The sequence below is a fragment of the Amphiura filiformis genome, chromosome 7 (genome assembly GCF_039555335.1).
Source record: "Amphiura filiformis chromosome 7, Afil_fr2py, whole genome shotgun sequence".
Taxonomy (NCBI): Eukaryota; Metazoa; Echinodermata; class Ophiuroidea; order Amphilepidida; family Amphiuridae; genus Amphiura; species Amphiura filiformis.
Window position 1 is genome coordinate 38,064,893 of NC_092634.1, and position 66,915 is coordinate 38,131,807.

Here is a 66,915-nt window from a genome sequence, read left to right on the forward strand (position 1 = left end):
AGAAACAGTTTTTTTTTCACTGAGAAGTTTGTTGAAAGTTCTTGTACGTATTGGGTTGGTTTGTCGAAATGTTGTCTCGTTATCTTCAAACAAAACCGATCGCAGCACAATGGGTACAACGTAGTATTGGGTCGATTTTACTGACATGCAATTAAAACAACATCTGAAAATGCAATTTTTATATAAATATATATCAACCAGGATGGGTAATTTGCAAAGAGGAATTATTTCCTTTGAAAAAGAATCAGTAAAATTACAAAATAATGAGCTAATAATATTAATGCAGTTGACGAAAGAACTGGATACGTTTGTGAAGGTTGTCATTCATCAGGTATAATCAAATATAAAATTAAATTCGTTAAAACTATTCAACTGGACTCACGGTTTTGAGAGGCAACGGTTTCACACCTTATCCTAGGTGCATCTTCAGGCCGTCTGTTGGTCTGTCGGCAATTGGTCACTGACCAGTGGCGAGATGGTATTGCCAGAGGTCGTAGATTTAGAGCCAAACTTCTTTGGAATGTTCTTAATAACGGAATTGTAGGCCCCCGCCAAGTTGTGACGCAGGCCGCCTCCCCTGTTGAGTGAAGGCTGTTCTTTCTTGACATAGAAAGAACTGGATGTTACGAAATATTAATGATCTTGTAAACTCAAAACACGTTGTTTATACAAATTATACAATGTCCAATTTTCTCATTATAGTCACTGATGACAAACACGTACAACAACCCATCCATCAGCAGTTTACATCACGATGTGGATATGCGCATGAAGAGCATTTAACATATCACCAGCCTAAGCCCTCATCATCTAGATATTACAAGCCATATCCGGCTGTATTACCAGGCAACAGCACAGCGAGTCGGCCAACAGCACCAGCTGTCGAATACCATAAAGACAGAATTGGAGAATTACAATCCATGGAGCCTCCAAGGGGAGCAAGTAGGCTAAATGGCCTTCCAGAAGAACCAATAATGCAACAAAAACTAGGAAATGAATACTCTCAACGACCTGCTGTGGAATTTGAAACACCCCTAAGATCCGTATGTCCTCAAATGCAGCAATCAACATCTGCATCACAAGGCAGAAGCATCATGTTACAAGACAATGTCTCTGATAGGTTGGCTCTCAACGCTGCAAATGGATATGATGGAAACCCGGATGGAAGTGATGAAGTTTCTCCCACAGAACCAGTTCTTGAATCCTTGAAACCTTTCAAAATGAAAGAAAGAGGTTGTCTTAGCAACCCTTTTCTTGAAATGGTTGCCAGAGGAATTGTGCCAAAATGGAAAGATCTCGCTTTCAAGCTAGGATTCAGTGGTGACGATTGTGAAGATTTCGAAAGTGGAGATAACTTTCCAGGAGCTTTCTGGCCAGCCTTTAGAATGCTCGATCGTTTTAGGTCCAATCTGAGTGAAAACGAGCTCAAACATGCCAAAGAAATTCTAGCTGAAGCGATTCAATCTCTCGATGAAAACTTACATGACAAAATGGTCAACTGGTAGCCAGTTCGAATGTTTGAATTTGTTTTAGTGTTTGTAATTTGTAATCCCCCCATGTGTAATAATTTTACTATTCAATTAATACTTCAATCTGATGATATTTATCTACAGAGCTCCTATCCTTTTCTGTATAGTGGTCGATGCATGCGGATTTGGTCACACTTGCTGGTCTTGGTATGTCATGAGTCACGTGCGTATTTATAAAAGCGCATTTATAAATATAACCAAAGTACACTGTTGAAACTTTCCGAAGACAGGACAATTACTTCAATGCACCCACCCGCACACCCCCCCTGGCACAATTTAATCGATAGGTCTATTTCCAAAACAATAGTACCTGAAAGGGGGTGACATGTGTATAATTCATGCTGTGTTACTGGAAACACATGGACAGTGACGTACCACATAACAAAAGGAATAGATCTAAAGAATATCGCCTAAAGGTAGAATAAGTATTTGACGCGGGTTTATTTGTTGTTGTGCTGGGTTTGTGGTTGTCAATGTAGTGTTTCTGTGTGTTCTTATCATGCTTATATCCGTAATTTGCAGGCTATTAAATGTACGGTAATAATTGGAGAATAAAAGATAGGATTTGGTCTTTTACCTATCAAATATCGTGTCATAATGGATGGGCTGGCCAATAATTTGAGTAGTGGATGCCGGCGCAGCCGGTATCCACTACGATTTTGAATTGATTCGACTGGCGCAAACGTAGATGTTAGCGATAAGCAAATCTCTTGAGACAATCTCTTGATATTACACCGTAGTATTTCTGGAAGTTATAAACTTACATTGCATGAATTTTGTTGGTGACGATGTAATTATTGATCACACATTAATTATGGTCATAATACAATCCTTCATTTCAAAATTATAAGTTTTGGTTTCGCTTTTGTTCAGAAACCAAAATCAAGGGATTAAAAAGTAGAGCAGATCTGGTCTGCAATCATAACGCTGTTGTGCTGGGAGGACACGGTATAACCATAAGTAAAATAGTAGCTTAATCGTGCATAATTACTATCGGCTATTGATGATCTTTGAAATCTGATTTAGTCTTACTTCAGTCGTAGGTGGCATACTTTCATATCATCGTATAATTACACCCGAGTTCTAGGCCTAGAAATCATGCGCGTGTAATGAGGGGGGAGCTTTGTTTGTTTGATTGAAACATAAACGATGCATGAGGATGGAAATGATTTGATTATGAATTACTTTATTGTCCCCGGTAAGCACAACCCATACCTCTTACCCAGGCTCCCCTCTACCCCACCTCTATAACCTCCTCTTCCCTAAGTGTCTCCTTTCCCTCCCTTCTCCTCGCCTCCACCTACTTTCGATATCTCCTCTATCTGGAGATCTCCTTCCCCTTCCCTTTCCAATGCTCTCTCCTATCTGTTTCTCTTTCTCCCTCCCCTTACACCCCCCCCCCACACACACACCCTCTTCTCCTCTCTTTCTCATTTTATAATATCTCGAGTAATAAATAAAACTCGCGATATACATAATAGAGAAGTGTTTAATAGTGTCTATTCTCAGGGTATTCTTTTGTTATATCGGTGGAAATATTTCGATGGTCTATATTTTTTCACAGTGAAATAAGCCATGGCTATTTCCAAAACTAAATAACGCTTTCAAATGTAGATTAACTTGTGCGATTTCTCTGCTCGTGAATATTGCACTGTGAAATTTAAAAAACCTTCTTTTGTATAATTTGATCAAGGTAACTTCAAACCTGATTTCCGATTACATAACAAACTGAATTAAAAACCGAAACGGCTTGCTACAAATTTTAAGTTTCTAACAAAGAGTACAAACAAAGATATCGATAGCTATCGATAATGACGTCACGCAAGAGCTTAGGCAGGATAATAGAAAACCACGTGACCAAAACCAAAACCAAAACTAAAACTCAATATTTGAAATGGACGAATGTAGGCATAAATCAATTTTCCTGGGTGGATGTGGAAGTAAGTGTGTACCTTCCGTCGGATATTTGTGTAGCCTATATGTTTCACAATATAGGTTTGCTTGCCTCTGTCTGTTTGTATGCACAATTTTAATTATACACACAAACAGACAAAATTAGTACAAAATAAAAGAAATTACAAGATCTATAATGAAATAGTACAATAGAAATGCAAAGCATATTTTTTCTGATAAAGACATGGTAGCCAGCTTAAAATCATGTAAATAATAAATCATGCAGATGCTTCTTATTGTAAACTTCTTAATAATAATACTTATGTGCCGATTATGTGGTTTGTGCTTTTCAGAGATAATAAAATAAGATATTGTTAAGATATTGTTAAGATATTGTTTATTATATATTTTCTGTGGTGAATCATACGTTGTTGTTCCTATTCATCTTCTGTTCAGAAGTTGCCTAGATTTTTAAATATTTATATCTATTTTCTGTATTGAATCATTCACTCATTAATTTTGTTTTTTCTAAATATTGCTTAAAGAAACACGTCCTTTAACGGTCATCTTTTTAAATGCATAATATGATATCACTACCGATACAGATACTGTGAGCTTGAGAAATAAATTGCTTTTAGGAGATTTCCAGAATAGCATTTATAAAGCTATAATCGATTAAATGTGACGTGGTATATCAAAAAGAGACACCTTTTGGGCAGGTTATCAATTTTGAGTGTATTTTTAAATATAGAGATATTTTGCTCTACAGCGCCGTTTTCTCCATTGAAATCGGACATTAATAAGCGAAGATATTGAGTTCGAAAGTTATGGTATTATAAAATTTGAAATTGAGATATTGGCCTTATCCAAATTGTGAAAAATCACCCCGAGCAGATTTGTTGTTATTTCTCCATTTACGATCCTACCCAAAAGTGTCTCCTTTCGATATATTACGTCACAAAAGTTTTTGTAGTTTGTCAAAATTGCACAATCAATCATTTTTGACATATTTCTTTGAATACCTAATTGGAGAAATATAAACGTTTTGCAACATCTACGATCAAATGTGCATTTACACTCCATGTAATTATTGTTATAGTTCTTGTTTATTTGTTTGTTCGGAGCTTCCTAGCAAACACAAAAACGTTTTAAAAACGTTTTAAATAAGTTATATTTTGGCTTTTGGTTTAGGTAAAAACGTTTTAATAACATTAAAATGTCGGGTTATATAAAGGTCATGATAACGTTTTAAAACGTTTTGTATGAAAACACACTACAACAATATTTTTAAATGTTTTCAAAAATGTTATTGTAAACTATTTTTGCAAACATTTTTGCCAAATATTGTGTCAATACTTAAATGACATTATGTTAAAATATTTGAACCCAGCAAACACAGAAATGTTCTTAAAATGTTTTTTCAAAACCTTTTAATAACATTTAAATGTCGGGTTATATAAAGGTCATGAAAACGTTTTTAAAACGTTATTGAAAATATTTTGGGCAAACAATATTTTTTCAACCCCCAAATAACATTCTGTTTAGAATGTTTTGTATCAAGTTTTCAAGAATGTTTTTGGTTTGTTTTTATAACGTTTTTATACCCTTTATATAACCCGACATTTAAACGTTTTCTGACAACCTTTTATAACTTTTTGCGAATGATGTCGAAAACGTTTTGTGTTTGCTGGGTTGTTTGTTGGTTTTGGCCCTTGTTCAGTACTATACTATACTGTCAAAAAACCTTTCATTAATGAAATCCGATATACCGCACTGTTATAAAGAATATATTTCATTTGATATTTCATACTGTAACATACATTCACCAACTTTTCATTATTTCTGTTTAGTAAGTAAACAAAAATAAATGATTTCATCCCGTTGTTTGTATTATTTTGTTAATTAGAGTCCAAGATTACGCACAACCAAAAAAAAACCCAAATTTTGATTTCTTGCTTGAAAATCATTCAAACCTGCAAAATGAGTTATAAGTAACATAAATTGTAACAATATTTTGTAAATTAAATCAAATACTGGAACTAAAATTTGCAACTCACTTTGCTACGTTGCGTCCGAAAACATCGGACTTCGTCAGGCATCTGATTGAAGATGTTGTGATGACGTCAGATGTTGTGACGTCAGACGGCGAGGAATGTCTCGTAGAGTAATCTAGTTTATGGCATTACCTGTGCTGCCCCGGACTGTGGTGACTCCTATGTAGGCGAGACAAAACGATCTCTAAGAGCGCGATTGATTCAACACAGGCGCCCTAGCTCCAGCGAAGCCCAAAACTCCGCGGCTTACAACCACTGCAACAAGAAAACTGAACATTTCTTCAACCCTGAGGAAGCGGTTATTTTAGATAAGGAGGAGAAGTGATTTGAGCGAGGAGTCATAGAATCCATATGGGAGAGAGTGGAGGAGCCTGCCATTAACAGAAAAGGACTCCGCTTCCAGTTGTCACGTGCATGGGACCCGGCGTTACGAGACATTCCTCGCCGTCTGACGTCACAACATCTGACGTCATCACAACATCTTCAATCAGATGCCTGACGAAGTCCGATGTTTTCGGACGCAACGTAGCAAAGTGAGTTGCAAATTTTAGTTCCAGTATTTGATTTAATTTACAAAAATAATGTTTTGAACTACTGGATGAATAATCTACACCAAGATATAAATTGTAACAAATTTGAATAATATACATTGTTATTGATTTCAACACTTTTTGCCAATTGTAATATCAAATTCTCGAAGATTTTTTTGCATAGTTTATATTGTTTATATTATCATGGTTTGTGTTCAGCGGTTTTTGGTAAGTAATAGTACTGGCAACTGACATGCCCTGGTAAGTAATGGAGTATGAAATAGCGCCACTCAATAAACCCTCTTTGTTGTGCCAGGTGGTGTGGGAATCAATGCACCATTCGAATTTACGTTTTGTCAAGCAGATTCAATGGTTGAAGCTAAGTTTGAAATTTAGATATAAGATATAATTTTATTAATTGACTATTTAAAAAGTCAAGATCAAATGGCTGTGTCAGAAAATAAATGATATAATACTGATATTAAGTAGTGATTAAATATAAAATATAATACACACAATAAGTGTACACACTGCTTTAAAAAAAATGCACTGTTAAAGTGGAAGGATAGCTTAAAGACGGAAGTTAAATAATATTATACATTTACTTGTATTTATGATAGTCATGGATAGTTAAACGTCACTCAATAGCGTAGGGTTGACATAACAGGGTCAGAGAGTCACGAATGGCTGCGTTTATTAATTCATGTAATTGTATTTCCTCTACTGCTGCTGTTATCCCCCTTCGTCTGTTTTTTCCTCCTTATCCTCCTCTTCCTCTGGATCAAAGTAATCCTCACGGTCAAGCCAGTATGTGGGAAGGTTACATTGATGTCAGATACTAGTATCCCCGTCCTCTTCTGTCTCTTCTTCTTCTCCTCCTCCTGCTTCTTCCCCTTCTCTGTTTCTTCCCTTCTCATCCTCCTCACCCAACTTTACTCCCTTTCAGAATACAAGAAATTAATTGCAATTCCCGAAATTATTGGTATGCCTTTATGAACTAGGAAGGGGAATTTCCATACAGTCAACAAAAAAGGTCGACCGAAAATTTTCAAAGTTTGGAAAATCCCACACCAAATATAAACATTTCTTTATTGAGGGGAGTCCCATAATATTGTTGTGTAAATAGATGTGAACTTCCATTATTGTCCACTGAACTAAAACGATAGATAACTTACAAACTTGAACGAGAATCACATATCCCACAAAACAAAGTAATATTTTTGAGATCATATTTTTACGTCACAATTTTCTTTTAAAGAAATATGTGCCAATCTACAACTACTGGTATAAAAGAAACAAATTTCAGTAGCAATATTTCATGGATTGTCATTAATAATCAAGAAGACTCTGATCTTCCAACTGTGAAATAATGACAAAAATGTTCGAGCCTACTTACGTTTCGCAAGGAATTCTGGGATTAGTAACATGTGGCTTGTGTTATTTAACCTATTACGTTTGGGTATAAGGAAGTTAAAAAATAGTTATATCTAACTTGCTTTTGTTTATAGTTGGAAAAGAACAATTAGCGATCGTCGTTAATATGTCCATTATAGGCAACGGAAATCATGTTTGGACGTTTACTACTTTTAATTGTGTGCATCAAATGTGTATGCTCAGGTATGTAATGACCGAAACTTACTAAAATGATGAGATGGCATAATGCTATTCAACTTTTTGTGTGAAATTATTTTGTTACACCCTTTTTTCCTGTATTTTATTGTTTTAAGGTAACCCTCACATTTATTATTTTTTTGCATGTTGTAAGAAAAGTAAACTTGAACATTTTGTTTGTAAATATGGCTTTTTGTGTATTTAGGGAATATGTCAAGGAAATCAACTATGTCACTACAGATAGGTCTACACTGCAAAAACTCGGGTGTTAAAAGTAACACCGATTGGAGTCAATAGACTCCAAGGGGTGTTATTTGTTAGCACTTTTGGGTGTTATTTTTACACTTGGTGTCATTTGTGATTTCGTTAATTATCATAATTAAGTAGAGAAATTAGCTACATGTGTATTTGAATGGCGCTTCAACTTTGTCAAAATGGTCAATACTGTTGTTTTCCTTGTTTTTGCCAAGTTTTTCATTTCAAAAATACCTAATGATAATTTTAATGACTTTACTTTACTTTTAAGAACTTTATACACTATTGTTTTTCTCTTTCGCTGGGATCACTGAGCAGGCCTTTATTTAGAAAGTATCATATCCCAGAAACCTTGTGCCTTATGTCCTGTATACAGTTAGTTTACACAGAAAAAACCCCGAATAATTTGCAATATAATTATGTGCTGTCTGGTTAGTGTTAACAAGTTAAAAATCCAAAATATTTAAAATAGTTTGCAAAATAATATGTAATGTTTGGTAAATGTTAAAGAGTTAAGGTCCCACGATTAAAGGTAAGGATATAATACTGCTTGGTATAAACGGTATGTTTAAATTCTGCAACGTTATAATAGTCTATTTGGACTTTTTCAACCCCCTTATGCCCCCTGCATAATATAGGTTTTAAATAATACACAATGACTATGATTAGACATAATTAAAATAGAAAGGTATATTACTTTCACAAACTTTTATTCACTTTAAACGCTTATTTTAAACGAATGTTTATAGTGAGCATATCACAGACTCTGCAGCCTCCGTGCGATTTGAAAGATGCATATGGCTACGAGAATATTCCTAACAATGTAGATGGTCATGACTGGTTTGTAGTTTCTGGAACTTCGTCCCCTGACAGCATACCGACTGGTGATGCCAACAGTACAGGTATTTAAGAATGTCATTGAAAATATATATAATGATAAATTGATAATTATTGAAACATTACAACACCAATAAATATATTATGGACTATAAGGATTCAAAAATATTGTTTTATGTGAAAGAGCTTATTTGCATAAATGCCAACTAATTATGCAAACATGCTAATTAAAGGGCGACTTGACAATATTATACACATATTAGAGGTAAAAAATGGATTTGAATGGAACAATACATATAAAACAATAAAATACAAAGATAATTAAAATACATGTATTATGAAAACCGTATGTCCGCTTTATTAATGCTCAAAAGTCCAAAATACTACTCGGACCGACAACAATAGTTCGATTTGCTTCAAACAAAAGGCATATTGATCAGTGCGCTTTGCCCTACTTAATGAATCTGTTTCAAACATCCTTATAGCATTTGCAAAATGTGTCATGATCCACCTTAATTACAGGTTTTCGCCCACTTTTTAAAGTGACTTTTACAACACTCTTGCTGTTACTGTTGATGTTGTTTTCTTCTTGTTCTTAAAAGGGAATTGCTACATGTTGCATAAGCCAGACAATGCTGACGAAGGCGAAACTGCACTCCTGTTTTCTTCATGTTATAGCCCAAATGACCTGATTAGCAAAGACATTTCACTTCGATTTGTTCACGTCACATATGGACAACATGTGGGTGCTCTCAATGTTTATATACGTCAAGGGTGTGTCAGACTGCCAGATTGGCCGACATCTCAACTTTCAATGGAGGATGATCTCATCTGGCATGTCTGGGGAGTTGTTGGAAGCCAGGCTAATGCATGGGCTGAAGTACAATTGACACTCGATGATAGGCCTTCATCAGCTGGTTCTTTTCAGGTAGGTAAAAAGAATTAAAGAGTGCATACTTCCTGAAATAGTATGACTCTCAAATGCATCGAAGCTTAATATTATGTTATCATAATGCAATTCTGCAAAAAAAAACGAAGTCGAGGTTTCCGCTTTCGCGATCACTATCAACATACTTGTATGAATACAGCATAGTGCAATACAATACGATACGATACAATACGATACGATACGATACAATACAATACAATACGATACGATACAATACAATACAATACAATACAATACAATACAATACAATACGATACAATACAATACAATACGATACAACAATACAATACAATACAATACAATACGATACGATACGATACAATACAATACGATACGATACAATACAATACAATACAATACAATACGATACGATACAATACAATACAATACGATACGATACAATACAATACAATACAATATGATACGATACAATACAATACGATAGGATACAATACAATACAATAATACAATATAATACAATACAATACGATACAATGCAATATATTACAATACGATATGAAAATTTGTGAAACGCCAGTACCCAAATAATAATTATTGAATTTGAAATGTTATAATATAAATAAATAGATAATTAAGTCCGAAGATAACAATGAACTATTGTGTCTTTGTTACTTTCCAGATATTATTCGAAGCTGTTGTTGGGAATAGTAGTCTTAGTCATATCGCCTTAGATGATATAAGCATTAACGGTAATTAAGATTGATACTTGATAGGGTCAGATATTATTCTGTGACGTCAGTAACCTGAATGACACGAAGGAGAAGGAAGAGGAGGAGGAGGAGGAGGACAAAAATTAATAAAAGGAGGGTGTTGTTGTTATACAATATGCACAAGCCATGCCAATAAACTTAAACTAATATATCAAATATAAACAGTCTGAGCCAAGAAGGCCCTCAAAAAGCATACTGGCATTAGTGAGAAACAGAAAGAACAAAGAAGGAACACTTCCAACAAGCAGATAACCAATTTTACTGTTACCCTATGGAGATGAGACATGAAATGAAAGTTCTTGTCAGGGTCATTGTTGTTGTCGGCGTAGTCGTTGTTATTGGTGGTGGATCGATAATGGAGGTGGTGGTAATGGTGGTGGTGGTGGTGGTAGTAGTAGTGGTGGTGATGGTTGTGGAGGTGGTGGTGCTGATATGTTTTAGTGCTATTGTTTTTTATGGGGGCGGTTGTAGTGGTGCTGGTGGTGCTGGTGCAGGTGTTGGTGCGGATGCTGATATGTTTAAGTATGTCTCTTACCTTAAAATTTCACTCATCTTATTCAAACCAGGCGCGACATGCTTTATGGACACAGATTTCTTCTGCGACAACAGTAGCTGTATTCCTGATGATTGGGTATGCGATCAAAATACCAAAGGTGGTCTTGTTGACTGCATTGACGGTACTGATGAAACTGAAACAACGTGTTGCGATCCCCGGACCTTTTTCATGTGTAACAATGGCAGATGTATCGAAAGAACAAAGCTATGCGATGGAGTCAGGGATTGTGCAAGACTTGGTGAAAGCGAAGATGAAGCTTATTGTCCAGGTAAATAACCTTTAGTTCTTTAAAAGGAGTGTTTGCAGAATCATTATTGTTATCATAATATAATCTGGTTCATCGTAGAACTTGTTGAACATAATTTATATAACGCAGAGTTACATTTTTATATCATATAGGATCAACAGAGGCAAGAGCAGAAATACCTACAAGCAAGCAAATGAACACGACGAATGCGATTAAAACTCCTACAGAAAACAGCACTCCAACGCAATCTTCGGAAAGAGCCTCGATTTCAACAGAAATACAAGCAAAAAACCCACGTGTTACCACGTCTTATGCGTTAGTCAGTCAAAGATTCGAAAAAGACGAAAGTGAGTCATCAAAGACCTCATCATCTACTACCGACATGACAACAACTGTACGATATATGACAGGAGTTACCATGAAACGTGCAGCAAATAAGACTTTTTGTGACAGTTACGACATTATAGGTAAGTTGCAGGCCATTCGAATTGTGATATTTTTCTCTCATTCTTAAAATATTGCAAGGATTGATACTAAGCCACCAAACTATTAATCCAATAATATAACCCCTATAATATAAAAGGCAAACAACAGGTACACTACCAACAGCAACAAGCCGGAGAAAGGGCCTGCATCTCGTGTGAGATACAATTATATATAAGAGTTCCAACAAAGTTTAACAGGCCAGTGTAAAGTTATAAACAAAGCTTTCGATGTAAAATAATCATCTTCTAAAATCGTCTGCCATAATATAATAGCTGTACTAAAATCACCAAAAGTTTTTGATTTTGTGGGTGTCTTAAACACCATAGTCTGTAACGTTGGACTATATCATTATCTTTCATTTCAGCTATATTTGATAATTGCACTTTCATTGGTATCTTCATGGTTATTGCCATCATATTCATAATAGCTGCCATCTGTCTCTCGATATTCACATACAACAGGTAATTGTATTGTCTAAACAACTAATTATACGCTCGTAATAATAATTAAAAAAATACGGTGACAAATCCAGGATGAGATTATAGTCATTTTCAAATAATTATATCACATAAAAGTATGAAACCGGTGCTTAAATACTTTAATACAGCAGGTGATTATTGTGTCAAACCAAAATAATGATAGTCAAAGAGCACTCCCGCAAACTCGCAGTCACAAATTTTGTCCACTCAAAGTAATATGTATACGACTTTTCTAAAATCATAATAAAACCATTTGGTATTGCACGACAATTTGCAACAATCTTGCTATATAGGCTACGAACACCCTGGATTGATTTTTATTGAGCTCAATATTTACATTTTCCTTAATCAGATATTTTGCTACTCCACGAAAACCAAGTGTAGTTACTGATTCATCCTACGTAGAAACGTTGAGTAACGTTGAGACTCATCAAGATCAGAATGGATTTATAACCACTTCTCCTGGGCTCGTGTATGCTGCAGTAATGAAGACAATTACGCAAACAGGACAAGAAACAGATGGACAATGTAGTCTCACATTCAATATTGATCCCCATGGCAAGAACACTCACGAGACAACATCAAAGACAAATGAAGAAAACAAGAAGACAGAAATAGATGAAGACAATCATGATATAGATGCATCTGTTGAAATTGCCACAACAGGACTGAACGCAACAGCTGGTAATATGGTTGTAAACAATGAAGAAAATGCGTTACTTTCAAATGACAAGCCGTGTAAAGCTGAGCAACTTGAAAGACCTTACAGCGGGTATTCTAGCATTGATACTAATCCATCTGAAGGATCTGCAAAGTCTCCAGCAAATCGTATGTCTTCCGCCTATGAAGATGTTAATTTAGGTGACCTGAAGCCGTCTGAAGAACGTCGTCCAACGTTACCTGGTGGGCATCCGTCTCTTGAAACTCTGATAGAAGATAAACCCGAGGTAACTATTCTGTCCAAAAGACCAGCTGGGGTTATACCAAGGCTGACCTCGATAGCAGAAAACGTATCAAATGAGAGTCAACATGGTCAAGAAGACATATCACTGCCAGAAAATGTATACAGCGAGTCAGATGAGGTACAAAATATGAAACTGGATTCAGATGTCAATAAAAGAGAACCAGATAAGAGAAAATCTAGCTGCTATGCTAAGATCAATGATAACTCAACAGTTCAAGCTCAAGAAGGCCCATATGTAGAAATCACGAAGACACAGTCTGAAACACGCCGTCCCACGCTTCCACAGGGGCACCCTTCTTTTGGAAAAACGCTAACATTTGAGGATTCCTCAGATGCACATTCCATTGATACTATTGAAGACACTGATATCATGGATATGGAACCTTCTGATGAAAGTGCCAATGGAAGAATGACAGGACAGTCAGAGTTCAATGATGATGCAAATCTACAGTGTGAAATGGAAAGTGATCAAATTCAAAATGAAGGTAAGAATGGCGACAATGATGCTACAGATTAGGGCAATAATTGGGAATACAAAATGTAACCTAGTGCTAATGTTCTGTCAATGGGGCGTTGTTCAAAGCTACAAGACGCTTTGCCCTTAAGGTAGCACACAATATATTTCTGATAAATATAATTCAGCAAGTAGCATACCAAAATACCATTAATGCATACGAATATTGATCTCTCCATGAATAAAATTACTATTTCAGAAACAAACAAGTCTTTGTATTGCATACATCATTCGGCATTAGTTGACCATAGGAGTAAGGTAATAGAGGTACCTGGTACAAGCGTCATACTTGACATTCCTGAAGGAGCTCTCGCTGATGGTGACGCATTTGATGTAGCCTTATCCGTTTACTGGGGTGACGAATTTTACCCTCCTTTGGAAAACAACCAGTTCGTCATTGGGCCATCAGTTTGTTGCGAACCACACAATACCAACTTTTTGAAGCCCGTCACGCTAACAATTCCTCATTCAGCTGGAATTATTGCTTCTAGAAATATCACAGTGTGGACAAATACTTCACAACGTAAGAATAATGTCATTTATTTTAACATAATTGTCAGTGTACTGAAAAAAAGTAAAATCAAATCATAGTTCATTGTAAAGATCATTTTACAAAATGTTCACATCTGGATCACTCGTTATCACTCATTTTTAAATTACGTATCGCTGAGGAGAGGGGCCAGACAGCGTGGTACTGCACAGTTGACTAACCATGTATGCCGCTCTCTGTAGCTTACTTAGGGGCGCACCATTAGATTCTCAGGGGGGGGCATGGGAGTTTGGGTCAGGCAGAATTTTTTTTTTCGGCGGCGAAGTATTTTTTTTTTCAATTTTAATGTAAATTTTTATACAAAGATTTTACTTATCAGTGAGGCAAAATTTTTTTTTTTTTGTCTCACTAGTGGGCAAAGTTTTTTTTTCGTCTCACTAGTGGGCGAAGTGGTTTTTTCCAAAAAACTCCCATGCCCCCCCCCCCCTGGAAATCTAATGGTGCGCCCTTAATCGCGCTTATTGAAATGCTGCTCTTTGGCTCTTTACCGTCTGATCCCTCACCTCTAATTCAAGAGAATCATCTCCCCATCAAATTATGCCCAAATCATAACGATATCATTTGTGTGTTTTATCATAAAACTGTTACATAACGGTACTTCCCTTTTTATTTGTGATCTCGATTTGTATATACTTTTTATCTATGTCAGAAATAGTAGGTCTATCACATGAGAAATGGCGGCTGTTACTTGATGGAGTTGCTGATCATAATTACGAAAATGTGCATGGGGAGAGGATTAGTGTATGTGTCACAGAAAAGTCGGTGAAAATAAGAATATCGCACTTCAGCTGGTTTACAGCTCTGCTTTCGTATTTCACTGGTACACAAGCCCTACAGATGGCAATGATACCATATATGAACCCTCCTTATTTAAGGGATGCAGATATTATCTATATAAAACTCTATGCTCTACGAGAGGATCAGCCAATGGAGGTAATGCAACTATTAACTGAATACAGTCCTCATTTTCTTAAAAATAAATACACGTACTTGTTTGTCTTGGGTATTACTTTTATTTCCATGGAAACGCTAATAACACAATTTCAGATATTTATGTTCTATAAAGGCCATCATCTCAAAAGTGGGTATGCCGACATGTTCCCAGGTTTATGGGCCATATTGAGTCATATTATAATCATCTTTATTAACCAAAGGGAAAAAAACATACATACCCCCAAGAACAACCGAGATCCATACCAATCTCAGGCATTATGAGGGAAATCACAATTACAAAAAAAAAAAGAAGAGATAATACATCATGGTGTGAAGAAAGCAGTTAAATAATTTCTTGGATATTCTATTCGTAGTCATGTCTAGAATTAAAGATTGAATAAGATGACATGAAAAAAGACTTCAGTTGACGAAAGAAGGACAGATTTCTTTCCAGGTGATATAGGTGACATAGTGATCACATGTTTTCAAACCTGGTCCACGATTGTTTAGAAATAGTAAAATGAGAAAATGAAACTAAAAATCAAACAATTATTCAAAAGAGTTATTTTGCTTTCAATTCAAAGCACATTGAAAAACATTACAACAGTATCCTACCGTTCGCCTATGTACACTACGCTATTGTGTTTCCTTCTTTGTTCTTGCTAAATTAGTGCATTGAAAGTCAAGAAAAGAAGGTATGTGGAGTACAATGTGGGGAAGTGACACCCTTTTTGCTTCATTTGAATGAGGCTGATATCATCTGTCAAATGAAGATCATCAACGAAGGGAACAAATGGAATCCGATGGAAGACCAAACGGTAAAGAACCAGAATAATATACCAATAAATTGATAATGATATTACTACAGGGTGTCAAAAAAAAAGAGGCCCCTCATTGCGCCCTCTTTTTCTCCTATTTCTCTTATTTCAATCGGCTCACAACTTTTGAAGATATGCCCTTTTGAATAAATGTACCCGTTTTTCACTCTGTCCACGGATAGCAAACAGAGTGGTTGGGATGGCTCATGCTGTGGAATGGTCTGTACGGTCACCAGACCTCACACCACTTTTTTTCCTTTGTGGCAAAATCCAAGATATTCGCAAACGTATTACTGAATGCTTTCGCAAGTATCCGGCGCACAAGGATGGTACGCAACGCAATTGATGCAATGAGGACCAGGGCTGAAACCTGTATTCGCCAAGGAGGCAACCAGGTAGAGGGCAGAGCAGCACAGTAAACTCACTTCAGAAGAACTAAAGACAAACCAAACAGCCTTTTAGGGCTACCTTTTATCCTTAAAAGAGAAATGACTTATGTTGTAAATACAAAAAAAGAAACCAAGAAACAACAAAGTAAGAAAGTAAGAAACATAACAAAACAAAAAGGCATAAATAACCAAGAACAAATAAGTAATTGCAAGTAAAGCAAACGAAGTCCCATTCGGCATCCATTTTACCCACAAATTAATGACACTATTAACAAAATCCATTGCCCATAAACACACCGGTAAAGCCCATTCCATAAATAAAGTTATTTTATAAAGTTATCATTAAGGAATGTTTGATACTCATGCATGGTATGTGTACTCCTTTTCAATCTTTGAAGTAGCGAAACCTTCTCCGTGGACAGAGTGCAAAACGGGTACATTTCTTTAAAAGAGTATATCTTCAAAAGTTGTGAGCCGATTGATATAATTGTTTTGGTTTATTAAAGCTAACGACTCAAGGTTTTTTTACATACCAAAACATATTTCATCAACTTTTCAGAAATAGGAGAAAAAGAGGGCGCAATGAGGGGCCTCTTTTTTTTTGGACACCCTGTATATAGATGTTGATGAAAGTGATGATGATCCCGATGGTCATAAGCCTTTTTGAAATATGACGGGACAAAAGGAGAGGGCGTACTTTGAAGTCAGCTGTCTTTTGTCAGCTGAGAAGCATACAAAAGATTACTCGCTTCAAAGTACGCCCTCTCCTTTTGTGCCCTCCGTATTTCAAAAAGGCTTGTGGGAGTAATGGCTATTGATGTTGGTGTTGTTGTTTTTGTTGTTAGTATTGGTAGTGGTGGTCCTGGTGCTGTTGTTGTTGTTGGTATTGTTGTTGTTGTTGTTGTTGTTGGTGGTGGTGGTGGTGGTGGTTGTGGTTCTGGTGCTGGTGCTGGTGGTCGTGATGGTAGTGGTGGTGGTAATAGTGGTGGTGGTGCTGCTACTGCTGGTGGTGGTGGTAAAAGTGGTAGTGGTGGTTATAGAGTGGTGCTGCTGATGGTGGTGATGGTGGTAGCGATAACGATGTTGTTGATGTAATGATAATGATGATGATTTGTTGTGCTTTTTAGGACATATCGTATGAAGGGATACGACATGGCAAATACGCTAAGTGTACCTTTACTCTCAGAAAAACCGATATGGATGTGCTCCGCATAAATGGTCAGATCAACGCTCATCAGGCAGAGAAGCACATCGTTAAAAATGCAATTTTTGCAAGTCAGATGGTTGCCATTCCTAAACGAGGTAAATGCCATTAATAGTAAAAGTCATACCCGGACTTTAAACACTTTATCGCTTCATAACACGGCCTCATACTTGAATGAAAGTCATACTTTTCGTCGGACGTTAACGCATTTTCATTTTAAAAAATCTTCTTCATTCAATGATGAAAGTGATTCTGCCTAAAGTACAGACAGGAAATTACAATAACATATAAAATACAATATACAAAGAATATAAGAAATTAAATTGGTAATATACAAAAAAGTATTATTTCACAAGAAAACACAAGTTTTTTATACCTGTATTATTTGCAATGTAATGACCTAATAAATACTTTAAATGTTGGAACTGGAATGTTGCAAAAAATGGAATTATAACGTCGTTTATACAATATCAATTGTTCCTATTGTAGTCACTGATGATAAACACATACCACAACGCATCGCAGAAGAACCAATAATGCAACAACACCAACAACTCCTCGGGAATGGTTGCCCTCAAAGACCTGTTGTGAACAGGCCAACACCCCTACGATCTGCACGTCCCCAAATACAGCAATCACCATCTACATCACAAGGCAGGGACGTCAATATGTCTGAACGTTTGAACTCTGGAAATGGTGGAAGTGACGGCGTTCATCCCACAGAACCACCTCTTCAATCCTTGCAGCCCTTCAAAATGAGAGAAAGAGGTTCCCTTACTAATCCTTTCCTTGAAATAGTTGCCAGAGGAATTCTGCCAAAATGGAGAGATCTTGCTTTCAAACTAGGATTCAGTGATGACGATTGTGAAGATTTTGAAAGTGGAGATAACTTTCCAGCAGCTTTCTGGCCAGCTTTTAGAATGCTTGATCATTTTAGGTCTAGGCTAAGTGAAAATGAGGTCAGACATGGCAAACGAATTCTAGCAGACGCTATTCAATCTCTCGATACGAACTTACATGACAAAATAGTCAATTGGGGTAGCCGATAGAAAACGGCTTACACCAACAGGTGTTGAACTTTTTTGCAGAGGTTGGATTTTTATTCTAAATTCGGTATACATTATTTAATCAATCAATTCATTCATTCATTCATTCATTCATTCATTCATTCATTCATTCATTCATTCAAAACTTTATTTAAATACAGTAAAATCAGATTCAACATAACAACATGTTCTCTCACTGATCAGTATGTACACACACAAAATAAGTTAAAAATAAAATTAAGGCGAGGTATAAAAGACAATTCAGTTATAAAAAGCAACACTGTTAAATCATATAGAATATATGCTATATAATACAAAGCTGACAACTAATGAGACGATTTAAAACTAAAATAAAAGTAAAACTACTAAAAGTATTGCAAAGGGTAGAATTGATAGGAAGATCTTCTGGAAGATTTGCGTAAGTCCCGGGCGTTAGTATAATCATATAACGCAACAACTGATCAACTTAAAACTTGGTATGGTGATAGTATATGGTGGCCTGATGTGCTGTATAGTTTGGTGTCATGTTATTTTCATATTTATATTGTTTGTATTTACAAAGCTTGTTATTTACACACCTTTATGTGGGGGGGGGCACCATAATTACGAACCACGAAATTCTAGTTCATATGCGTTATGGGTTTTTTTTTTGTGCACCAGTATGTAGTTGGGTTGATATGGGGGTAGGGGTGAAAAGTGTGTTATTGTGGTGGATGTGTGTGTATGTGGGGGTGTGTATGTGCACTGCATTTGTTGTAAATAAGACATAATTATATAAAACAAGTATTATTTTCATTTTATATTAATCATCTTATGTGTCTTATACAGGGTGTCCCAGAATGATCTGTACCGGGAAAGATGGAATTTTTTAGGTATGAAGGGCATGTTGAATGGTCATATTGTTTTGCATTTTAAGTTCTACATATATTTAGCTTTCTCAGATTTTTAGATTTTAAAATTGGACGTTTCTAGTAGAAGTTATAGAAGATTTCGTAAAATGGTGAATTCTAAGTTTTGACAACGCAACCTATTTTGAAAATCTGTAACATTACTAACCGTTCAGCACAAAGTTATTTGGAAAAAGTTATGCAGGTATTTTAGTTGTGCCCTGTTCATATTTCCACTAAATAGTCGATATCTATCTATTATTTATGACGTTACGAAGCAATCATTATATGGAATTAAGGATTTGTGGCCTTATCCCATTCTCTCTTTGGCGGTATAGTTTTAAATAAAGTTATTGTGGTGTGAGGTCCATGTCATTTGAAATGCTTGCAGAGATCGAACTGGTTGTGGTACAGAAAAGACGGCTCCTCAATTTACTGTACAGTAGCATGGAATTCTTTCAAAATCTTACTGGCAAACCGGCAGACACAAAGAAGATTCATTAGACGATAGTGCATAACGTAAAGAAGTTTGTAAGAATGAGAAAAAAAATTGGACATAGTGGTATGCAAAATGAAGGGGCAAATCTTCTCGTTCTATTGGTGGCATCGGTATTATTGTAGCTTACATGCTTTTGAAGGTAGAAGCCAAAAGGTGGTACATCACTGATGTTTTAAATTCACTTCATTTTGGAAAGCTTGCTATCAACGGATTTCGTTAAAATTTTGGATATGTGTTGCTAACGCATTAGAGAAATAATGTTGATATGTAAAATGGGAATAAGTGGTTCCTGATGGCTTCATGAACTTGGTGATTTTCAGTGCTCCACATCTATCAAAAACGAACTGGTTAAAATGCTTCTATTTTCAATGTTGAGCTATATTTTGTATTTTTAACTAGCGACATTATTTCACTGAAACTTAATTAAGCCATAGGTAACAGGTTACCACAACCATACTACAGCAATGTTGAAAAAATTGCATTTCTCGTCACCTATACCCACCATATTTCGTAAGTGCGTTAAGCTTAAATTTGCGATTTTGGTAACTATTTTACCTTTTGTTTTCTAACCCATTTCAACTAGGAACTCCAAAATTGATACAGTGATAGCATATTTTAAGCGGAGTCATATCATTTGTAACTTACCTATGATTGTCGCTATCCAAGGCAAAAAAATCAAATATTGTGTATATTTCCATAGAGTTCTGCACGATATACGGTAGCCGAATTTTGACACACGACAATTTTGACAAGTGTTCACCCACAACCCATTGCGTTATACGAGTTGCCGAGTTTAGGTATATATTTAGGTATTTTTAAGATCAAATTCCGGCGTATGTGGCAATCCCAATACGGAGCCATGGAGAAGGAAAAACAAATTTTAGACAAGCCAAGACGGGCCGGGCCGGGGGCACAGGAATTTGGGAAAATTTGGCAGATCGAAGGGGGGAATTTTTGGCGCACATTAAATGGGACACGACTGATTTTTAAATAACACGCACAAGGCTTTGGAATCACGTCACGGGTATGCCTACAGAATAGAAACGCAGTCAAAATCATGAAAAAATTCCTGCACGTTATCCGGCACGCTCAGGCCTATAACGTAGGCCCTACGCTCGAATTTAGACATTCCCATCTATACAATTTTAAAGGCCTATCCAGTGATCCCAGCAAAGTGTGAAAAATTAAAATTGTTTATATATAAATGTCTAAAAGTGAAGGATAAGTCATTTAAATTGTCATTTAATATTTTTGAAATGTATTTGGCATATGATCCTAACAGCAGTAGGCCATTGACAAAGTTGAAGCCCGATATAATGTAGGTGGCCTATCATAGGCTTATCCCGGCTAGTAATCAGATTCGTGTAAAATGTCTGATGATTTTTTCCCGGGATGAGATTTTGTCTTTAATACTCAGCGTTTGGCTAAACCACTAATAGGCCTACTATAACAACAAACAGGGACAACAAAGGCGATTATGAAGGCCGGGAAAGGGGTAAGAAATTCAGTTGGTAGGCCTACACCATTTGGAAATCCCCTAGTGAGCCCCTTATCATGCTTATTTCATCATCTAATATTTTAATTATATGACTGCCCCGGGCTATAACCTGCAACTTTCATTTTTCCGTGTTACCTTTTAAAATGTAGGCCTACGCCTATTATTTTGCGGAATTGTAGGCCTATACTCGTGCTTTTCACCGCTGATTAAGTTTATATTATCGCAACTCGCCATCTGGGGTGGTGAATTTCTTTCCCCATGCCAACAAATCTTTGTCCTCCCCACTTTGGACATGCCAACCCCCCTCTATCGACATAGGCCTACCAAAACATTGTCCGGTATTCAGTTTTAGGCAGGCCGAGAAGGGGCAAGCAAGTTTTGGCACGTAGGCCTATATTTAATATTGCAAAAGCCAAGCATTAATATACTCCTTTAAAATGCCTCTTCTGGCACAAAAGAAATACCGTAGCAGAGTGATGCCACGTGCATGCACATGTGCATTGACATTGGCCAATATCTATGGGTGTAATAGGTCTACTATTATTTATTATTCACTTTTTCTACTCACTTTATTAGGGCCTACCATTTAAAATGTCTAAAATTGCGGAATTGTTAAAATGTCTTAATTTGCGGAAATGAGCAAATTTCCCATACGTCCAGTGCCGTACATAAGGGGGGCAATGGGGGAAGCTAACCCCCCCCCCTTTGGATGCGGTCGCCCTGAAGAATTTTACTAGGGTCTTTTTTGTACTTTTGAGCCTATTTTGTTTCGTTAAAGATTTCCCCCTTGAATGAGGGTTTCCCTTTCACTCCTTTGCCCCCCCCCCCCCTTAAAAAGTCCTAGCCTACGCCCATGATCCCCCATGACGCCACTTCACGGGGAGGGGGGGGGGCACAACATACATTTCTGGTGGGTATGCTCCTGGGGTATGCTCCCCCAGAATTTAGTAGGGTCCGGGGACTGAGCTCCCGGGGGTGCTGACGGCGTACCGGGGTAGGCCTACATGCCGGAAAGGGATCATTTTTGGAGCTGCCAATAAATATAAAAGGTGGTCTTTTGGAGCTGCGAATAGTCAAAATTGGGTCTTTCTTGGCTTTCTGGGTGAATAACGCCTGAAAAAAACCAGACATGTGAAGAATGATCGAGCGATGTAGGTCTTAGAGCTGAAATTGTCAAGTTTCCGTGTTTACGTAGGCCCTATGCCTGCGCCTGCGCCTATAGCTCTATTTTGGTCACGGGTCTTTTGGAGCTGCGGAATCCAAAAAATGGAGGGGGGGGGGTCTTTCCGGGAGAGCATACCCGTATGGTCTTTTGTGTTAAGTTCCAACGCTTAAAATTCAATTTTAATAACACCGTCGACGGTCACAATCTTGATTTTATCAGGGATTTTACCAAGAGAAGGTGCTAGGCATACATGCTCATGTTTGAATCTGGCAACTTTGAACTTATGCGGTAGTCTTGTAGCCGTCCGGCCCTGTTCAGTTTTATACACGCATTTGAATAGGAATTGTTTTGCGCACTTACCTAATGTTTATGGAGCACATTTTCTTCATTAGTTTGTCAAGTTGATGTCAAATGTTCTATTCTATATTATTTGGCAATAGTGGTTTTTTTGCCTATAGTATGTCCAAACATGGTCCAATGTTGTAATTTGTTGTTTTTGATCGCAAAGGTCGGATATTTTTATTCCCGATTTAACTGTGCACCCGCCGGAGGGCTTCGCAAGTTTGCAGAATTCGGCGAAAGTTTGACGGTAATTTTGCCTTTTTTGACACTAAAACGCATTCGATCCTTAATTTATTTCAACAAAATTTTTGATTAGGTAGCATATTAATGAGGCGGCTACAATTTTTTTTACCAAACCTTAAAGAATTATTCTCAAATGTCTGACCTGTGTATTTCCTATTGGTAATACAAATTGACGTGTCAGCCCTAAACATACATAGGCAGGTCGTATTTTGGACTGGTAGCAAGTCTAATACTGTATGTGAATATCGATGAATGTTTAATAGAAACGGCAGAAACCGGTTGTGACGCAGACTACGTGGCAGCGTCCTTAACAACCAGTCAACTTTAAGACAAATAGGTGAAAAGGGACACTTTCACGATGTTTTTTCATATTTTTTTATTTCACATGATCAGTGCATATATCGCCTAGCTTGAAATGATAAAATATTTTTTTAGACCCATCAAACCAATATATGGGTGTAGTACGCCCTTAAATGGAAACGTCTCCTTGTTTGGATTTATGTAATTGAATAAGAATCAATGTCATCTACATGCAATCCTTATCGGTGTGGGGATCGTTGAAATAAATCATGTAGTATATAGAATGGCGTTACGCGTTCACTGTTTAAATAATGTTAACTTATAAGTCAGGTTAAACTATGGTTACCTTAACCTTATTGCTAAATATGAATACAATTCAACTGACACGTTAGTGGTGATTCTGAACAAGCACATGATTTGCATTATTTTGTTATTTTGCTCTGAAAATGCTCATTTTGCTCATAAATATTTTGGCATCAATTTTAAATTCATTTAACTTGAAAATAGTATCATGTTTTAGAGTTTATCCACTACTCTGTTGCTGCTGTTGTTGCTGTTATTGATGTTGTTGCTGTTGCTGTGGATGGTGTTTTGTTGGGCATTTTGTTGTTGTTGTCGTTAACGTTTAATTTTCGAACTCTTCCAAGCCAGTCCCATGATGCAGTCATGTCTACAGTATAATTCACCACGACCTTTGTAGGACTCAAACCCCGTTAAAAGCTATTAAACCAAGATAACACTCATTGAAAACAGCTCAACTAAGTTAAATCAGATCTTCTCTGGTTAAATCCACACTACACATGTTCCTATTTTACCTGTGTGATATTGCAATGAGCTGGTATAATAGTTTCAGTTGGGTGAACGATTATAAAGCAAACGACAGGTAACAATACCGTGTGGGCCTTTGCTTACGAAATGAGACAATAGTCTCCATATTGTTAACCAGCATTTTTGAAAATGAGAAACATAATGGTTGTAGACTTAACACGGTTTGGAAATAATTTCTTCATATTTTTTTGTGTTATCTGTGGTTTTCATATCCTTCCTAAAACACCAAAGTGCGAATAATAATTCCAAACACTTACATTAGCTAAAAATACTAGGCAATGCCCAATTACCTATAACATACACTAAAACACCAAAGTGCGAATATTTCCAAACACCTAAATTAGCTAAAAATTTAGGACATGTTACAAAACTATATTTTCTAGAATTTCAGAGAGTACTTTAAATATTGGCCGGTTATTTTTCACACAGTGACGTTAACTAGGCAATGCCCATTATACCTATAACATACACTGTTTGTAGAGGTCACGTGTCAATGGTGAGAGCTTTGTGTATTATGTATAGGAAATGGACAGTAACTGCAGTATGCCTTCTACCCTCGTAAAAACAGGACGCTACCAAGGAATGGAACGTCATGTAATTAAAAAACAACACATTTGAACATAAAGAGAATCGTTGTTAACGACTGAAATCTTCAATAGAGCAGAACCAAGTTCAAAGCATTGTTAACCTTCAAAGTTCATGGTGACAAACACCCAAATGAGGAAGTTAATGCTAAATGCACGTAATAACTGAAGTAGTCAAGTATTATACGTATCTTTGATGTAAAATGACGGTCATGTGGCTGCATTTGCTGCTTTTCATGTTATCTGTTCCGTTGAATCGATCTGGTACGTTTTCTTTTAATACACTTCTAGTGCCCGTTTCTATTCATCGTTATGTATTCTTCTCCCGTGCATTATTTTCGCGAACTACCCTTCACAGCCCAAATTATATAAACCTGCACGCTAAACAATGCATTATCTAAAACCTGCACGCTAAACAATAGATTCTAGATAATACGTGCACGCTCAAATACTAGAAATACTACTTTCACATAATCATATATAGTAGAGTTAGGTGACGCTTTCGACACAGAGGTCACATAACTATATAATTGTCTGTTCGATATATATACCATCAAAAAAGTACGAATATACATTCTGTGGTGTTAAAATGGTATAGTTACAAACGGTGTTCTAGAATAGGGTACAATTACCGAATAGGGTGCAACTCGTTAGACTTGAGTCCAGTCTACGGAGTTTAGGGTTAGGGTTTGGGGTTGGGGTAGGGCAGTCTTGTAATAAGACTAGTAGAGTTGCACCCTATTCGGCAATCGCTCGTGCAGGTACATCATTGTCATAAATTCTGATTAATGTAAAATAAATCAAACATCAAATGAGAATAATCGAGCTTCTATTAATTAAAAGGGCCAAAAACAGGTGGATCATAATTATACAAGATGACACCATTGCAAAATATTCAGCATTTTACAAATGAAATACATGTAGGCCTATATCTAAAATAACATAGCCGGGCCTGGGAAACACACTAGCGCATAATATCATGATCATGCTTTATATATACCATAGGCCTCCAAACACATGTGTTTGAAGGCCTATGATAATACTGAACAAATTGTTAAATCCCAATGTCGTGTGTTTTAATATAAGTAGATTTTAAAGTTCAAATTATAGAGCTATAAAGTCCAGTTGATATTCACCGTAGTACTAGTCGGACATCTAAATCGATCGTTTCCAGGTGAACGGGTTCATTGCTCTAAATGATCACAACATAAAGTCAATTGGTTACAAACCATGCGTGAATAAGTTACTAAAGTATGACGTATGGCGCAATCGATACCATTGATAGCTAACTAATATACAGGGATTGATTTTCTTTACCAGTTAAATGCTACTTAGCTGGTCAATGTCCTGACGGTGTTTTTAAAATGTAAGATATTTTCCCTAATATTAAAACTAATATAATGAATGCAGCAATTAATATTGCCTATTGTTTTAATAGGCCTACACTCAAAGTGTATGACGGATAATGAACTGAGTGCAATGCATTCGTCAAGATAATTGCACTTGCCATGGAGTTATTGCATTTAGCTCTTGAGCCTATCGGCTCTCGAGCTAAATGCAATAACTCCACGGCGCGTGCGATTATCTTGACGAATGCATTGCACTCAGTTCATTATCCTTATCATAATGATGATGGTGATGATAATGATGATGTTCATGATTTTATTATTATTATTATTATTATTATTATTATTATTATTATTATTATTATTATTATTATTATTATTACATGTATTATTAGTGTTATTATTAGTGTTATTATTATTATTATTATTATTATTATTATTATTATTATTATTATTATTATTATTATTATTATTTATTATTATTATTATTATTATTATTATTATTATTATTATTATTATTATTATTATTATGGTTGTGTTGTTGTTGTTGCTGTTGTTGTTGCTGTTGTTGTTGTTGGTACCGGTGGTCGTTTATGGCCGGAGTGGCAGCAGAAGAAATAATATCATATCTAATGATTATTTTTACATCCTGTCCAGATATCTTGTCTGTGCCTCCTTGTGAGTTGAGAGATGCATACGGCTACGACAATATCCCAAACACCGTAGACTTTCACGACTGGAGTGTAGTTTCTGGACTTTCATCAACTGATGGTATGCCAACAGGACCAACAAATGGACGTAGAAACAATACTGGTAAACTACTCGCAGGTTAAATTACTTAAAGCAGGAATATGGTTTTCTTTATACCATTATGCTAGTCTGTTGTTCTGTTAGCCTGTATTTGTGCTACACCATCAGCAGGCTTGTTAATCTACTTGCCTATTAAAGTATACTACGTACCTCACATAGGCGCATAGAAAAAGGAAATATTGGTGTCGTCCCTAATTCTCCCAACTTAGGGTCTGGGTTTTAAGACAAATTCAAAATGTAAAGTGGGCAATAAATGAATTTTTGTGTCTCTTTTTCAGTGTTTTTCCACATTTTCTTTCAGCTAAGACATTGTTATATTGTATAGTTTGAAACAGAATATACAGGGTGTCACAATCATACTGTTCATGTTTTAACCTTTCATCTTAGGTTTATTTATAGTCAATGGTCAGAGGTTTTACATATTCTTAAACTTTATTGTCTTTAAAACATTTGCTGAAAAATGGTGAAATTATTATCTTGCGTCGTTGAGATATAACAATTTAAGTTAGTAAAAATCAAGCTTAACCATGATATTGATATTCTACACTTTAGTACTGTATTGAGTTTATTTTGTTAATGATCGAATCACGTGGTTCTGATACAGTTCATCACATCACATCATCATAAACATTGATTTGAGTAGTAGAGATTGCTTGTTTTCCATATTATACCAGGGCCGTGACACTCATATTCAAACCCTGTATAAAAAGTGAAATCACTTTACGGCAGTTTAATTGACGCATCGGCCGTTTGAGTGACAGTTGCTAGGCTTTTTCAGTACACTTAGTAACGTCCTGGTAACGCTCAGGCACCTTAGCCTAAAATTTACGCACGTTCGCACAACAACGTTTATGGCAAGCCAAGGGGCCCAAAAGCGTGGAACTGCTACGCGTAGCTTCTTTCTCGTTACGAGCAGCTGTTTGACCAATCAAAATAGTCATTTAATCACGTGGCTGGGTCGTTAGCTGCGCGTAGTATAGTGCTAGCTATCCTCTTTCACAATTATTATCTTGTAATTAATTTACAGAATTAGCATAGATAACGAGCGGGTAAGGAGGCCAAATCACAGCACGTGTCAAGAGAACATGTTGCTAATGCCTGGCTAAAATGACACAAAGCATATTTATTAAGTATTTCCAAGTTTACACCGTGTTCTGTATTAGCCGTGCAGGGGATATGAAGGTCAAACAACAACTACTACTGATGTAAAGCGCTGTGTAAAAATATTGCAGGGAAAGCGATATCACATGCCACTGTGTAAATATGGAGAGAGTAATGGGTCATCATTTTCTTCGGGGGTCCTAAGTTTACAAAAAGTCGGCGTCAATAAAATTGCGGCCCTAACTATTTTGGCATCAAAATGTTATGACCCCGGCTCCCACCACCGATACACCTTACCCCCTAGACAGGCTAAAATTGTATTGAAATCAGTCTTTTTGAATACAATAAACACATCTTATGACTCCCTACATTTTGTTATTATCAATTTATGACCCCCTCCCCCTTATTTTGCTTTCCAAAAAATATGACCCCCTATATTTGGGACCCCCTTCCGAAGAAAATGATAGCCCCTAAATAAATAGAACAATCATCATTCTGTTCAGATATTACTTTAATAGCACCTACACCATTTTTTGCGGATATACTACAGATATTTTCATTTACAAAAATGAACAACGTAATATTTGTGAGAGAGGATGTTTACATCAGCTCCACGTGTTTAAAACCGCGAATCTGATTGGTTAATAAGCTGCACGTAACGAGAAAGAAGCTGCGCGTAGCTAGTCCCACGTTTATGGCAAGCCAAGGGGGCCAAAAGCGTGGAACAGCTACGCGTAGCTTCTTTCTCGTTACGAGCAGCTGTTTGACCAATCAAAATAGTCAAATTTAATCACGTGGTTGGGTCGTTAGCTGCGCGTAGTATAGTTATAGGTATCCTCTTTCACAATTATTATCTTGTAATTAATTTACGGAATTAGCATAGATAACGAACGGGTAAAGGAGGCCAAATCACAGCACGTGTCAAGAGAACATGTTGCTAATGCCTGGCTAAAATGACACAAAGCATATTTATTTAGTGTTTCCAAGTTTACACCGTGTTTAATATAATAGCAAGTAACTTTATACTCGGGCTGTATTAGCGGTGCAGGGGATATGAAGGTCAAACAACAACTACTACTGATGTAAAGCGCTGTGTGAAGATATTGCAGGGAAAGCGATATCACATGCCACTGTGTAAATATGGAGAGAGTAAAATGGGTCATCATTTTTTTCGGAACGGTGGGGGGTCCTAAATTTACAAAAAGTCGGCGTCAATAAATTGCGGCCCTCACTATTTCGGCATCAAAATGTTATGACCCCCGACTCCCACCACCGATACACCTTACCCCCTAGACAGGCTAAAATTGTATTGACATCGTTCTTTTTAAATACAATAAACACACTATCTGTAGTCATCTTTTGACTCCCTACATTTTGTCATTATCAATTTATGACCCCCTCCCCTTATTTTTCTTTCCAAAAAGTATGACCCCTATATTTGGGATCCCCTTCCGAAGAAAATGATAGCCCCTAAATATAGAACAATCATCATTCTGTTCAGATATTACTTTAATAGCACCTATACCATTTTTTGCTGATATACTACAGATATTTTCATTTACAAAAATTAACAACGTAATATTATTTTGTGAGAGAGGATGTTTACATCAGCTCCACGTGTTTAAAACCGCCAATCTGATTGGTTAATAAGCTGCACGTAACGAGAAAGAAGCTGCGCGTAGCTAGTCCCACGTTCTGAGGCGCTTAGCTTGCCATACACGTTCTGAGCCGCTTAGCTTGCCATAAACGTTGTGCGTACTTCTGTAATTTATCCAAGATGGCGGATGTCGACGGCTATTTTACGTACTCTTTCCAGCAAAAACACAGCTGATTTAGCCAACATGGGGTCATCTTAGATAATATTTTCCTAGCATATTGAGCTAACTTCTCGGTTACTTGGTTTTTCAAAATATGATAGTAATGGAAAAAAACAACCAAATGTTCATCGGTTCTCGCAATTTAATTTTTTTTTAAACGATGACGTAAACATGCATCATCCTACACAGCTTTGCCATCACATGCATGATCGTGCATTGTATGTGTGACTGACTTCATTTGCGCAAACGAGTGGCTTATCCTATAGTATATTACTCGAGAATCCTTGATTATACTGGTTGGGATACTAAAACAAATCCATGCAACTATTCATTGCCAATCATTTATTTAAAAAAAATACATTTTTAGATCAAGTTAATTAGAAATTACTGCAGATAGTTTTATTTTTCTGCCTCCGCAGGAGGTAGTTTGCTTTGAAATTGACACCTAAAATGCCGCACATTGCGCGGCATGTAGGCCGATTGTACAAATTTATATTCTGACAAGTACTCTCATTTCCGCCCAATATCGAGAGCCCAATATATATCCCCCACCTCTCTGCGCCATACATAAATTCGCCTATCGCCATTTCCGAATGTTCAAAAAGGTAATCACGCTTCCTCAGCATGTGCAATAAATTAGCATTAAAATTAATCTTATTCTATAGGGATTCTAGAAACACCTAACACGTGACGCCAATGGCTTGGGTCTATCAAGTTCATGAATTATGCATTAGACTATTTTCAAGCTCATATGTTGTACAATTGAAGACCGAATTAAAAAAGACTAGCTTGCGTATGCCGTCCTGTCAACCAGATCAAAAATGCCATACTGCGCAGGTCAGCAACCAATCACGGCGCGCCTTTGTCATGACGTCAGATGCAAACTAGTCTTTTTTAATTCGGTCTTTAATTATAGGATGTAGCCTCAGCGCTCATCAGCAGCTTTATCGTAGAAGACAAGTTGGAAAACCGTTATGCTGAGGTAATGGGAATACACATCAAACAAGGTTTAATTTCATTATTACATGAAACCTGATTATCAATGCAAAAACTTTGGCTGGATAAGTTGAAGCTGACGTTCATGGCGACACTTTGGATGTGATAATTTGACATCATGGATTGTTTTGCGGAAAATTGGAGGTATTTTTGTGCCGCGGCGAGTCAGCAGACCAACTGGCATGCAGGCCTAGCTCGACTAGGCCACAATCATGATCATGATGCATTTGAACTGCAATGTATGGTATGATACGCCTAGCCGCGCCGATGGCCAGCTTCATTGCTGTTCAAATACATGTACTAAAGTATTGCAATTTTATTGCGTTGATATAATTCGGAATAATTCGTTTTAAAGTATTTGCTTCCCCAATTCCCATGCGTGGTTGGTCATGTTGGTGGTATGTATGTCCCTTTTTTACATTCTACTGAGTACTGTTGCAATATTTTTGCATGCATACCCATGACCGTTTCAAGACTATGACTGAGAAATTTGCTTTTTGTTTGTTAAGATAAAAATAAAAATAAAATGCAAGAATCCTCTTTCCCCACACAATACTTCTTACAAACAAGGTGTTGATATTGGCCCTTTCGATGCAAGACAAAGCACAAATGAAGGAAACAAAACAAAACAATAATGTTTTTGATTTTTTATTCAATTACACATACAAAAAAAGTAATGGCCTATGAAAAGACCCCCTAAATATAATAATATTAATATTATTTTAGTCCTGAATACAAAATATAATAAACAAGCATAAAAGAATCTGATACGAAAATGTGTTACTCTGAAACGTTACAATCGTAATTTTCAGTCAAAAAATCCACGAGAAATGACTCTTGATACAACTTAGGCCTATATTTAAAAAACAAAAACGGCTGCCTGCATCTGGAACTCTTCATATCTGAAAGTTTGAAGGTCTTATTTCATACATCAGAATTACCTGCAAGGTTGCAAGATGGCTTTAGGTGACCGTGGTCCTATTGGCTAATAATGCACAAATTTAGATTTTCTTTCTATTTAAATGATATGTTAAAGCTTATGCCCTGTAGATTACATTCGGTTCTTGAGATATGGCCTGTCAGAATGGCGCGAAACCAAAACAAAAACAACTTTCTTTTTATTTTCTATATTTTTGACAAGTCCAGTTGCCAGGTGATTTTCTAATTACATGTATGAATTATGCAAAGTAAAGATTTCAGATACAATTAAAAGAGCTATGGTACTGAGGCAAAATTTAGAAGTGGTCATTACATAATCCCACTTGCTTTACATAGAAAACTTAAAGTGGTCTTTTTTTAAATATAGAATTGTTATTAGACCTATTCTGCAAACCTGATATAGATTTAATAAGTCTCTACCACTAAGTATGCATCTAATAGTTTCTCTGATATGTTCATGATTATTAATAGAATCAAAGCTCATTAGATGAAATTATTTGTTTATAAATTTGTTTTGAAGATTGTAATGATGATTCATGGTCTAATACATCATGTTCTATTACCCCACGACCCATTATTCAAAATCGCGCACTGTGATTTGTTGAAACGCGTCACGTGAAAGACCATTAATTAGGAATAAAGTGGCCAGGGCAACGAACTTTATCACTTACGCTTTGGCTACGCGTAAGCGCTCCGCATTGAGGTAAACAACTTGAAATATTTGATATTTTCTCTTTAAATCGCACTATTTTATGGTAATAGAATAGAAATAAAGGGTGCAGCATTATCCTTTACACGCAAATAATGTGTCCTCGGCAGTAAAAACGTTTAAATAATGGGTTCGGCTGCCCCTCACCCATTATTTACGTTTCTACAGCCTCGGACACATTAGTTGCGTGTAAAGGATAATTCTGCACCCTTTATTTCTTAAATAAAAGCATAACGATTACACAAAGAACATTACTGCACCACATTTCATACCAATACAATTTGTAAAATGCTAACTCAGGCGCGTATTTCTATTTCGTAGACAATCTGAATTTTGAATCATTTGGCCTAAATTTTCATATCTCGTGACGCAAGATGCTTCACCACTTTTCAGTAATATAAAGACAGTACAGTTTAAGAATAATAAACTTCTGACCATTGACCATAAATAAACTCAAGAAAAAGTTGGGTAGTGGTTTTTATTGAGAAAGCCTTAAAACCTTTGCACTATAATGTATGTAAGACCCGCGGAATATTCATTTTACAAATGCAGTTGGCTAAAATCATGATTCATTTCCTGCAAATGAAATTTCTTCAAAATATTATTATTAAGGGATCTGGAATGAGTGTTTTGAGCGTTTCGACAGTATTTTTGTAGGACATGAGAGCACATCAGGCATATCGAATTGCATTCTGAATATGAAGAATGTCTTTCTGATATCAAATAATTTTCATTTTTGAAATTCATAGTATCATATTATTAATAGTACCAATTTTATGACAAATTATTAAAATTTGATATTTTTCACATTTTTGATATTATAACAGTCCTCGAAGACCTTTTTTTTGTGTGTGTGTTTTGGGGGAAAAATCCATATCTTCAATACGAAAGGTCAACATTTTCAATTGATCGTCAGCTTTTCATCCCACCTACATACACTTTAAGTATAAATCATCAGATTTATAAAGTTTACTTCGAGTACTGTTGAACCAGTTGCTAATGTTCGCAATCTTGGGATATATTTTGATCAGACTATGTCTATGGACAAACAAGTTGCTGAACTCTGTCGCAGACTCAATTATCAGATTCACAATATTGCCCGCATCCGCAGATACCTGGACTCTGAAACCTGCCACCATATCATTAGATCACTTGTCAGATCTCGCATGGACTACGGTAACTCATTGTTAACTGGTATTAAAGAAACTCATCTGCACAAACTCCAACGCATTCAGAATAAAGCCGCTCGTATAATTTATGGACTTAGACGTCGTGAACACATAACACCTTACCTCCACACCCTGCATTGGCTTCCGGTCAGACAGAGGATCAATTTCAAACTCTTGGTTCTCATTTACCAAAGTATCCATCATGAGGCTCCTGTTTATTTGTACAATGATATATGTCTTCACTCATCCACTGTTACCAATACTCGCATACTTAGATCTGCTATGGACACAACTCGACTGCACATCCCAAAGACATCCAAAACAATTGGTGATCAGGCCTTCTATGTCGCTGGTCCACGCACCTGGAACACACTGCCCATATCCATCCGGGAAGCACCAACCACCAACACTTTCAAAACATTGTTAAAATCATATTTGTATCCTTATTAATTGTTTTTTGCATTGCTCATTTTTGTTTCATCTTGCTTGTTTGAGGTTCGCTCATTTTGTTATTGAATAGGCGCCTTATAAATCTCATTTGTATGTATGTATGTATGTACTGTTAAATATAAAAATATCGATTTTTAATCATTTGCCATAAAATGTGTATTACATTGCGAATTTCAAAAAATCAAAATTATTTGATATCAGAAGGACATTCTTCATATTCAGAATGCAATTCGATATGTCTGATGTGCTCTAATGTCCCACAATAAATACTGTCCAAACGTTTATACCCCATCCCTTAATACTTCTAATAATTTTCAAATAAAAACTTATTTATTTATTAATCTTCACTTACAAAAGCATTATGATAAAATCTTCGTTCAGTTCCACAACATTTGAAGTGGCCACAGATATTGGTAACTTTTCCAATATCTGTGATGTGGCACAATACATGTTACAGCAACATTATTTATTACATTATTATGGATTTGTGGATCTGTCGTTTAAGACATAGTCCTACAATAAACGACAATGCAGAGCAGACCGTCATGATCATGGTACTTATATCAAAGATAGCAGAACAAATATAATTAATGATTCATTTGATTGATTCTGAAAATAATACAACACGTATATCAAACAAAGTAGTAAAATTATCAATTTATGTATATAACTTTTATTTATTTATTTATTTATTTATTTATTTATTTATTTATTTATTTATTTATTTATTTATTTATTTATTTATTTATTTATTTATTTATTTATTTATTTATTTGTTTGTCATTCAATCATTACGGTAACAGAGGACTGCTATCTAGTGCACACAGCAACGGGAGGTGGGGCGAAAATGCAGTACTTGTTTCTCCTTGCTACAATGTAAGCAGCGCATTGAACGAGTCGCCATTATTACGATTTTATCACTATACATACGGACGGGATGTGGGTTCGTTCTATGCTTACCTGATCCAAGGATGTAAAGATGCAACAGAATGGACGACTGTAGAGATTCTTAACTTAAATAATGACATTTGGAATGTTGTTGGAAGCCAGAACAATGTTTGGACTGAAGTAGAACTGATGATTAACACTGATTCATCGAGACCTTTTCAGGTAAGACGAAGACTCGCTTTATGAACAATTATCGTGACACACAATTTCGGCAAATTACACGCATGGTACTATTTAGGAGATGGTTATGAGACGACGCACACACCCGCCCGTCCCACAAACTCCGACCACAAACACATATGTAGCAGAACTTAATCGAATATTTTGCTTCCAAACATATAAAATTGATGTTAAATTGGGGAGTTAATGTTGTATACAATTTTACATGGCTTGCTTTAATTTTGCAGATCTTGTTTGAAGCTGTTGTTGGAGATGGCAGCCTCGGCCACATAGCTTTGGACGAAATCAGTATTCATGGTAATTGTTCAACTAGTTTAAAATACCGGTGCAAGTATAACGCGATGGAACAATGTCATTGGAAAAATCTAAATTAACGGATTCGATTTACAATGCGACCGGGGGTTGTCATGGTTTTGTTCTGATTTAGGAAATTACATTTTCAGTTCATATATATTTTTAAACCACTAATATACGTCACATGTGCGTACCTTTTTTGACGTAGGCCTACGTCCCAGTAGCTCGACCTAGTTGCGGGTCAAAAACGCAACCTCCCTGATTGCACATCTTTTTTATCATGCTTCCTTGGTATACAACAACATGTACTCATATTTCATTTAAAAAGTTATCAGTATGGTAGCGTGCAAGGGATGTTATTTATTATTTATGTTGGTCACTTTTGTGTGCATTTCGAGTAATGTGAAGTGAGTAGTAATTGCTGTTCCTAAAACTGTTTGCAATTTGTAATAGTAAACGGTAGCGGTTTCTCTCGTAGGTATCGATAAAAACCCAGTTCGATAGAAAGAGCCATCGGTGTTAGCAGGCTTCTGATAGCGGTATAGGAATAAAAAGAATGTTATCCCTTAATGGAAACGGTAGTTGAAAGAAAAACATAAGGCATAAAAATAATAAAAAAAGGTTTGTCTAAGACACATTTGGTCAGAAAGCTATCTATGCAGTTTTGTTTGTTTTGTTTTTGGAGTTGTTTTTTTTTTTTGGGGGGGCTATGCGCTACAAGGAATTTTTTATTGTATTTTTAGCGCACTTTTTCTTTCTTTCTTTTTCTTTCTTTTTTTTTTTCTTTTTTTTTTTTTTTTGGCGCCTTAGGTCGACTTGTCGATTTTTTCATATACATAGGCCTACCTTCATATCTCTGAGACCAACCTTTTTTTTTTTTCAAGTTACAATAAATCAAAATATGTTTAAAACAGTGGAAACGGGTCATTAAACAGCAACAGATCTGGTTACAACAACATTCATTAATTTTAGGTGTTATGGGTTATAAAAAATATATCATCAGCCTGCTACGCTAATTGCCTAATTCAATTTTTGTAATTTTGAGAACAAAGTACAAAATATAGTTCAATGGTTCAAACATGCATTTAAACATATTTATTCACCATTCTTTGCACAAGAACAAATGATAATGATACGAATGAAAGGGAATAATCCAAAATAATTAGGATGATTACGTGATTGATGCATGCTTGAACCACATGTTCTTTGTTCTCAAAATTACAAAAAAAGACTTGGACAAGTAGCGTAGAAGGCTGACGACATGAGCTTTTTCCAGATGCAAATATCTCAATTTTGAATAAGGCTGTCAATCAACTCAACCCATGATGATGATGATGATGATGATGATGATGATGATGATGATGATGATGATGATGATGATGATGATGATGATGATGATGATGATGATGATGATGATGATGATGATGATGATGATGATGATGATGATGATGATGATAATAATAATAATAATGATGATGATGATGATGATGATGATGTGAATTTCATAATTTTACCCAGGAGTGACATGTTACCAGACTGAAATAAGTTTCCTTTGTGACAACAGTAACTGTATTCCCGAAACATATGTATGTGATGATTATGGCACAGTTGATTGCATTGACGGCACTGATGAAGCTGAAGCTACTTGTTGCGACCCCCTGACTAAGTTTAGGTGCAATAATGGCAGGTGTATCGATAACACACAGCTATGTGATGGATTTAACGATTGTTCAATTGGTGAAAGGGAAGATGAAACTAATTGTCCAGGTATGGGATATGCATGCTTACTTCGCTATATCAATACTTGTCCATGTACCATGCGCAATTGAACTGCTGCTGCTACTGTTATCGTTGTTGATTTTGTTGAATAATAATAATAATAATAATAATAATAATAATAATAATAATAATAATAATAATAATAATAATAATAATAATAATAATTTATCATTATTATAAGTAGTAAAAATAATAATTGCCCTTAAATGTAATTGTCCGATAATGGGCAGTACATGTCCTTTTATGTCAACGTATGCCCCCTGATGGGCAATGCATTGACGTAAGTGGACCTTCGTGTATTGTTTATTTAGTGGACATAATGTTGACGTAAAGAGACATGTATTGGCTATTTACATTTTCATAGAAACGGCAATGCTAACGAGACATCTTATGTTTTCTAAAACACTATGCATTTCAAGGACAGCGGCCTCTGTTGTCACAAAGTAACAAATTGCCAAAACAAAGGTTAAAATGAGTAAGTGTAGTGTGTGGTTGCTTTGGTTGAATATGCATAGGGTAATTCGTGTGGGGGGTGTGGGTGAGGGAATAAGGTATGATTGGGGATGAGGTCTGGGTTGTGGATGAGTGTAATTATTATGATTGTGTTGGTTAGGTCAGTGGCCGAGTGTGCTCTTTTATTAAAAAATTTGTTTTTATACATTAACGTTTCATAAAAATATTTTGCACCAGTTGGTGTGATTTTTTTAGAACGTGTATTGCACGATTCGAATACGTAATACACGTATTAAAGCAGGCTGATGAAGAAATGTGGCAATCTTTCTTTCATATATTTATTTATTTTAATATTTATTTATTTATTCATTTATTTACTCAGTTATTTGTTTTTTATTGAATGATATCTTTTACGAGGGTTTTTAGAGGCGAAACCCTGTACAAAGAAAAATGCACCGGTTTTATGTGTCAGAAGTAAAACTCATACTTTGACATATTTAAACTTAATTATTTAAAATTAACGTGTTCTTGAAGAGATGTTTTAGGAAACCACCCAACGAAACTAGTTTCGTTTTTAGTGGAGGGGGTTTCAAATCCCAATTACGTTTGTAAATAAAACAGGTCTGAAGATGGTAGTGTTCACAGGAATTCGTTTATGACTTCATCGACCTTTGGGGTGCTCCTTTAAATAATTGCAGTATGCCTATAAAGAGGTAACTTTTGGGATGCAGGAGTAGCTTTGGTAACTTTTGGCAGGTCACATTTTTGCCAGTTCAACTCTAAATCTATCAGAAATTAATACAAATGGGAGTTTTATGTATAAATGTAATAGCCAGTATATGCACAATGGGCAAGCATACTGCAGTTACTGTCCGTCTTCCTATACACAATACACAGTGCTCTCACCATTGACGCGTGACATGTACAAATAGTGTATGTTAGAAGTATAGGCAATTGCCTTGTTAACGCCACTGTGTGAAAAATAACCGGCCAATATTTAAAGTATTCTCTGAAATTCTAGAAAATATAGTTTTGTAACATGTCCTAAATTTTTAGCTAATTTAGGTGTTTGGAAATATTCGCACTTTGGTGTTTTAGTGTATGTTATAGGTAATACTAGACATTACCTAGTTAACGGCACTGTGTAAAAAATAACCGGCCAATATTTAAAGTATTCTCTGAAATTCAAAAAAATATAGTTTTGTAACATGTCCTAAATTTTTAGCTAATTTAGGTGTTTGGAAATATTCGCGTGTTTTAGGAAGGATATGTAAACGACAGATAACACCAAAAAATATGAAGATATTATTTCCAAACCGTGTTAAATGTGCAAACATTATGTTTCTCATTTTCAAGAATGCGGTTAACAATACGCAGACTATTGTCTCATTTCGTAAACAAAGGTTCGCACAGTATTGTTATCTTGCGTTTGCTTTATAATCGTTCACCAAGTGAAACTATAATACCAGCTCATTGCTCATTGCACAGGTAAAACAGAAACATGTGTAGTGTGGATTTAACCAGAGAAGATCTGATTTAACATAGTTGAGCTGTCTTCAATGAGTGTTATCTTGGTTTAATAGCTTTTAATGGGGTTTAAGTCCTGCAAAGGTCGTGGTGAATTCTACTGTAGACCTGACTGCATCATGGTGGACTATGGAGAAGTCTAGACATGGAGGGATTTGGAAGTTTGAAACTTCCAAATCTCTCCATGTCATGCTTGAATCGATGAACTCCACTCGCTTCTTCGAGTATATATAATCGTACATTAGGTTACCTTGGCCTTACATAAAATGTGCATTTGCTCTTCACAACTTGAACTTCACCCCATGATTTTATCGGTCACAGACGTATAGATGAGTTGACCTCAATGTTTGTCAAGGCAAGGGACTGGTATATCGATATACTTGAGCGAACTGCATACAACCACTACACTGTTCAATATCCTTATTGTGATGAGGCGGGAGTTTTAAAAGCACGGGCCCTGAACAAAATATGATGCTCGCGCTTATTGCCAGACATAAAAACAACCGAAATAGTGATGATGCACGCGCATACAAGCCAAGCCAAGCAATGACATCAGAAGTCAACTCATCTATATAACCGCATAAACAGGTTATTATCATAGGCGTAGATCCCGGGGGATGGAGGAGAAAAATCCCCCCAATATTTTGCTATGCGGGGACGGTCCATACCATCATCTCCCCAATGTTAACGCCTGTATAATTATGGTTTTTTACCAAATTCACCTGTTATTTGGCAATTTTAGCCCAAAAAGTGCCAATTTTTTGAAGCTTCGCATGAATTTATTCCACTTTTGCACGATATTTCATTAGTTTATCTTCAATATGGCAAAAAATTCCAACCCCATCCCCCAGTGTCAAAAAGATATCTACGCCACTGGTTCTTATGATATCATCAGTAGTCAGGACAGTACATCAGCATGCAGATGGATAAATGAGATAAATAACAATGAGTTGACTGTCAAATGTTGACAGTTTTAAGTAGTACAATAGGTCTGTATAGGGCAACGTTTCCTGTTCAGCCTGATGATGTCATATTTCCGGGACATCGTTAATTTCGGGACATAGAGTGTGTCAAATTTTTTAAGACGTGTCAATTTTATAGACGTAGTTGTCTTAAAAACTGGTAAAACTTTTTTAGGTGTATGAACCATTCGGCCATATCAGTTTTAGAGAAACATCGTGGATATTGACGAGGTCATCTTCGTCAATTTTATTTAAATAAGGACGGTAGAAAATGGACCTTTATAGATCACCAGTTCATTAGGCCAATGGTATTATCATTTGGTGCTAATTGACTTCCCTATTTATATTTCATCCACTACTGCACTATCTATATCACTCACTGAATTAACAATACCGCCATGACAGTCAGTCCACCTTTATTAATTGTTCCTGCAAGATACATTACCTAGAGAGTTCTCCCAAAGACAGCCAGTACCCTCCCCCATACCAATTTCCATATGGGTTATAGTGGTCAGTGGAATATATCCATATTCGTATCCTTAATTAATTGTTCCTCCAAGATATATACCTAGAGTTCTCCCAAAACAATCAGTACCCCCCCAATTAATAGCTTCCTCTGGGTCATAATGGTCAGTGGAAAATGTCCAGTTATACAGGATATACCTGATGCAGACAGATTTGTCCATAGTCGTGTATACAGGATCTTATATCACATATAACTGGCACTATGCCTTCTATTTGTTATATTTAATATTGTTTCCCTCTTTTGATTGGAAAGAATGCGCACGTAATAGGAGGGCGTCCGGGTTTTTTTTTGGGGGGGGGGCGTGTATTTTGAGGCTATGATGATCTAGTACACCAGGTTTATTATAATTGCCTTAATTATAATGTAATGAAATATACCCAAACAACAACACAAAATAAAGTACAATATATGAAGATATATATCTTTCATTTTTTAATTTTCATTTATTATGAATATTCAAAGGCTCTTTGTAAACATTACTCGATGGTTTAATGTCGATATTAATGTTCGTCAAATGTATTTTGTAACAAATTAATATTAGATTTTATTATATGCTATTTGTTAAATATTTTATAGTATTAATGTTAAGTATAGTTTATTGATGGTGGTGGTAAAACTTTGGTACCCGTACCCATGGCTCCGTACCCGTACTCGCACCCTATTTTGGAATGGACCCGTACTGAATACTCATGGCTAGGGATCCGTACTCGTACCCTTACCCATGACCTGAAATCCGTACCCATGGCCTGGGACCCGTACCCGTACAAGTTCTCCTGGTCCTGGACACGCACCCGTACCCATACTCATGGCGGGTCCTAATGGCAATACTACAAGTCTGACTGATTACTGATTTCCACAATGCACTGGATGGAGCACATAGATTCATAAATTGATATTATGTACTCTCACTGGGATTTTAATTTCAAAAAAGTACAAATTCATGCAAATTGGGCTATCAAGTTGACAGCTGGTATCATGAGCATATATAAAACGTGAAGTGACTCAAAATGACTCGACAAAACATATCCGACTCGACTCGACAGAATGGCCTGACTACTCGACTCGACTCGACTGACAACTTCAAATGACTCGACTCGACTCGGACTCGAAGGCTTCATGACTCGACTCGACTCGAGACTCGAGGGCTCGATGACTCGACTCGACTCGGACTCGACTTTCAGTGACTCGATACATAGCACAGCGTCATCGTCCCTATATCTTCGTGTCAGAAATTGCTATGATAGTAGGGCGAATCCACTTGTTCTTCAACAGCCACTCATGGCGATTTTGTTCCGCCGTGTTTAATAGTTTCGAGATAGGGGCCGAGGCACAAAGGCTAAGTATAACACACCACCTGTAAGATAGATAATTTCTTTCTTCCCACTACGCATGCGCCGCTGCCATTCATCAGCTGAAATGACTCATTTTTACGATCTGCGCAGCTTATACCCTCTTTAACGGCAAGAAAATTTGAGTGTTGTCAGTTTTTGTTTTCAATACACAGACTGGGAGCTCAATACACAGACAGGTGCTTACCATATTTTTTCAACACATATATTCAACTACAAGTCAAGCAATAGGTTTTTACAAATACCAAAATAACGGGAAATATTCAATGATTTGAGATATAATCAAACATTGAATATCAATAGTAAATACCGTATTCCACCGTGCATGTTTCTCTTTATTCATTATAGATAGGAATAAATACCAGAAATAATTTCAAGAGGCGTCCGTCAAATCATCTCAATGCAATTATGTGCTTTAGGACATATACCGTCGTTTTATCTTTTCAGTTTCTGTTTCCGTATCCGTAATAGTTTTTGTAAGTCATTGTTATTCTGAAGTGGTAGTCTCCCAGGTATGACCAATCTTTTATTCTAGCCTTTTGTTAGTTACTGAAAATTTGAAGCTCGTGAATTTCAGTTTTCGTTTTGGTAAGTTATATTGATTTTTTACATAAAACCTTGAGATGTGCGGTTGGGTGCCAATCTAGACAAAAGAAGAGTCTAAATTTTACGGTCCTAAATTCGCGGTAAATTGTACGGCTTCAATTGACTTGTGTTTGGTGTATATGTACTTACGCCTAGACGTAAGTGGCTCTTAAAAAAAGTCTTGCATTGAAATATATACTAACCATGTTGACAAGTTATAAGCAAAAGTCTTTCATATTGGCGATGAAACGAGCGTCTAAAATCTCCCAATGAGGCGCGTACAAGTGGTGATTTGGTAATCATGTTTTATATTGAAATGCAATACAAAAGAATTTGCATTGGAGCAAAGATAATGTATTCTATTCATGGCAAGCTAATCTGATAATTGGTTGGGCCAATATGCAAGACTCGGGTTTATTTTAAATGTTTATTTTTGCAGAGCTTATTTTCAGTCATGGATCATACTGATAAATTTCGCGAGGGGGAGGGAGGGCGGGAGATACTTAAGTTGAGACTGAACAAGCGAGAGTGGGAGGGGGTGAGGAAGAAAGAGAGGAGAGGGAGAGACGGAAAGACTAGAAAGAGAAGATCTCGAGAGGAGAGAGTAGGGACCGGGGACGGGAGGGAGTGGGGAGACTGATCATATGGGGGGGGGGGAGGGAGGAGGCAAAATAGGGATATAGACATTGATACGAGTGAAGGGCGACACTGTGGCCCTGCACAAGTGCAATGGGGCGCGACAGGCTCATAAGCGGACCTTTTGTGATTGAAGGGCTTATTTTCAACGTTTTTACAGAAAAAAGTGGACCTTTTCATTCGGATTTGCATTTTGTCATAATAATGTGAATCAATTTATCACTGTCAAACACGAGAGGCGCTAGACCATTAAAACAGCGGTCGGACACCGGTGTTCAATACTATTTTATCTCCAGCCTTTATGGGCTTTATTGACACAGGCAATTACCTCTATTGAAATAAGCTGATTGGTACTTCAGAGTTAACAATGAAGTAAGATTACAGTAAACTTACTGAATCCCTTGCGTTTTCGTATCTGAACAATAGAGTTACGGAAACTGAAAAGATAAAAAGACCCATAGTCTAAATACAAGCTTTATTGTCCGTAGTAGGATATTTTGAAAGACAACTAATAGCTAAATTTATTACATCGCTGAGCTATAGCGATCAGTTTTTAGCCAATCAACTCCTGGAAAAGCCAGCTACCTTATTGGTCAAATACCAATCGCTCACCGCGCGCGGAGTATGAATTCAGCTTATTTTGTAACTTAGCAGCTACTATCAGCAGCTGGCGGGGTATTTTATATATGAAGAGCTTAGTTTCAAAACCCTTACATCCACTTGCCGAATTTTGAGAACACATCAAAAATCATCAAAAAATCACTGATATATGGGGTTTGCCACAAAGCAGTTTTTGGTGGGATGCTCATCCTACCCAAGCATCTCACCAAAAACTGCTTTTGTTGAAAACTCCCTTATATCAATGATTTTTTTGATGATTTTTTGATGTGTTCTCAAAATTCGGCAAGTGGATGTAAGGGGTTTTGAAACTAAGCTCTTCATATATAGCCTCGTGTTTTGCTGCAGATCATATTTCTGTTGGTTCGTTTACTGCTTGTTTAAAATAATAATTTACCTCGCCCAACGTAAGATAAACACTAGTACAGTAGTACTAGTCGTAATAATATTGTAAATATCATTATTATTATTATTAACCTAATTTCAGCATATATCAACTTCCATAACCAAACCATGTCATCATATTTTTCGGAACTCTTACGTCAACTGGAAATTGAAATGAACTGTTCCGTGTTGATAATCCCATTACTACAGCCGGGTGTTAAATTTATACGACAAAGATAATAATGCGTATATTTCTATTATTTTGAAAGAATTAAAAAATGACACTAATAATTAGGCCTGCTGCAATTTCCCAACTTTTTTTATATTAATATAGGTACTTCTACTGCAACATCTCTGTCAACCAGAAGTGAATATAAACCACTGACAACTATGCCAGAAAAAGGGTATTCTACATTCCCAACCAAACCAGGTATCGTTAATTGTCGTTATGTTTTTTCACATTGCATTGAATAATCTCAAAACATAATAGTAAGAATAAATCTATTTGAAAATATCGATGCTAAATTTTCAAATAGTATTTCAATAATAAAACCCTTTAAAAGGGAGTGCCCAGGCCATATGGGGAGTCACATGACTCCCCGGACTGCCCCACCTTGGCTCCACATAGCTGCGAAGAAGTAGGCAATGTATGGAGTATATAAAACACAGGTCTTCTGATCAGTCAAAAAGGTGGTGATGTCACAACCAAAGAACTCGTAGCCATTTTCGGTTCAAAGGGCAAGGTCTTGACTGAATGTATTCAACAACTCTTCCTATACCTTTGTACAGGAGCCAACCGTTGTTAATCCGTGATGAATCAACACTTTAACTGTAGCGTATACGCGAACGCGAGCGAGACTACGCGTTACGCGAGAGCGCGTAAAATTCGTCATGCCTGGAACCTTTGTGCGTATGCAAGCTTACAAGTTGAATTCAGTATTTTCAGGTAGCGGCTAAATAGTTTTATTCTGTAGTTTTATTGCTGCTATCAACAGAGAAATCATCGAAGTTTGTAAGGCTGAGTGGCAATGATTAACTGACATTCCTCGTAAAATAATCGTGAATTATATACGATCTTTAACTTCTTGTCGTTGTTGACTCGCGTCCGGCGCGTCTGCGTGGTTTACTTCGCTCGGGCAGCTAAAGCTGCCCTCGCGAAGTAAACCACGCAGACGACGCGGACGCATCGTTGTTAATCGGTGCGGTGATGAACAACGGTGAAACATGATTGAATCCCTAAATATCACCCAGGCTGTCGTTTGTTATCACTTTCATACATGGTGAGTGGCAAAGCTTAATGCATAGCAAGCCCCGGGAGCAAGCCAGTTTCCTCCTATTCAAAAGCTTTACGTTGCCGCCGTAGAACATAAGTATGGCAGAAAATATCATGATTGAGTAAGGGGTGCACCATTTGATTACCAATGAATGCGTCCGGTTTTTTTTTTTTGGGGGCGTGTATTTTGAGGCTATGATGATCTAGTACACCAGGTTTATTATAATTGCCTTAATTATAATGTAATGAAATATACCCAAACAACAACACAAAATAAAGTACAATATATGAAGATAGGCCTATATATCTTTCATTTTTTAATTTTCATTTATTATGAATATTCAAAGGCTCTTTGTAAACATTACTCGATGGTTTAATGTCGATATTAATGTTCGTCAAATGTATTTTGTAACAAATTAATATTAGATTTTATTATATGCTATTTGTTAAATATTTTATAGTATTAATGTTAAGTATAGTTTATTGATGGTGGTGGTAAAACTTTGGTTCCTTTTTCAAACACTGTCTTCATCATCAGCTTCTATTTCTTCATCCGCCTCTTCATCGTACAGGAAAAGACCATCAAATTTGGCTTGATACTTAGCCATCACTCTTTTGATTGCTGTGTGAATATCCACACCATAGTCCATTTTGTCTTATCGATGAGTAAAGAATTGAGCAAATGAGCAGTTAATTGAGCAAATGAGCAAGGAATTGAGCAAATGAGCAAGGAATTGAGCAAATGAGCAAGGAATTGAGCAAATGAGCAAGGAATTGAGCAAATGAGCATTGAACTGGGCAACCAGAAGAGCGGAGTACGGAGCATCGGAGCAGCTAAATGACTGGTTTCATTAGTTTCTTGTCATTCGGAGATTAACCTTCAAAGAGTCAACATGAACGCTTTATCCGCTACGGACAAACCCTACGCTTGCTCCTCATGCGACAAAAGCTATGGACGGCGATACAACTTGAGGAGGCATGTAGAAAATGCGCATGCAGTTGGCGATGACTCTGAAATGGAAGCTAATCCATCCGACTATTCCGACGTAAATGATTACGAGCCCCGGTCAAAAGCGCAGAGTTGACAATTCGGAAGATTCCGAATCTACGGAGGACGAAAACGACTATTCCAGCGGAGATTCAGAGATTGAGGATTCGGAGACGGAAGACGCCGAGTCATCGGATGAAGAGATAAGCGATGAACTGGAAGACAACGCTACGTATCAAGAATGGTACGCACAAGCCATGGAAGCCACTGAAGAGATGAGAGCTGAAAAATATGAAAAGTACATTGCCGAGGGATTGGATCCAGAACAGGCTAAGGGGAATGCCTACGTGAAGACCCTGTGGGCTGTTCAACGTGACTTTTTCAACCAAATTACAGCATTTTTATGGAGTTTTGCGCATTTGAAAGATGATGACCTGTATCAAGAAATCATGGATGAACTTGAAGACAAAATGGACTATGGTGTGGATATTCACACAGCAATCAAAAGAGTGATGGCTAAGTATCAAGCCAAATTTGATGGTCTTTTCCTGTACGATGAAGAGGCGGATGAAGAAATGGAAGCTGATGATGAAGACAGTGTTTGAAAAAGGAACCAAAGTTTTACCACCACCATCAATAAACTATACTTAACATTAATACTATAAAATATTTAACAAATAGCATATAATAAAATCTAATATTAATTTGTTACAAAATACATTTGACGAACATTAATATCGACATTAAACCATCGAGTAATGTTTACAAAGAGCCTTTGAATATTCATAATAAATGAAAATTAAAAAATGAAAGATATATATCTTCATATATTGTACTTTATTTTGTGTTGTTGTTTGGGTCTATTTCATTACATTATAATTAAGGCAATTATAATAAACCTGGTGTACTAGATCATCATAGCCTCAAAATACACGCCCAAAAAAAAAAAAACGGACGCCCTCCTATTACGTGCGCATTCTTTCCAATCAAAAGAGGGAAACAATATTAAATATAACAAATAGAAGGCATAGTGCCAGTTATATGTGATATAAGATCCTGTATACACGACTATGGACAAATCTGTCTGCATCAGGTATATCCTGTATAACTGGACATTTTCCACTGACCATTATGACCCAGAGGGAAGCTATTAATTGGGGGGGTACTGATTGTTTTGGGAGAACTCTAGGTATATATCTTGGAGGAACAATTAATTAAGGATACGAATATGGAAAAATCTGACTGTATCAGGTATTACCCCATTTAACAGGATATATTCCACTGACCACTATAACCCATATGGAAATGGGTATGGGGGAGGGTACTGGCTGTCTTTGGGAGAACTCTCTAGGTAATGTATCTTGCAGGAACAATTAATAAAGGTGGACTGACTGTCATGGCGGTATTGTTAATTCAGTGAGTGATATAGATAGTGCAGTAGTGGATGAAATATAACTAGGGAAGTCAATTAGCACCAAATGATAATACCATTGGCCTAATGAACTGGTGATCTGTAAAGGTCCATTTTCTACCGTCCTTATTTAAATAAAATTGACGAAGACGACCTCGTCAATATCCACGATGTTTCTCTAAAACTGATATGGCCGAATGGTTCATACACCTAAAAAAGTTTTACCAGTTTTTAAGACAACTACGTCTATAAAATTGACACGTCTTAAAAATTTGACACACTCTATGTCCCGAAATTAACGATGTCCCGGAAATATGACATCATCAGGCTGAACAGGAAACGTTGCCCTATACAGACCTATTGTACTACTGTTTTACTACATGGGATATACTACAGCCATTGAGTTATTACTATCGCTGGGGTGTTGAAATATTACAAATTCCCCCCACTTAAAGTTTCCTGTGCGTACACTTTAGTCACGCGGGCTCAGAACTAAGCAGATGCGCCTACTTATTTATCACTTGTTAACCGTTTTAGACTTACCATTACAAATGTCTCCGATTCATTCATTTAGAATACTTATGGCTGTCGTTCAATTGGGACCCTTGTACCGGCACTTGCGGTTACGCACACGGACACGCCGAGTTTGGTGTGTCCAAAATATAAATAACAATTATGTATTAGTAGACGATGATAGTGTCTGCAGCGGTCTTCTGAAGCCTAATACCACTGAGGTGTGTACCGAACTACCAGACTGTGATGGAGACCAGCAATCGCCGACCAACAATCCAGATCAAGGTATATATCCACAGTCAAGTTTAGGCCTGTCTCCATACAAACTTTCATGCACATACATAGCAGACTCGAAATGACTCGACTCGACTCGACTCGACTCGAGTTTTGGTGACTCGATGACTCGACTCGAGGCAAGGTGACTCGACGACTCGACTCGACTCGAGGGTTGATGAATCGATGACTCGACTCGACTCGAAATTTAATGACTCGACTCGATGACTCGAGGCTTGTGACTCGAGTCACTGTGGCTGAATCGACTTTTTAAAAATGACTCGAAAATATAAATTATACCTTAATATTTCTAATAATACCTGCACGTTTTCTTCCACACATCACAGTGTATTGTGATTCTTATATTTTACAAAGTGGGCTTACTATCTCTCAGCATCTTTATAATAACTTAAAATATAAATTATATGTATGTGTGTACAATGTACATGTATGATTGCCTGTCGATCTGGCTAAAAGATACACCATTTTTTTACATGCTTCAAACTTGGCATGGTGGAAAAGTCCATTGTCCATCATTGCTGATTATCAGACTTATAGTGCTCGTACCCGTACTCGAGTCCCAATTTCCATACCCGTACCCGTACTTGTACCCATGGCTATGGACCCGTACTCGTACTCATGCCCTATTTTGTCTTCGGACTCATGGACTGGGACCCGTACCCGTACCTGTACTCATGGCCTGGGACCCGGACCCATACTCATGGCATGGGACCTGTACCCGTATTCATGGTCCGGACACGTACCCGTACCCATGGGTACCATACAGTATGTGGCTACACAAATGCAGGAAATCCCACTGTGAGTCCTCTGATCATAATCTAAACAAATAGGTTACATCATGGATGGGGTTGGGTGGGAGTAATGCATGGATGCAGATAGCAAGCTATATCAAGTGCCCTTAATTTTATTTTAGCCTGGTCCTGGGCCCTGAAAAAGGTAAATACAGCCCTGGCTACACAAAATGTACATGAATGCTACCCACATGTCATTGTAACAGCCTGTGCACACACCCATACATGTATGCTACATGTCTCATTCACAATGACTGATCAATACAGAAAAAAAACCCAGCAAACTGGGAAAACATTTCGAGATACTTTCTTTTTTGTGGTGAATTTCAAGTTATCATGTTAAAATATCATTATTATAGCTTTTATTAATCATTTTGATTATTCCCCATCCAAATACACTCCTCTACATGTTGCACACATGAAGAACTACATTGCAATGTGACTGACTGGTGTGAGCATTTCCACCAGCCACATCAACATGTACTTCTTGTGCCCAGGCTTGGGCTTGTGCATCTGAGTCAAATGAATAGAGAGGTTCTTACCATATACAGAAATTTGGGATGTTAGAAATCTACATCATTGCTAAATATATGTTGAAATTAGTATTGCACAGTCTGGCTGTCCATACTGTACATAGACATAGTTTTTCACTTGCATCCCAAAATATGCCACCTTTAGGCTAGATTCACTATGACCACCAATATTTGATCTCTTTTTGTACTTCATTAATTTTATTTGTTTATACCCATACCCATAATAGGACCCATACAAGTACTTGAAGTCAGAATTTCCATACCACTACTGGACCAGTACCCGTACTCGAGTCCCAATTTCCGTACCCATACTCGTACCTGTACCCATGGCTCCGTACCCGTACTCGCACCCTATTTTGGAATGGACCCGTACTGAATACTCATGGCTAGGGATCCGTACTCGTACCCTTACCCATGACCTGAAATCCGTACCCATGGCCTGGGACCCGTACCCGTACAAGTTCTCCTGGTCCGGGACACGCACCCGTACCCATACTCATGGCGGGTCCTAATGGCAATACTACAAGTCTGACTGATTACTGATTTCCATTAATGCACTGGATGGAGCACATAGATTCATAAATTGATATTATGTACTCTCACTGGGATTTTAATTTCAAAAAAGTACAAATTCATGCAAATTGGGCTATCAAGTTGACAGCTGGTATCATGAGCATATATAAAACGTGAAGTGACTCAAAATGACTCGACAAAACATATCCGACTCGACTCGACTCGACTCGACAGAATGGCCTGACTACTCGACTCGACTCGACTGACAACTTCAAATGACTCGACTCGACTCGGACTCGAAGGCTTCATGACTCGACTCGACTCGAGACTCGAGGGCTCGATGACTCGACTCGACTCGGACTCGACTTTCAGTGACTCGATACATAGCACAGCGTCATCGTCCCTATATCTTCGTGTCAGAAATTGCTATGATAGTAGGGCGAATCCACTTGTTCTTCAACAGCCACTCATGGCGATTTTGTTCCGCCGTGTTTAATAGTTTCGAGATAGGGGCCGAGGCACAAAGGCTAAGTATAACACACCACCTGTAAGATAGATAATTTCTTTCTTCCCACTACGCATGCGCCGCTGCCATTCATCAGCTGAAATGACTCATTTTTACGATCTGCGCAGCTTATACCCTCTTTAACGGCAAGAAAATTTGAGTGTTGTCAGTTTTTGTTTCCAATACACAGACTGGGAGCTCAATACACAGACAGGTGCTTACCATATTTTTTCAACACATATATTCAACTACAAGTCAAGCAATAGGTTTTACAAATACCAAAATAACGGGAAATATTCAATGATTTGAGATATAATCAAACATTGAATATCAATAGTAAATACCGTATTCCACCGTGCATGTTTCTCTTTATTCATTATAGATAGGAATAAATACCAGAAATAATTTCAAGAGGCGTCCCTCAAATCATCTCAATGCAATTATGTGCTTTAGGAATATAGTCTAAATACAAGCTTTATTGTCCGTAGTAGGATATTTTGAAAGACAACTAATAGCTAAATTTATTACATCGCTGAGCTATAGCGATCAGTTTTTAGCCAATCAACTCCTGGAAAAGCCAGCTACCTTATTGGTCAAATACCAATCGCTCACCGCGCGCGGAGTATGAATTCAGCTTATTTTGTAACTTAGCAGCTACTATCAGCAGCTGGCGGGGTATTTATATATGAAGAGCTTAGTTTCAAAACCCCTTACATCCACTTGCCGAATTTTGAGAACACATCAAAAATCATCAAAAAATCACTGATATATGGGGTTTGCCACAAAAGCAGTTTTTGGTGGGATGCTCATCCTCCCCAAGCATCCCACCAAAAACTGCTTTTGTTGAAAACTCCCTTATATCAATGATTTTTTTGATGATTTTTTGATGCGTTCTCAAAATTCGGCAAGTGGATGTAAGGGTTTTGAAACTAAGCTCTTCATATATAGCCTCGTGTTTTGCTGCAGATCATATTTCTGTTGGTTCGTTTACTGCTTGTTTAAAATAATAATTTACCTCGCCCAACGTAAGATAAACACTAGTACAGTAGTACTAGTCGTAATAATATTGTAAATATCATTATTATTATTATTAACCTAATTTCAGCATATATCAACTTCCATAACCAAACCATGTCATCATATTTTTCGAACTCTTACGTCAACTGGAAATTGAAATGAACTGTTCCGTGTTGATAATCCCATTACTACAGCCGGGTGTTAAATTTATACGACAAAGATAATAATGCGTATATTTCTATTATTTTGAAAGAATTAAAAATGACACTAATAATTAGGCCTGCTGCAATTTCCCAACTTTTTTTATATTAATATAGGTACTTCTACTGCAACATCTCTGTCAACCAGAAGTGAATATAAACCACTGACAACTATGCCAGAAAAAGGGTATTCTACATTCCCAACCAAACCAGGTATCGTTAATTGTCGTTATGTTTTTTCACATTGCATTGAATAATCTCAAAACATAATAGTAAGAATAAATCTATTTGAAAATATCGATGCTAAATTTTCAAATAGTATTTCAATAATAAAACCCTTTAAAAGGGAGTGCCCAGGCCATATGGGAGTCACATGACTCCCCGGACTGCTCCCACCTTGGCTCCACATAGCTGCGAAGAAGTAGGCAATGTATGGAGTATATAAAACACAGGTCTTCTGATCAGTCAAAAGGTGGTGATGTCACAACCAAAGAACTCGTAGCCATTTTCGGTTCAAAGGGCAAGGTCTTGACTGAATGTATTCAACAACTCTTTCTATACCTTTGTACAGGAGCCAACCGTTGTTAATCCGTGATGAATCAACACTTTAACTGTAAGCGTATACGCGAACGCGAGCGAGACTACGCGTTACGCGAGAGCGCGTAAAATTCGTCATGCCTGGAACCTTTGTGCGTATGCAAGCTTACAAGTTGAATTCAGTATTTTCAGGTAGCGGCTAAATAGTTTTATTCTGTAGTTTTATTGCTGCTATCAACAGAGAAATCATCGAAGTTTGTAAGGCTGAGTGGCAATGATTAACTGACATTCCTCGTAAAATAATCGTGAATTATATACGATCTTTAACTTCTTGTCGTTGTTGACTCGCGTCCGGCGCGTCTGCGTGGTTTACTTCGCTCGGGCAGCTAAAGCTGCCCTCGCGAAGTAAACCACGCAGACGACGCGGACGCATCGATGTTAATCGGTGCGGTGATGAACAACGGTGAAACATGATTGAATCCCTAAATATCACCCAGGCTGACGTTTGTTATCACTTTCATACATGGTGAGTGGCAAAGCTTAATGCATAGCAAGCCCCGGGAGCAAGCCAGTTTCCTCCTATTCAAAAGCTTTACGTTGCCGCCGTAGAACATAAGTATGGCAGAAAATATCATGATTGAGTAAGGGGTGCACCATTTGATTACCAGGGGCATGGGAGACCAAAAAAAACCAAATTTGCCCTACTGATGAGTAAAAATATCACCACCCAACTATGCATAAAGAAAACCAAACCAAAAGCGCCCGACCCGAACTCTCATGCTCCCCCTCCCCCACACACTGAAAATCAAATGGTGCATCCCTAAAATTCATCGGAAAAATCTCAGATAAAAAAGTATCTCAGATATAAAATAATGTGAATTAGGCTAGCTTAGATTTATCCGTACATGAATATCCAGGTTTTCTTTCACAGGGCCGTTTATAACCTCGCTATCACATCCTACGAGCACTGCTGCTAATACCAACAACGCGATTGGTTGAAACAGCACATTGCTGGTACTTTATTAACTTGTCGGAATATCGAAAGGACTAATGATTTCTTTTCTTTCAGACATATCCATGCCTTTGTCTGTAACTCGACCAGGGACAGCTCGAACATCAACCAGCACAGGTATATTGCAGTACAGTATAGTTTTTAAAAAAAGAATATGCAATTTTATTGCTACCCATTAATTTTGCACAATTTATAAATGTATAATGTTTAATAAGTTAGTACATCACCAGAATTTTGAACTACATTATAATTTTTATAAATACCAAAAATATTAAATGGGTTTTAATATAGTTCACTACGATGACAATCGTCCCAATACGGATAAATTACCATGATTGCGTACTGTTACAAGAATCAGGTCTAGGACCCATGATTGCTAGACTGGTATCCCTCCAAGCGGTCCAATAATTATATCCTCAAGAACAACTGATAAAGTCTAAAAAAGTCTAATAAAGTCTTTATCTTCATGCCCCAAAAAGGATTATACACCCCTATTGAAGACATGACCTTACTCTTCCACGCAAGGAGTGTAAATTTAAAATGGGGTTATGGTTGACTCCATGATTTAAAATCTACATCCCCTGTGTGGGATATTAAAGTCACATATACTGCGCCAATAAAATATCCTTACACTTGGAAAATAATCATAATTTCAAAACTGACCAATATTGGGGTAAATTTAATTTTTGATAGATGCACTATCTAATCCTGCACATTATGACACCACATTGAATCCAATGTGACCTCAAGAAGTAAAGTTACAAGCAATTGAATAGACGAAGGTACAGTTTTAAAAGTGACAAACTGGCCTACAAGGCGCAAAAAGATTCCAACAAGCGAAACAAAAAGAGACAACACAGCTTCTTCAATGAAGCGTTATTTAAAGCAGTTTTTATTTCAGTTTTTGCTTCTTTGTACTTTTCATAACTTTCATTTTATTTGTCAGTTCTTTTGTTTCAGGTTTTTTTTCGGTCCTTTTGTTCTTAATTAAAGCCAAACGCATAAATAAGCCATTCACCACTCTCAAACCAGATGTCTAGTCTGTGGAGTTTTGGATTCAATGTGGTGTCATAATGTGCAGAATTAGATAGGGCGTCTATTAAAAAAAACAAATTTACCCCAATATTGTTCAGTTTGGAAATTGTGATTATTTTTTCCAAGTGTAAGGATACTTTATTGGCGCAGTATACATGAATTTGCACTGGGATAGCCCAATGACGATCCAAAGTACATGAAGTATATTATAGTTCAAAGCCTTTCCTTTTACATAACCTTCCTATAGGTGCCATTGTTGGAGCTGTAATAGGATGCATATTTGCTACAAGCATTTTGTGGATACTGGCAATAATAGTCTGGTAAGAATACAACTTTAGATCCGTTCATATATTTTACATATTCTGACACATAATTAAAATCATTATCATTGTTAAAATAAATTTCTTTCCTGTGTTGTATCTTCTGAGACATGATTAAAATTATTAGCATAAGTTTCTTTCCTATAAGTCGATTTCTGACACATTTGCCAAATCTTCCCAAATTCCAAAATAGCCTAATGTGTATTATTTGCTTTGTTTTTCACAATACGGTTAAATCCTCTTGTATTTTAGGAAAAAGGTGTGCAAGAAGACAAAACCCTCTTTGAATACTTCGACACAACTTGGAGACAATGGTTATGTGGAATACAAAGCTAATACCCAAGAACCTTATGCAGAACTAACAGCATCATCTACTAGTGGTTCTAAGCAAAACGAGTCCACCAGAAACACACAACCCGTCATTGGCGAAGATGGCTACACAGAGTACAACAGGAGAAGACAGCAAGAGTCTTTTGAGGAACTTCAGAAGAGTACCTCTCCTGACACAAAAGGAACATCTACTTCTGACACAGATTACGAGGTGCATATCGATATCACACATGGTGCAACACCTGCAGAGGCTAAACATGCTAAAGAAGAAAAACCTGAAGTCACGTCTATAAAACATAGGTCCGCTGAAGTGAGTCATGAAAACAATGATGACAATGAATATTCATACGCATATGCCGATGTTCCTAAAACAGATGCCAGTGATATGAACAACCAAAACAAACAAGTTCCCTTTAGTAATGGTAATAATGACGAAAGCAGTGGAACTTATGTCAATTCTTCTGTTGTTCGTAAAATGCCTTAACTTAAAAAAGGTTATACAGCAAATTAAAACTTTAACTCATAAGAGCAAAAGATGTTAATATACATGACCAATATTGATTGTCATTTAATCGGAAAAACACAAGATATTTGTAATGACAATTTAATAATATACAATAAAGATTGGTCTGATGAATTTGATTTAAATGTATTCAGAATTGTTTTAAAAAATAACATAAATGTGAATTTATAATTATACAGTCTATTACTTCATACCAGTGGTTACATGGTTAATTATCCATGTTGCGTATTTTGGTAGCGAACTTCAGCAAAAAAAAAAGGTGACGGGATGTACAGTAATCGTAATGTTCTAGTATCTTTGTGATATAATCATAACTATTTTTGTGTGTGTTTTGAAATCTAAATCATCAATTACAAAAGTTTATCATCTTTATATATTTGGTGGTCACTAAACACAAAACGATTTTGGTAGTCGTTAAACTGTTTATTGATGTGGGTTTGTGACACATGTTTGACACACTAAACTGTAGACGCATGCATTATTATGGAGGTGACATTTTGTTTTTGTAAATCGTCGGGTTAGCGCAAATTAAAAAAAAAGCAAATTTCCATTAAAAAAAAGTTAATTAATTTTGAAGATAAAATTACATTTTCAGTGTTTAAGAATGTCGTATGAGCCACATACGACCCTTTTAAAAGATTTCTATAACTGATTTATGGGATTTCCAAATCCAACAAGACCCTGCATGTTAGTGCTAGAAGGTCGTTTGTACACTATGGATTCGTTATACCAGCCTTTTGAGCAAAAACTAGATACTAAGGGATGAAAAAATATTAATAGCAATAAAATGTAAATATCTTTAAGAAACATTTGAGTTCCAAACTTGAAAAACGAAAAACAAAATGTCATTATGAAAAAGCCGACATACCTGGCTAGTGCAAGAAAGTCGTATGAAACATGGTGCGACATCACAATGGTCCATACGACTTCTTTGTCACCAACGCCATCTGATATCAGTTAGAGGTGTCATTTCCGCCCTATGTATATGATTTTTCTTTGGTGTATGAAGACGTCCAATCTTTTGTTATGGCTTTAATTCGAGACCTGTTTTAAGATATACACTTCAGTTTTTTAGGTAAACCACCAGTGCACCAATAGATATGAGGGAACCAGGAGCTGTGAAAGCACCAGCAGCATGGTAGCAACAGTTTAACCCCTGATTACCCTTTTGACTTTTTGGCATGTTCCCGTTATATTGAGGGTTCCTTCTACGTATAGACGAATCCAATTGCATGCATTCCTACACCTCAATGGCAGCCATAGTTGGGTCCCCCCTTGGGTCAATCCCACCTAAAATATGAAATGACGCGGCCTTGGCGTGGATTTTAAACTGCATTCCTTCACCCGTGTTACACATAGACAAACGATTGATAACAGTTTAACACAATACAATATAACATGAATTTGTAAGCGGCTTTAATCCACCCAAATGGGCAGTAACAACGCCAGTTTGGTTAAACGGGGACCTAGTAATGGCTGACTGAATTCTGACCATCACTTGGCTCCTTGGATTCGTCTATAAGCCCAATGTGCATGCTGTAAAGTTTGACCCCCATACGACCTTTGACCTCGGGTGACATCAGTTTGATTCTTTTCATGATCCCGTGATACGGAGAAGTACTTTCCACGACCTCAGCGGTTACCGAATAGGGTGCAACTCTACTAGTCTTATTACAAGACTGCCCTATCCCAACCATAACCCTAAACTCCGTAAACAAGGACTGGACTCAAGTCTAGCATGTTACACACTATTTGGTAATTGTACCCCCACGACCTTTGACCTTGACCTCTGATGACCTTTAAAACCACCCCATAAACAGCGCAAGCCCGGTACCTAGCTATATATGAAATATTGAATTAATGCGTCGAAGGGCAGCGAAACGTATAGCCGGACAGACACACAGATATCATTATTTTATTAGTATGGATGGCTGACACTGGACGAATATGTCTCCTGTCATCCCATCTCGCCTTTCCAGACAGGATAACAGAGAATGTTACTTATGAATAACTTGTCGGCAAATCAATTTGGTATCAATGGAACACTGCGTTACGTAATGTTGCTATACATGTTTATACAAGACCATTGCTTGTCAGTGCCTGGTCTATAATTTGCCGTAGAAGTGACTAATTAATCGGATTAGCTACCTTAGCAATAGATGAATACAATTTGAATGTATAGCCCTGCACTAGAACATTCACGTGGTACCTATGCATTGAACCATAGATGACAATGAACAGGGATAAAGACCTGGATCGTAATTCTATAGAATATTCATATCATGCTGATCACTCGCACCTGAAAGATTGTAGAGTTCTTTTCGTTTCGTTTTTGACAAATAAATTTTCACAAAACGAAACAAGGTTTTGAGAGACCCATAACTTTGTATGTAGATATGATACACTGTTTCTGAGGCCAGATTCTGTTTTTTCTGGGTAAAAGTCACACCAGTTAGTACTTTTCAGCATAATATCATTTTTCAAAGTCCAAATATGAGTGTCCCAAAACGCTACTAATTCAACGACATGACTCCAGAGAGCAAAAAGTGGGGGTCTGCGCCAAATTTTGACAAGCCATATCTCCAAAACCGCTTGGAGTTAAGCATTCATTTTTTCCATGTGTTCATTATGCTCATAGAGGTATGCTAGAAATGATTTTCAGCAAAATTTGACGGGATGACCAATGACCAACCAACCCTTTTTGTTGATGTGGCTGGAATGACTCCTATGTGAGTAGGCAAGCCTAACTGATGTTTTTAATGCAAAGTCATCAAGACCCCAAGCCACTATTTCTCAGAAATGTTGTCCAAGAACATATTTTCAACATACCTAAAGTTGATGGTGGGGCAAATTGTCTGACATTGGTTTTCAGGGGGGAAAAAAATGTACTATTGGAGTTTTGCATTGGTAATATCTCAGCTAAAATTATCCTAATTGACTCAATATTGGAAAAGAGTAATGTCCTACCAAAGGGTTCCGACTGGCAAAAAAATGGACAAAAAAATATTTTTACTTTTGGAGTTCTGACCCCCCGAAGTTGGTCCTGGATGGACAAAGTTGCATTTTGAGGGCCCTGTATCTTTTTAAGTAAAGGAGTTACAAGTTTTTTGATGCCAGATTTGAACTCTACACAATTAAGTACCCCAGGATACATACTTTTCAAAGTTGTAGGGGGTTCTCTTTATACATTTATGGACCTCCAAACATCGTCTTTCGTGTTGCGACACATTTTTTAAGCTGATCCCCCTAAATTTCAAATTGATGCCACGGGAAAACGAAATAGCGTATGAAGCTCAAATTTTCAGAATTTTACTTTCTCATCAATATCTACCACCACACAGAAAAAGAAAAAATTGAAGAGGTGCTGCGGTGCACATCCCAGGAGTTGACATGGAATGGCTCTACAGTCTGTATATAAATTACAGATTTATGTAAATACCTTATTTTGATTTTGTTTCAAATGCACGGCTTTCGGCTGAACCACTAGCCGGCTATATCTATGACAATGACAAAAGTTCCAAAATCTGAATTTTGATGATTTTTACGACCGGCCGGACGAGCAAATCACTGAATGGGCCTTTAAAACTGTCAGAAGAATGACTTTCATCCAAGTGTTACAAATGGTATATGTAACCTGTTTGTAGACAGAGGCCCAGCCCAGGTCATTGAATATCGGTAATAATATTTTCTGAAAACAAAAGATTATTCCCGTGTTGACATATTGGAAGTACCTAAAATCATCTGAACGCAAATTGTGTTGTTTTTCTACGCATTATGAAGTATTTTTTACCAAAATGAAGCCAAAAGGAATTGCTTTACTGATACTCATTTTAACTTTTATGCTGGACAATTTTACGATGGCACAAACTGTATTTACAGTGTCAACAACATTACCAGCAACAAGTGGATCGTCACCACGTGAAGGGGATACAGCATATGTTTTAGAATGCAACATACAAGCTGCGAATTTAACAGAAAATGCTACATATACATAACTCCCCCTTAAAATTACTAGACATTTCTTTGCGTAACTTTACATACATTTCGTTGATTTGAAAAATCTAAAAACCTGTGAATAAAGGAATCATTTTCCTACCCTCCCAAAGTTCTTTACTTAAAAACATCTTTTTGTTTTGGCCAAAAATAATCACATTTTCCAAAAATGATGCTTTCAGAAAAAGTTGCACTTTTCCACATCCTATACATTTAATGTACAAAAACATTCTCTTTGATTTATTTAATGGTCTTTTTATTTTCTTTAATTTTTATGTATAGGATTACCCAGTCACCCATGCAATCATCTTGCAGTATAAAACAATGACTAATTGACCATACCGGGTTTTTCTAGAAGATTTTATTGAGCCGATGTTTCAAAAATGGTAAATTCAATTTACGAGTTACAAAACATTTCTTTGCATAACTTAACATTCATTTTCTTGATTTGAAAATTTTAAAAGCATTTGAATAGAGGAATCGTTTGCTACACTACCAAAGTTATTCCTTCTAAAGAATTTTTTGGTTTTGGTCAAAAATAATCACATTTTTCAAAAATGATGCTTTAAAAAAAGTTGCGCTTTTCAACATCCTATACATGTAATGTACAAAACTTCCTCGGTATCAATGTTACGATTGATTTAATTGGGTTTTTTTCCTTCACCTTTTTGTCTCTGAACTCTTAGTCACCCATGCAACCGTCACGTAGTGCAAAATAATGATTTGTTGAAGCTAATTTTGACATAAATGAGGATGTTGAAAAGTGCAACTTTTTCTGAAAGCATCATTTTTAGAAAACGTGATTATTTTTGGCCAAAACAAAAAGATTTTCAGACAAAAGAACGTTGGGAGGGTAGAAAAACAATTCTTTTATTTACAGGTTTTTAAATTTTTCAAATCCACGAAATGTATGTCAAGTTATGCAAAAAAATGTTTTGTAATTTTAGGGGGGAGTTATTTTTTGTGAACCATTTATTTATGGACTAAGAATGACGCCGTTGTTGCGATAGACGACCAAGTACATGGAGATTTTTCAGGACGTTTTGCAGTAAGTCTTTCACAACAAATGAACACACCAGATTTCAACCACATAAATCATATATAGATAGTGGATTATATACGTGTTTAGTTGCAGAAGGAAATGTTGATAACACGACTTTAATTGAGTCAATACGAAGTTTAATGTTAGCTTCTTCCGATGAGACTATATCAATGTTGTATTTTCCATCGGAAGATCCAGAGTGTTCTATAGACTTTACGGGACAAATTGAAAATGGCAGAGTAGTAACATTAACATGTGCTTCGTCTGATGCCGGTAATCCAAAAGTTACGCTACAATGGGATGGTTATGCTGATGGTCAAGAGCAGGTTGTTTCAAGATGGCAAAACGGATTAGTTATTTTAGATCAAAAACTTAGAATAGATTTACAGATGGACGAGACAAGTTTCAGTTGTTCTATGACATCACCTGTGTCGTTTCCAGGAGATGAGCGAAGTTGTACTCTTAATCCGATTAGTGTTATCCCAGGATCAGGATATGTGATCATTTCTCTTCGGAACGCTCTGACTCTTATGGGAGAGGATGCAGAATTTCAATGCAGTCTTACTTCTCGTGGTGAAGTAAGGTGGTTTACTGAGCCAACTCTCGACCCACCACGTACTCTGTTAGAAGGTGTTGATGTTTATAAAATAATAAGAGTAACAATGGATGATTTGAACACGCGGGTCTTCTGCGAAGGCACCCGTTTCGCCGATGGAGCTGTTATTCGTGATTTTATCGAACTCCAGCCACCAACTACAACTCGGCCCACTCCACCAACACGACTAATAGTGCCTTTCCAATCAACGGTATCTCAATCTGTTGGAATCTTTCAAACAGCCTCACCATTACCAACAAGTGAGCAGAAGACTACATTTGGTGTAAAAGGGTATTCGACATTTCTAACAAAACCAGGTACCGTTAAAGTTCACGTTTGTTTTTTCCACATTGTTATTATCTCAAAACATATACCATTTTCACCCTGATGTGGCAGTGACGTCAACGCGTTGAGGCAGCTGCTTTGAGGGAAAGCTATAACGATTTTAAGCTGCGCGCAATGATAAACACATTGACGTCACTGTCACGTCAGAGTGAAAAATAAGCAGGAGTAGCCATAACTTTTTCCAGAATATTGATTTTCAATTTCCAATTAAAAATTCCGCAAGGGGGCTTTTTATTTAGTTTAATTAATGCTATAACTTTCATTAATATTGATCAAAACTAAATACCAAAATAAAGAGTGGCAAAGGTTACTTAAAGCATGACATGACAGAGTATTATCTTTAAGGTTACACAAAGAAACGTATAAAAAACGTATAAAAGACGTATAAATTTGTTCTCTAAAACCCATCTTCAATGACAGGTTGTATGGTTGTGGACTCGCTTTGCCTAGTACCATTAAAGTGTGTTCTTTGTTCCGCATACGGATCTTATAATAGGGGGTGGAATTATTTTACAAATTTACAGGTATTATTTTTCTGCAGTGCTTAAAATATGTACAGACCCTAGATAATAAATTATCAAAAAGAAAAAAATCAAATCAATAAAGCTAACCCCCCTGTACATACCCCCTGAAGATTTGAAATCAAGGTTGCCGAATTCGGAAGATTTGCACTGTACAAAAGTATAGGGAATTTGTGACCTTCGGGATAACATTGTTCAAATACAATTTATTTGCACAAATGTGGTAATTTAAGGGTACATGCCCATGAGTTTCATTCAGGGGCGTGTTTGTAAAACGGCACAGCGCATTAGTAAAAAGAATAAAAAATACTAAAATTTTCACCGGGGTTCGAACCACTGCCAATTTCACTGAATGCTAAAGATGCCTATGCTGTGCCACGGTGACTGTGGTTAACATTCGGCGATTTTCAAAGATATACATATCAACACGTTTCTAGTGTATTGAAAATCATTTTGATTTTGATTTTGGTAGGAATACGGTCATAGAAAGACATATGACTCTACTTGTCTGTTTGTTTTTCATTTAATACAAATTAATTTTGATGAATTGAACTGGTACAACTCTTAGCACTCGTGATAAACGACGATTAATTTAGTAATAATAAAATGAAAACGCTGGGTCATTCACGACGTCATTTGTAATTTATGTCAAAACCTGGGAGGACCACACATCCGTGCTGCATGTATACGTGCTCAATCGATACTCAATGATCCAGACAATAGCGTTTGAATCTACCGCCCTGCTTGACACATCTTGTCACTTGCGATAAGATATACTATAGGCCTACCCTAATAGCTTACAATAGATACCCCACCAGTAGCGTAGCCAGCAGAGGGGGGGGGGGCAGGGGGCAGAGTGCCCCCTGACAAAAAAAAATGAAAGAAAAAGTGCCCTCTGACAAAAAATGAAAGAGAAAATCAGGAGAGCAAAGGAAAAGAAAAAGGGCAAGGAGCCCCTTTTATAGAAAAATTCAGGGCCAAAATAGTGTAAAATACAAAATTTGTCCGCGCTACGCGCGCGCATTGTAACAATAAAGCCCTTTTTTAGCCGGATAATGGCCAAAAATAGTGTAAAATACCATTTTTTTCGCGCTACGCGCGCACATCATCCAATAAGGCCCTTTTCGGGAAGCTCGAATACATACAGTCTCTATGTATTGTATGATGCAACTGCAATTTTTTTCGTCTGTGCCCCCAAAATTTTATTTTGCCCCCCCCCCCCGACCAAGAAAGCTGGCTACGCCCCTGTACCCCACCGTAAATAGCTCTGTTCGTTATCTCGCTGTGCTAGTTTATACACGCAGCGTACGGACTTTTGAACCATATTTTGTTCAAAAATGATAAGAAGGGACTGTTTTCAGCTAAAATGTTGGTTATTAGCAGATGCTTAATGATACCGGGAAGTGTTGCAGAAAGGTAAGCGTACTCTTTATTTATTCAAAATATGTATATCAATAAATTTAAATTTGAAATCCAAAATGTAAATGTCAGGTCAAAATTCTCACCTTAGAATTATTGTGAAATAAAATCAAACCAAATTTAGGCTCCGCAAACAACGTCCAATTATTCCCAGTGGTGTTTGCTACACATGCATATAATAAATTATGATTTGGGGCTAATTTGAGAAGAGTTAATGCCTCGAGTTTCAAAATACACCGAGTGATGTTTTTTGATCAAAAACATCGACAATTCAAGACTCTGTAAAAACAAATCAAGAATTTTCTGGGATAATTGCAACTAAGTGCAATGAAAGTTATGATCTAAGCTACCAGATGCATCATTAATTTCCTGACTATGATATTTAGTTGTGGGAAAAGATTACTTTAATGTTTTGGCGGGATTATTTCCCGCCAAAAATTTCAACCTTAAGAGACTATAATTGTTTGTCATACTTAAAAACACATATTGTATGATATTTTGCATTTAATATTCATTCAAATGTGCAGGGGGGCACATACCCCAGCATGTATTCATTCACACAGATCTCAGTTCATTGAGCTAAGTACTCACTAAAGTCAAAGTTTCTCTGTTTTATATTGTAACTAACCTACTTGGTAAGTGGAATATGACAGCAGCAATAAAATCACCAATGCTTGCTTCAGCCTTTGATGTAACATATTGTTCAGATAAACCTTCAAGTTGTTGGCAAAGGTGATTAATGGCAGGTTCTTGTAATCCCTTCTCAGTCTACATATGTCACTACTTTTTGGTATTGACAGAGCAGTATCCGGGCGTACCGTACTTCAAGGTAAAGCCTTGACACCTTTTCCTCTTCTCACTATCTAGGTTCTGGTCTACCTCATCTGCAGTTGTGAAAGGCCCACCGAGATCTTTCAGTTTCTGAAGATTATTTCTTCTTCTATCCACCCTAACATTTGCGATTTCTTTGACAGTTAGACCTTCCTAGGTAAGCGCTTCCTGTTTCAGATTCCAGTCCCATATTACCGATATGGATCTAATTACACATTGATGCAGTTGAGGTAGACCGGCCCGGGGGGGGCACTTCAATATGAAATGTATCATAGCCTTCACTATCTATGAATGGATAGATGTAGGGCTGGCACTTTCGCACCATGTGGCATTCGGTCAGAGCAAAGTACTAGTATCAAAAAATATGGGGTCATTGGGTGAGAGTGTGTTTATTGGCATTCGGTGAGAGCAAAATTTACAAAATATGGGGTTATTGGGAGAGAGACGGACCATTTCGATCTAAATTAGGGAGGCGTTGGGTGAGAATATGCCTTTTAAATGGGGTCGTTGGGTGAGAGCCAAAAGAAGCCTTGAAAATTGAATTATTTCCAAAGAAGTAACAAAATCAGTGATAGATGACGTGTTGCTGTTCAAATGGAAATATATGGGTCTTTGGGTGACAGATCGAAAGGAATGGGGTCTTTGGGTGACAGAGCATGTGCTCATAAAAATATGGGACTGAGGTCTTTGGGTGACAGCGATGTTGAAAAGGGGGGTCTTAACAGCCCTATATACGCGTCACCTCCAAAGTTGAAATGCCCCCCGGTTAGACCAGCACCTAGCTCTGTCAATACCAAAAAGTATTGACATTTTAGACTGAAAAAGGATTACAAGAACCTGCCATTAATCACCTATGCCAAAATCTGGTTTATCTGAACAATGTTGCATCAAGGCTGAAGCAAGCATTGGTGATTTTAATGCTGCTGTTGATGTTCTACTTACCAAGTAGGTTAGTTACAAATACAATATAAAACAGAGAAACTTTGATTTTAGTGAGTATTTAGCTCAATGACCCGAGATATCTATGTATAGGCCTACATACTGGGGTATATGCCCCCCCTGTTGACTGAATATTAAATGCAAAATATCATACAATATGTTTTTATGTCTGCCAAACAAGTATAGACTCTTAACTTACCACATTTGTGGTAATAAATTGTATTTGAACAATGTTATCCCGAAGGTCACAAATTCCCTATACCTTTGTACGGTGCAAGTCTTCCGAATTCGGCAACCTTAATTTCAAATGTTCAGGGGGGTATGTACAGGGGGTTAGAATTATTTGATTTCAAAATCAAGTTGATTTATATGTTAAGATAGGTCAGCTACATATTTTAAGAGGTGCAGAAAAAAAGTTGGTGCTAATTCCACCCCCTACTTATAAAACCTATCATGGTTGCCCCTCCCTGTCTCTGCAACATAGGATAACTCACGTGCCACGGTTTCATAGGTTCATTGTGCATGTAGATTGATACACCAAGTACGCTTGAGTTCATTTTTTTCTGCATGGCTGTTTCTATTATTAACCTACGCCCCTCTGGAATCAAGCCTTTAAAAATCCATTATATAACCTTAACCGAACTATTCAAAAGATTTACATGTTCTCTATAAAATTTAAGCCAGATCCAGGAGGTCAGGAGAATGTAACATCCTCACTTCAGTGACTCGGCAGATAAAAAAAAAATCTCAGACATCTCACTTATACAATACAAATACTCTAAGACAAATTCGTATAGATTGATCCTCAAAGAAATGTCCAGTTTACCACAATAAAACCTACCTGAATAAATAATCGGGTCTGGGACCTATCGATCCAAACTGGTGCCCTACCACTCGTACATATCTTCACATACATCCTCAGGAACAACAAGTCAA

At 36.9% G+C, this 66,915-nt stretch overlaps 3 protein-coding genes across 5 annotated transcripts in view; all 3 read left to right on the forward strand.

The window, feature by feature from the left end:
• The window catches only part of LOC140157832 (uncharacterized), a 9,923-nt gene extending 8,133 nt beyond the window's left edge, over positions 1 to 1,790 (forward strand). Inside the window, exon 6 of the mRNA XM_072181080.1 lies at positions 703 to 1,790. Coding sequence (XP_072037181.1) covers positions 703 to 1,505 — 803 coding nt within the window. The 3' untranslated portion in view covers positions 1,506 to 1,790. The remainder of the gene's footprint in view (positions 1 to 702) is intronic.
• A 5,732-nt stretch (positions 1,791 to 7,522) lies between these two features.
• Positions 7,523 to 18,645, forward strand: LOC140157119 (uncharacterized). The gene is made up of 13 exons (XM_072180194.1): positions 7,523 to 7,623; positions 8,622 to 8,774; positions 9,312 to 9,637; positions 10,299 to 10,368; positions 10,956 to 11,213; positions 11,345 to 11,659; positions 12,043 to 12,139; positions 12,510 to 13,606; positions 13,835 to 14,158; positions 14,835 to 15,118; positions 15,790 to 15,936; positions 17,453 to 17,627; positions 18,019 to 18,645. The coding sequence occupies exons 1-13, from the start codon at positions 7,572 to 7,574 to the stop codon at positions 18,576 to 18,578; spliced, it is 3,858 nt and encodes a 1,285-aa protein (XP_072036295.1). The 5' UTR covers positions 7,523 to 7,571; the 3' UTR covers positions 18,579 to 18,645.
• A 6,419-nt stretch (positions 18,646 to 25,064) lies between these two features.
• Positions 25,065 to 56,851, forward strand: LOC140157120 (uncharacterized). Of its 3 annotated transcripts, XM_072180195.1 has the most exons (10): positions 25,065 to 25,185; positions 26,925 to 27,080; positions 35,062 to 35,368; positions 35,614 to 35,683; positions 37,199 to 37,447; positions 44,834 to 44,929; positions 52,655 to 52,750; positions 54,144 to 54,203; positions 55,369 to 55,441; positions 55,694 to 56,851. In XM_072180195.1, exons 3-10 carry the CDS (start codon positions 35,336 to 35,338, stop codon positions 56,253 to 56,255), a joined length of 1,239 nt encoding a protein of 412 aa, XP_072036296.1. In that variant the 5' UTR covers positions 25,065 to 25,185; positions 26,925 to 27,080; positions 35,062 to 35,335; the 3' UTR covers positions 56,256 to 56,851. The 3 variants fall into 3 exon arrangements, with proteins under 3 accessions (XP_072036296.1, XP_072036298.1, XP_072036297.1); XM_072180197.1 differs by lacking the exons at positions 25,065 to 25,185; positions 26,925 to 27,080; positions 35,062 to 35,368; positions 35,614 to 35,683; positions 44,834 to 44,929 and adding an exon at positions 48,746 to 48,969 and having other exon boundaries at positions 37,319 to 37,447; XM_072180196.1 differs by lacking the exons at positions 25,065 to 25,185; positions 26,925 to 27,080; positions 35,062 to 35,368; positions 35,614 to 35,683; positions 37,199 to 37,447 and adding an exon at positions 48,746 to 48,969 and having other exon boundaries at positions 44,832 to 44,929.
• The last annotated feature ends 10,064 nt before the right edge of the window (positions 56,852 to 66,915 follow it).

Coding starts and splice junctions, on each gene's coding strand:
- LOC140157120 (XM_072180195.1), top strand. CDS start 35,336: ATGATTAACACTGATTCATCGAGACCTTTTCAG. Junction 35,684..37,198: donor GGACGAAATCAGTATTCATG/GTAATTGTTCAA, acceptor AATTTTACCCAG/GAGTGACATGTTACCAGACT. Junction 37,448..44,833: donor AGATGAAACTAATTGTCCAG/GTATGGGATATG, acceptor ATATTAATATAG/GTACTTCTACTGCAACATCT.
- LOC140157119 (XM_072180194.1), top strand. CDS start 7,572: ATGTTTGGACGTTTACTACTTTTAATTGTGTGCATCAAATGTGTATGC. Junction 9,638..10,298: donor CATCAGCTGGTTCTTTTCAG/GTAGGTAAAAAG, acceptor GTTACTTTCCAG/ATATTATTCGAAGCTGTTGT. Junction 15,119..15,789: donor GAGAGGATCAGCCAATGGAG/GTAATGCAACTA, acceptor TTGCTAAATTAG/TGCATTGAAAGTCAAGAAAA.